This window comes from Rana temporaria, chromosome 6 (assembly GCF_905171775.1).
Source record: "Rana temporaria chromosome 6, aRanTem1.1, whole genome shotgun sequence".
NCBI lineage: Eukaryota > Metazoa > Chordata > Amphibia > Anura > Ranidae > Rana > Rana temporaria.
Window position 1 is genome coordinate 43,116,584 of NC_053494.1, and position 72,089 is coordinate 43,188,672.

The following is a 72,089-nucleotide window of genomic DNA, read 5'->3' on the forward strand; positions in this document are numbered from 1 at the left end:
AAACAGGTGACCTGTCGCACAACGCGCGTCACCAGATTTCTGGAAATACCCGAGCTAAGAGTCGGCACTATACGGTGCCTGCGCCCGCCGTGTAGAGCTGACTGCGCAGGCGCCATATAGTTCCGACTTGCAGCTCGGCTATTTCCCCGACATCTGGTGACGTGCGTTGTGCGACAGGTCACCTGTTTCACAAGCCGTCAATCATCCAACGAAAGGATAGGAAGGCCTGCAGTCATCGGAACCCGGAAGCCCTGGAGAAAAACAGAATATAAAAAGGTATGTACAGAGCAAAAAAAATAAAAAAATACGCCGAATGTAAATGCCCTTACTATGCTGGATCTAATGTATGTAAAATTATAATTTTTTTTTGGGTGAACCCCCGCTTTACCACTTGACAACTGGGCCTATTTGGCACTTCTCTCCTTTATGTAAAAATCACAATTTTTTTGCTAGAAAATCAGAACCCCCAAACATTATATATATATATTTTTTTTAGCAGACATCCTAGGGAATAAAATGGCAGTCATTGCAAAAAAAACGGTTTCATGAATTAAAAAAACAAAACATTAAAGTTAGCCCAATTTTTTTGTACAATGTGAAAGATGATGTTACGCCGAGTAAATAGATACCCAACATGTCATGCTTTAAAATTGCGCACACTCATGGAATGGCGCCAAACTTCGGTACTTAAAAATCTCCATAGGCGACGCTTTAAATTTTTTTACAGGTTACTATTTTCGAGTTACAGAGGAGGTCTAGTGCGCAGAACTGCCGCTTTGATCGTTCTTATTGTGCACAGAATCGCCGGCTGAAGACGGTGATATCTGAATGATGCCTGTAGCTGCAGGCTTAATTCAGATATCACCGTACAAAGTCAAGGACGTATTTTGTCGTTCAGCGGTTGTAAAGTGGTTAAGAAGCATGAGCGGAAGTGACGTTTTGATGTTGCTTCCGCCCTGCTATGCTATGGAGATGGGTGGGGGCCATCTTGCCCTCACTCGTATCCCAGCCGAGCAGGAGGAAGCACCAGATCGCCTCCGCTGCTGCCGACGGCTCCGGTAAGCAGCGGAGGGCGCGGGAGAGCGGCGGGAGTCCCTCTCCCGCCGCCGATAACGGTGATCTCGCAGCGAATCCGCCGGAGACCACTCAACAAAAAGATGGATATCTCGGTTGTGGCAGTGGCTGCTGCCGTTACCGAGATATCCATCTTTAAAAAAAATTACGTAAATATACACAGTGAGGGGTCCTTAAAGCGGAGCTCCACCCTAAAGTGGAACCCTCCCCCCCTCCGGTGTCACATTTGACACCTTTCAGGTGGAGGGAGGTGCAGATACCTGTCTAAAGACAGGTATTTGCATCCACTTCCGGCCACAACAGTCTCGGCAGACTGCGGGCATGACGTCACCTCCCGCCGCCCCCCGTTGTGTGCTGGGAACACTCGGCTCCCAGTACACAGCTGGAACCAATCGGCAGGCGCAGCGTGACTCGCGCATGCGCCCTAGGGAACCGGGCAGTGAAGCCGGAGCGCTTCACTTCCTGGTTCCATCACCGTGGATGGCGGGGGGGAGCAGCAGAGTGACGAGCGATCGCTCGTCCTCTGCTGCGGACGGCGCTGGACTCCAGGACAGGCAAGTGTCCTAATATTAAAAGTCAGCAGCTGCAGTATTTGTAGCTGCTGGCTTTTAATTTTTTTTTTTTTTCATGGCACATCCGCTTTAAGTGGTTAAAGACTGGAGTTAGAGATCGAGCAACTGATTCTTTATATTCTATATGGCCAAAAGTCTATGGACACCTTGTCATCACACCTATATGAGCTTGATGGTCTTCCCATTCCAAAACCATAGTTTCCACCTACAGCCATTACATCCTACACTCTTCTGGAAAGGTTGCCCAGTGGAGGAAGCCTGTGGAAATGTGTGCCCATTCAGCCAAAATACATTTGTGAGGACAGTTAGTAATGTTGGATGAACTGACCTGGCTTGCAATCTGCTTTCCAATTCCCAATGGTGATCAGTGGGGTTGAGGTCGGGGCTCTGAATAGGACACTCAAGTTCCTCCACACCAAACCATGTCTTCATGAAGCTGGCATTGTACACAGGGGTACAGTCATTCAAACAAGGAAATGACCTAGGGGCAAGTCATGGACTTTGAGGGCACTATAAACTGGTAAAAATATTAGTACATTAGTACTACACTAATATCTTTACCAGTTTATAGTGCCCTCAAAGTCCATGACCTGCCCCTAGGTCATTTCCTTGTTTGAATTTATTTAGGACGTGGCACATGCTATACCACCATGTATCCACATGCTCACTTCATGTGAGGATGCATCTAACCCCCTTTTTCTGAAGGGGTACAGTCATGCTGGACCAGACAATGGCCTTCCCCAAACTGTTACCACAAGGTTAGGAGTGCAGAGTTGTCTAAAATGTCTTTGTAATCACCTCTTTAGGACTGCCCACCCGCTTTGTACTGTGGACAGGCGGCTCCTAAAGACACCATGTACCTGTACGTCGCTGGCCTCTTGTGGGTACAGCGCCCGCAAGGAGAAGGAACAAAAAGATATTTAGTAAAAAGCAGCACATAATACACACATTAACACTGCTTAGGCACACTCTAAACCCTGTGATTACTCAGAGAGGTTAACCCCTTCCCAGCCAGTGTCATTAGTACAGTCACAGTGTATAGTATCATCACTAATCACTGTATTAGTGCCACTGGTGATGTCAGTCAGTTCCCACCAGTGGCGGCCCGTCCATAGGGGACGCCCCCCTCCTGTACTCCAGGGAAAAAAAAGGGGGCCTTTAAGAATTTTTATTTTCCTTAAAATGTCGTTTTTACTTATACTAACTGCAGTGATGGCGGTGCGTCTATAGAGGGTGCTGCAGCGCCACCCCCTCTGGCTCTCGCAAATAACACACATTCATGCATTGCAAGAATGTATGTTATTGTTGCCAGCTGCCGCTGGTCTATTCAGATGGCCGGACCTTAGGCGCTGGCTACCTGAATAACGGCAGCTGGTTGGCTGTGCGGAAGCGCCTATCAGAGCCAGCGGCTCTGATAGGCTTTCCGAGTACAGCCCTCGTCTCCCGGAAGCTTATCCAGGGGACGTACGGGGGGTGTGTTCCTTGGATAAGACTAACAGCCGTCTCAGCCAATCAGGTTTGCCGATTCTGGTTATCGGTAACCTGATTGGCTGAAGCGTCATCGAGGGCGGGAGAAGACATCGAGGGACGTGGAAGCAGAAAGGTAAGTGCAATTTACAGGGCACATCGGCGACAAAGGGCACAGAGGCATTAATGGGCACAGAGGCATCAATGGGCACAGTGGTGATAATGGGCACAGTGACAACAATTAAAGGGCACAGTGACATGCACAGTGGCAACAATGGGCACAGTGGCGACAATTAAAGGGCACAGTGGACACAATTGGCACAGTGGCGACAATTAAAGGGCACAGTGACATGCACAGTGGCAACAATGGGCACAGTGGCGACAATTAAAGGGCACAGTGGTGACAATTAAAGGGCACAGTGGCTGCGTTTGATGGCATGGCACAGTGGTGACAATTGATGGCACAGTGGCTGCATTTGATAGGCACAGTGAGGCTGCAATTTTTTTTTCATTTGCGCCCCTCCAAAAATTTTGAGCACCAGCCGCCAATGGTTCCCACCCAGTTTCAGTTACTGTCAGATTGGCTGACACACTATCACAGTCCTGCCATCACCACCATTATAAACAGGGCAAAGAAAAAAAAAAAAAACACAAGAAAGAAACACAAGCTTACTTACCGACCAGCTCGCAGACAACCAAATCAACCCGTCTAACAGTATGCATTAAAAACCGGGCTTTAGTCTGCACACAGCTACAGAGCCTTACAAAAGGTACAAACAAATAATACTCACATATGAGACATATCAACCCCCAGCACTGGTGTCAGAAAACGCATTATTAAAGCGGGAGTTCATCCGGAAAAAAAAATGTAACATTAGATTTAGGCTAATTAAGGGGAGAAGAAACGGGTATTTTTTTTAAAATCAATGCCATACTTACCGTTTTAGAGATAGATGTTCTCCCGCCGCTTCCGGGTATGATCTTCGGGACTGGGCGTTCCTATTTGATTGACAGCCTTCCGACGGTCGCATACAGCGCGTCACCAGGTGCCGAAAGAAGACTACTTTCGGAAACTCGTGACGCGCTGGATGCGACCGTCGGAAGGCTGTCAATCAAATAGGAACGCCCAGTCCCGAAGATCATACCCGGAAGAGGCGGGAGAACATCTATCTCTACAACGGTAAGTACGGCATCGATTTAAAAAAAAATACCCGTTTCTGCTCCCCTTAATTAGCCTAAATCTAATGTTAAAAATGTATATTTTGGGTGAACCTCCAATTTAACCCCCAGCACTGGTGTCAGCAGACGCATTATTAGCCCTCAGGGCACAGATCTACACCCCCCCCCACCCCCCCCCGCAGGCCATTTATAACCGGTCTGAAAAAAAAAAAAAAAAAAAACGCTGATCATTTACATAACTATTAAAAATATATATATTAATAAAAATGCCATAAAATGATCCCCTATTTTGTAAACGCTAGAACTTTTGCACAAACCAAACGCTTATTGCAATTTTTTTTACCAAAAATATGTAGAAGAATACGTATCGGCCTAAACTGAGGAAATTTTTTTTTTATATATATATATTTTTGGTGATATTTATTATCGCAAAAAGTAAAAAATATTGAATTTTTTTCAAAATTGTCGCTCTATTTTTGTTTATAGCGCAAAAAATAAAAACCGCAGAGGTGATCAAATACCACCAAAAGAATGCTCTATTTGTGGGAAAAAAAGGACGCCAATTTTGTTTGGGAACCACGTCGCACGACCGCGCAATTGTCAGTTAAAGCGACGCAGTGCCGAATCGCAAAAAGCGGCCAGGTCCTTTACCTGCATAATGGTCCGGGTCTTAAGTGGTTAATAGAAAAATAAAAAAATAAAAAAAACACACGAGAATTTTTTTTGGCCCATTTTACTTTTAATACGTTGGGGGGGGGCTGATCTCTATTAACCACCAAATAAAAGCCCAGATGGTTCTGACAAAAAAACAAGGTGTAAGTCACATGGGGTACCTCAGGATTTTGCATTCTTTTATAAGGAGCCATGACTAAAAAAAGGTCTAGAAATACTGGAAAAGGAAGCGACATGGTCATATCTCATGGAGTTTAGTAAATACAAGGGGCCAGATTCACGTAGCTCAGCGGATCTATAGATCCGCTCGATCTACGTGAATTAAGATCCGCTCCCGCAAGTTTAGGAGGCAAGTGGCTAATTCACAAACAACTTACCTCCAAACTTGCGACGGCGGATCCTAAATCCCCCGGCGGAATTCAAATTCCGCGGCTAGGGGAGTGTACTATTTAAATCAGGCGCGTTCCCGCGCCGATTTAAATGCGCAGGCGCCGACCGCGAAATTTCCCGGCGTGCATTGCTCCCACTGACGTCGCTAGGACGTCAGTGGTTGCGACGCTTACGTAAACGACGTCCGTCCGTATTCGAGAACGACTTACGCAAACGACGTTAAAAAATTTAAATTCGACGCGGAAACGTTGGCTATACTTAACATTGGCTGCGCCTGATGAAAGCAGGGGTAAGTATACGACGGGTACGCCGCTACGGAAACGTCGTAAGAAGACTGCGTCGGGACCGCGTACGTTCGTGAATTTGCGTATCTCGCTGATTCACATATTATTTATCGTAAATCAGCGGGAACGCCGCCGGCGCCATTTTTAAATTGAAAAAAAGATCCGACAGTGTAACACAAACAGATCTTAGCCCTATCTATGCGTATCTGATTCTATGAATCAGGCGCATAGATAGGACCAGTTTACGTCAGAGATACGACGGTGTATCTGTACATACACCGTCGTATCTCTTTGTGAATCTGGCCCAAGGGATTTACTAAAGACAGCTAGACTGTACTTCACAAGTGCAGTTGCTCCGATCGTTCCCGAGAGGCAAAGCGGCGGTCTGTCTATGTAAACAAGGCAGATCGCCGTTCTGCTAGTAGAGGAGACAGAGATCCTGTGTTTCTGCCAAGCAGGAACACGGATCTGTCTTCTCTCAGCCAAAGCACCTCCCCCACACAGTTAAAAAGCCCCTGATGTTAACCCCTTCCCTGCCAGTGTAATTAGAACAGTGACAGTGCATATTTTTTTAGCACTGATCGGTATTGGTGTCACTGGTCCCCAAAAAGTGTCACCTAGTGTCAGATTTGTCTGCCGCAATGACAAAACTCCAAAGTACAAACACGCATGCTCAGAAGCAATGCTCAACGTAACACATTATTAGCAGAAGTTGCCCAAAGGGCGGCGCCAAAGAGCTGAAAAAAAAACACAAGTTTCATGGCCAACGCCCTCCAGACAAAAGTCCTGCGCTTTGTCCGCAGAAAATCCGATCGTGTGTACGAGGCGTTAAAGATGGCGGTTCACAAGCGCAAACCATCCAACTTGAAGGAGCTGGAGCAGTTTTGCACGGAGGAAGGGGCAAAAATCCCGATGGTAAGATGTGGAAATCTCAGAGAGACTTATCCAAAGCGACTTGGAGCTGTGATAGACGCAAAAGGCGGCTCTACAAAGTATTGTGACTTCAGGGGGGTGAATAGTTTTGCACATTGACTTTTTCCTGTTATTTTGTCCTATTTGTTGTTTGCTTCACAATAAAGAAACAAAAAACATCTTGAAAGTTGTGGGCGTGTTCTGTAAATGAAATGAGGCAAATCCTCAGACAATCCAGGTTATTTCCAGGTTGTGAGGCAACAAAACACAAACAATGCCAAGGGGGGTGAATACTTTTGTACATGAAATAAGACACGCCCCTTTATGTTTTCCCTCCACATTTCCCACTTACTGGGGAGGCGGCACAACAACACGTTGGGTTTGGTGCATGAAAGATCGGCGGGACTTTTTTGCTATTTTATTTTGCAATCCGTTTATTTTTATTTACAGATTTGGGGACAGAGATCAGACACACAGGGTGGGGGGGGGGGGCACAGAGATCAGATGCACAGGAGGGGGGGGGCACAGAGATCAGACACACAGGGGGGGGGGGGCCAGAGATCAGACACGCAGGAGGGAGGGGACGACACAGAGATCAGACACGCAGGAGGGAGGGGACGACACAGAGATCAGACACGCAGGAGGGGGGGACGACACAGAGATCAGACACGCAGGAGGGAGGGGACGACACAGAGATCAGACACGCAGGAGGGAGGGGACGACACAGAGATCAGACACGCAGGAGGGAGGGGACGACACAGAGATCAGACACGCAGGAGGGAGGGGACGACACAGAGATCAGACACGCAGGAGGGGGGGACGACACAGAGATCAGACACGCAGGAGGGAGGGGACGACACAGAGATCAGACACGCAGGAGGGGACGACGACACAGAGATCAGACACGCAGGAGGGGACGACGACACAGAGATCAGACACGCAGGAGGGGGGGACGACACAGAGATCAGACACGTAGGAGGGAGGGGACGACACAGAGATCAGACACGCAGGAGGGGGGGACGACACAGAGATCAGACACGCAGGAGGGGACGACGACACAGAGATCAGACAAGCAGGAGGGGGGGACGACACAGAGATCAGACACGCAGGAGGGAGGGGACGACACAGAGATCAGACACGCAGGAGGGAGGGGACGACACAGAGATCAGACACGCAGGAGGGAGGGGACGACACAGAGATCAGACACGCAGGAGGGGACGACGACACAGAGATCAGACACGCAGGAGGGGACGACGACACAGAGATCAGACACGCAGGAGGGGGGGACGACACAGAGATCAGACACGCAGGAGGGAGGGGACGACACAGAGATCAGACACGCAGGAGGGAGGGGACGACACAGAGATCAGACACGCAGGAGGGAGGGGACGACACAGAGATCAGACACGCAGGAGGGGGGGACGACACAGAGATCAGACACGCAGGAGGGAGGGGACGACACAGAGATCAGACACGCAGGAGGGGGGGACGACACAGAGATCAGACACGCAGGAGGGGGGGACGACACAGAGATCAGACACGCAGGAGGGGGGGGACGACACAGAGATCAGACACGCAGGAGGGGGGGACGACACAGAGATCAGACACGCAGGAGGGGGGGACGACACAGAGATCAGACACGCAGGAGGGGGGGACGACACAGAGATCAGACACGCAGGAGGGGGGGACGACACAGAGATCAGACACGCAGGAGGGGGGGACGACACAGAGATCAGACACGCAGGAGGGAGGGGACGACACAGAGATCAGACACGCAGGGGGGGGGGACGACACAGAGATCAGACACGCAGGAGGGGACGACGACACAGAGATCAGACAAGCAGGAGGGGGGGACGACACAGAGATCAGACACGCAGGAGGGAGGGGACGACACAGAGATCAGACACGCAGGAGGGAGGGGACGACACAGAGATCAGACACGCAGGAGGGGACGACGACACAGAGATCAGACACGCAGGAGGGGGGGACGACACAGAGATCAGACACGCAGGAGGGAGGGGACGACACAGAGATCAGACACGCAGGAGGGGACGACGACACAGAGATCAGACACGCAGGAGGGGACGACGACACAGAGATCAGACACGCAGGAGGGGGGGACGACACAGAGATCAGACACGCAGGAGGGGGGGACGACACAGAGATCAGACACGCAGGAGGGGGGGACGACACAGAGATCAGACACGCAGGAGGGGGGGACGACACAGAGATCAGACACGCAGGAGGGGAGGACGACACAGAGATCAGACACGCAGGAGGGGGGGACGACACAGAGATCAGACACGCAGGAGGGAGGGGACGACACAGAGATCAGACACGCAGGAGGGGACGACGACACAGAGATCAGACAAGCAGGAGGGGACGACGACACAGAGATCAGACAAGCAGGAGGGGGGGACGACACAGAGATCAGACACGCAGGAGGGAGGGGACGACACAGAGATCAGACACGCAGGAGGGAGGGGACGACACAGAGATCAGACACGCAGGAGGGGACGACGACACAGAGATCAGACACGCAGGAGGGGGGGACGACACAGAGATCAGACACGCAGGAGGGAGGGGACGACACAGAGATCAGACACGCAGGAGGGGGGGACGACACAGAGATCAGACACGCAGGAGGGAGGGGACAACACAGAGATCAGACACGCAGGAGGGGACGACGACACAGAGATCAGACACGCAGGAGGGGGGGACGACACAGAGATCAGACACGCAGGAGGGGGGACGACGACACAGAGATCAGACACGCAGGAGGGGGGGGGACGACACAGAGATCAGACACGCAGGAGGGGGGGACGACACAGAGATCAGACACGCAGGAGGGGGGGGAAATCAGACGCGCAGGAGTGGGGGGGACACAGAGATAAGACGCACAGGAGGGGGGGGGGAAAATCAGACACACAGGGGGGGGGGGAAATCAGACGCACAGGAGGGGGGGGGGGAAATCAGACGCACAGGAGGGGGCACACAGAGATCAGACACACAGGAGGGGGAGGGCACAGAGATCAGGGGAAAAAAGGGGGGCTAGAACTGCGCCATGGCACCCAGACTTTGTGTGTTATAAAGTCAATTTAATAGAATAAACCTCAGAGGGTTAAATGGAAGAAAAGTCAATATATTATCCAGGAGTTCCACGATCCTAATATACGGAATGATGGATTCCACTGTGATGGTCCACACTCTATTACATGTGAAACTCAACTGCCAGAGTCATGAGCAGCTTACCAGATAATTGATTTAAAACGACAGTCGACTGTGACCCAGCCGCGGCCTTTAAGGAGAGGGGGGGGGGATAACCCCTTCCTGGATATGACACTCACTCCCCAGGGATTACCACAGAACCGCAGAATATGCAAGAGAAGGTCCACCGTGATTCACAGCACACTATGAGTGAGATCCCACCACCGGTATTAGAAGCAGCTTACCAGAACACCAATCTCAAACAGCAGTCGGCTGTGACCCAGCCGCGGCCTTTGGGGAGATTCCACTCCCTGGTGGGAATCACCAGTTGCACCCTCGATAGTTACCAAAGACGTCACCGCACAAAAAAGAAAACGGCAGACATAGCGTAACTCCGTGGGTTAAGAAGTTTATTAAAAACAATATAAAGGGCTTACTCACATGATATGAAAGTCAAACGAGCATTTAAAATTGCCGGCCGGCATGTATACAGAGCGGAGCCCTTCCTCGAAACGTAATGACGTCACCGCACGTCCTCCCAGGCGCGTTTCGTCATTGGACGTTGTCAATGGGATAGGGCGTTGCGGTGTGTCATACTATTAATAGGCTCAGACCCCACCATGAGGTGTGAGCAAAGATGCAGCAGACGCCATCTTGGTCGTGGGCAAACATGCCCATAACCGACCACCATCTATCTAAACCCAGCTTAACGGAGTGAACATGTGTATAAGCAGTGTTGTGATAAGGAAAATTAGCAGGCAGTTTATTACGAACAGGCACTATCGTATCAAACTGCAAAAAAAGGAGAAAAATAAGCATTATCATTTAGATTACGATCGCTCACTGAAAAACAATGGCGATACCTATAGTGACATGTAAGTGCAAGATGGCACCTAGTGGTTTCTTCACGGAAGTGCACCAAGATTCAAACAAAGAAAAAAAGGGATCCCTTAAGGGAATCATCGTGTGCATGAATCCATGTTAAGGCTCACAAGGAGATTGATAGCTGCCAATCTCCGGAGCCACCATGGAGAAAAACATCTATATGTGTACTAATAATAATAATTTTTATAATTTTTAATTATGTGCAAAAAAAAAATTTAAAAACGTATTGGAACACCGAAATAGTTCCTTTATTCATATAAGTGACAGTATTGGTGTAAATAATACTTCATATTTAAAACCCATGTTGTTATGAATGCAGAATGAACTACATATAACAAAAATTGGACGTATATACATTAGTAGACAATATGTCCCTATAAGAAAAAAAGGGGGGAGGGGGGAAGGGAAAAAGGGGGCTGGTTGATGGGTGGTGCGACACCACCGCCCAAAGGACAGCTAAAGAGGTGCAACCAGAGCACTAACACCTCACAGAGATCAGACATGCAGGAGGGGGGGGGGCACACAGAGATCAGACACACGGGGGGGGGGGCACACAGAGATCAGACACACGGGGGGGGCACACAGAGATCAGACACACGGGGGGGGCACACAGAGATCAGACACACGGGGGGGGGGCACACAGAGATCAGACACACGGGGGGGGGGCACACAGAGATCAGACACACGGGGGGGGGGGCACACAGAGATCAGACACACGGGGGGGGCACACAGAGATCAGACACACGGGGGGGGCACACAGAGATCAGACACACGGGGGGGGGGGCACACAGAGATCAGACACACGGGGGGGGGGGCACACAGAGATCAGACACACGGGGGGGGCACACAGAGATCAGACACGCGGGAGGGGGGGGGCAGAGATCAGACGCACAGGAAGGGGGGGGGGAATCAGACGCACAGGAGGGAGGGGGGGAGATCAGAGATCTTATTGTCGGGATGACTCCACTAACTATCACAGGAACGTCTCACACACAATATTTCTGGTGATCGGCCAGCTTGGAGCGGCGGTGACATTTCGCGGTTTGGGATCCGGTGTGAAATCCGGTGTTTTTGTGGCGCACAAAGGAGACTCTCTCTTCAGTGATAGAAATGTGACACCTCTCTGAGAATGGAGATTTGTGTGGAGGACGCGGCGTTAGTCGCCATCAAACTGGCAAAACGCACCAAGATCTACTTTGCGATATTTGTGGCCTGTAGGGCCGCCCATGGAGATCAGTGATTGGATGGTGAGGAGTCACTGCCCTGGAACCAGCATGTCCATAACAAGGCGAGATCTGTGACCCTCCCCCACTACTTCCATAGGACCTTCCCAGCTCCGCCTCCTACACACAGCCCAGCGACCAATCACCGGGCTCAACACTGTCATCAGGGGAGGGGCTTAGCTGGGGCATTGAAACCGACACGACAGGTATACAGGATAGCCCAGGACAGATCAGAGGGGTATATATACACACATGACAGGTATACAGGATAGCACAGGACAGATCAGAGGGGAATATATACACATGACAGGTATACAGGATAGCACAGGACCGATCAGATGGGAATATATACATGACAGGATAGCACAGGACAGATCAGAGGGGAATATATACACGACAGGTATACAGGATAGCACAGGACAGATCAGAGGGGTATATATACAGGACAGATCATGTATTAGAGTGTAAGCTCTTAGTGTAAAGTCACACACTGGAGAGATATGAATGGTGTATAATAATAATAATAAATGACACACAGAGGAGGGGGAGGGGAGATCTCTCACACACAGCCCCTTACCGGGAAGACATGGTTGGCCCTCCTCTGTTCTTCCTCCGGAGATCTCCGCACTCCTCATGTCACAGCCAGCCTTCCCTCACTGCACAGAGGTGCTCTCTTGTGCCACCTGCAGGCTGGAGGGAGGAGAAATCCTAATCCTCTCTTCAGCTGCCGAGTCTCGTGCCAGCATACTGTGTGGATCGGCGGGACGTCACAGCGCAGCGCGTGCTGGTGGATGAGTCATAAACCGCTCGCCTGACACCGGCGCCATTTTGATGCAGTATTCGGACGAGGGAGCGTCTTCTACTCACTTGTTTTCGAACAGGACAGGACAGCGCTCCAGGTGGAATCATCCGAGTACTACAACCACAGCGACTTCACTAATCTATCGGAGAGAAAGTAAGTGTCATTATTTTCCATGTAACCTTACAGGTGAGGCCGGGCAGTGATGTTCGGGGGGGGGGACGACATTGGGGGGTAGGCAGTGTGGAATGATCGCAGCAATCATAATGATCGCCACCCGAACACTGTCCCAGCTTTGTGACCATCACAAGTCCATGGGGGGGAGGGCGGTGCCTGTCTCCCCAGTCATCCAATCAGGTCAGGCTGTCCCTCGGGGCAGGGGTCTCACCCCCCTCCATCACCATAGACCCCCCCCCCTCTCTCCTAATTATGCTACCCCAATCTGTCATTATAATACCATATACTACCCAAATCCATCATTATAGTTCCCTGTACTACCCCAATCCATCATTATAATACCCTGTACTACCCCAATCCATCATTATAATACCCTATACTACCCCAATCCATCATTATAGTTCCCTATACTACCCCAATCCATCATTATAATACACTATACTACCCCAATCCATCATTATAGTACCCTGTACTACCCCAATCCATCATTATAATACCCTGTACTACCCCAATCCATCATTATAGTTCCCTATACTACCCCAATCCATCATTATAATACACTGTACTACCCCAATCCATCATTATAATACCCTGTACTACCCCAATCCATCATTATAGTACCCTGTACTACCCCAATCCATCATTATAGTACCCTGTACTACCCCAATCCATCATTATAATACCCTATACTACCCCAATCCATCATTATAATACACTGTACTACCCCAATCCATCATTATAATACCCTGTACTACCCCAATCCATCATTATAGTTCCCTATACTACCCCAATCCATCATTATAATACACTGTACTACCCCAATCCATCATTATAATACCCTGTACTACCCCAATCCATCATTATAGTACCCTGTACTACCCCAATCCATCATTATAGTACCCTGTACTACCCCAATCCATCATTATAGTACCCTATACTACCCCAATCCATCATTATAATACACTATACTACCCCAATCCATAATTATAATACACTATACTACCCCAATCCATCATTATAATACACTATACTACCCCAACCCATCATTATAGTACCCTGTACTACCCCAATCCATCATTATAGTACCCTATACTACCCCAATCCATCATTATAATACCCTATACTACCCCAATCCATCATTATAGTACCCTATACTACCCCAATCCATCATTATAGTACCCTATACTACCCCAATCCATCATTATAATACCCTATACTACCCCAATCCATCATTATAGTACCCTGTACTACCCCAATCCATCATTATAGTACCCTGTACTACCCCAATCCATCATTATAGTACCCTGTACTACCCCAATCCATCATTATAGTACCCTATACTACCCCAATCCATCATTATAATACCCTATACTACCCCAATCCATCATTATAGTACCCTATACTACCCCAATCCGTCATTATAATACCCTATACTACCCCAATCCATCATTATAGTACCCTATACTACCCCAATCCGTCATTATAATACCCTATACTACCCCAATCCATCATTATAATACACTATACTACCCCAATCCATCATTATAATACACTGTACTACCCCAATCCATCATTATAATACCCTATACTACCCCAATCCATCATTATAGTACCCTAAACTATACCAACCTGTCATTACAATACCCTGTACTACCCCAATCCATCATTATAATACACTATAGCAGGGTTTGACAAAATGTGTTTGAATCTAGGAGCCAGCTAAAAAGGTTAGGAGCCAGTTTTTGGGTTTTTTTTGGTATTGGGGTACTTTCACACTGGGGCATCACGGGTGTTGACAGTAAAGTTTACTGTAGTTTTTGCAATGATTTTCAGCCACTAGCGGGCGCTATTTAACCCCCGCTATCAGTTGAAAAAGGGTTAAAACCGCCCGCAAAGCACCACGGCCGCACTGCTTCATTGTTTTTAATTTCACCGCTCCTACAGCGCATCAAAGATGCAGCTGGCAGGTCTTTTTTTACCGTCCTGCCAGCGTACTGCTCCAGTTTGAAAGCCCTCAGGGCTTTCACACTGGAGAGACAGCAGCAACTGTTTTAGGGCACTTTGCAGGCGCTATTTTTAGGGGCGGGGGGATTTCAGGGGAGGTGTCACCTTTTTTCTCAAGTATTGGACAATTTAAGCAGAGGGCTGCACACCAAATGAAAAAGAGCCTGGTAGTGCTTAAAACTTTTTATTGCAGATTTAATTTTCATTTGGTGTGCAGCCCTCTGCTTAAAGCGGATGTTCCATTACAAAAAAAAAAAAATTAAAAGTCAGCAGCTACTAACACTGTAGCTGCTGACTTTTAATAAGGACACTTACCTGTCCTAGCCGCCAGCGATGTCTGCCCCCGCCGAGGCCGATCCTCGATCCTAGCAGCTCCAAGCGCCGCCATCCACAGTAAGGGAAACAGGCAGTGAAGCAATACGGCTTCACTGCCCGTTTCCTACTGCGCATGCGCGAGCAGCGCGTCGCTTTGTGAATGGGCCGGCTGCTTTCTGGGACACACACAGTTCCCAGAATGCAGCGCGCCCCATTCACAAGAAGACACCCAGTGTAGGAGGAGGAAGAGAATCCACTGCGGACGATGAAGAGGCAGATTCGGCACTTCCGCATAGCAACAGTTATTTAGGGTGATTAAAAACATTTTTTTTTTTTTCATTTATTTATTTTTTATTTATTTTTAGATTTTTGATGGAATATTTTTTTTCAGGTGGAACCTCCACTTTAAATTGTCCAATACTTGAGAAAAAAGGTGACACCCCCCCCCCCCCTGAAATCCGCCCGCCCCTATGTGCAGCCTTCTTAACAAGGACAATATATGACACAGACATTGAATCTGACAGTTCCCCCGAGTGGGCTCATTGCAGAGTAAGGCCTCGTACACACGATAGGTTAAACAGAGGACAAAACCGATTGTGTGTGGGCCCCATAGGTTATTTAACCATGGGGGTTGAAAATCAAGACAAAAACTACAGTAAACTTTACCGCCAACACCCGTGACGCCCGAGTGTGAAAGTACCCCAATACCAAAAAAATAAAAACTGGTTCCTAACTTCTTTTTAGCTGGCTCCTAGATTAAATTTTTTTTAAACCCTGCCCTATACTATACTATATACTATACCAACCTGTCATTATAATACCCAGGGGCGGACTGACCATTGAGTCACTCAGGCACTGCCCGAGGGCCCCATGCCACTAGGGGGCCCCATCAGGGTTGCCAGGCTCAGTAAAACCAGGGTGCTCTCACATTTTGAATGACAATTACTCAGCCATACAACACTGTACCCATATGATTTTTTTTGTCCTTTTTTCACACAAATAGAGCTTTATTTTGGTGGTATTTAATCACTGTTGTTTTTTTTTTTTTGTGCTATAAAAGAAAAAAGACAGAAAATTTTGTTTAACCCCTTAACGCCCGCCGCGCGACTATTTACGTCCGCAAAATGGCACGTACGGGCAGAAGGGCGTATATATACGTCCTTGCCTTTCCGCGGGTCGGGGGTCCGATCGGGACCCCCCCCCGCTGCGGGCGGATTCCCGCGGGGAGCGATCCGGGACAACGGCGCGGCTATTAGTTTATAGCCGCGCCGTCGCGATCGCTCCCCGGAGCTGAAGAACGGGGAGAGCCGTATGTAAACACGGCTTCCCCGTGCTTCACTGTGGCGGCTGCATCGATCGAGTGATCCCTTATATAGGGAGACTCGATCGATGATGTCAGTCCTACAGCCACACCCCCCTACAGTTGTAAACACACACTAGGTGAATCCTAACTCCTATAGCGCCCCCTGTGGTTAAATTCCCAAACTGCAACTGTCATTTTCACAATAAACAATGCAATTTAAATGCATTTTTTGCTGTGAAAATGACAATGGTCCCAAAAATGTGTCAAAATTGTCCGAAGTGTCCGCCATAATGTCGCAGTCACGAAAAAAATCGCTGATCGCCGCCAATAGTAGTAAAAAAAAAAACTAATAAAAATGCAAAAAAACTATCCCCTATTTTGTAAACGCTATAAATTTTGCGCAAACCAATCGATAAACACTTATTTTTTACCAAAAATAGGTAGAAGAATACGTATCGGCCTAAACTGAGGGAAATTTTTTTTTTTATATATGTTTTTGGGGGATATTTATTATAGCAAAAAGTAAAAAATATTGCATTTTTTTCAAAATTGTCGCTCTATTTTTGTTTATAGCGCAAAAAATAAAAACCGCAGAGGTGATCAAAGGACGCCAATTTTGTTTGGGAGCCACATCGCATGACCGCGCAATTGTCTGTTAAAGCGACGCAGTGCCGAATCGCAAAACCTGGCCTGGGCATTTAGCAACAAAATGGTCCGGGGCTTAAGTGGTTAAAAAACAAAACCGTAAAGTTTTTTTCTTTTTACTGGTTACATGTTTTGAGTTAGAGGAGGTCTAGGGCAACAATTATTGCTCTCGCTGTAACGTTCGTAGCGATACCTCACATGTGTGGTTTGAACACCATTTTCATATGTGGGCGCGACTTACGTATGCTTTCACTTCTGCATGTGAGCACACAGGGATAGTTTACTTTATTTTAGTTTGACACTTTTTTCCCCAAAAATATATTTTTTTATCACTTTTATTCCTATTACAAGGAATGGAAACATCCCTTGTAATAGGCATATGGCATGACAGGTCCTCTTTACAGTGATATATGGGGTCAATAAGACCCCACATCTCACCTCTAGGCTGGAAATCCTAAAATAAAAAAAATAAAAAATAAACGATCATGGCTTCGATCGTAGTGGTGAATCAGTAGAAGCACCGGAGGGCGGCGGGAGGGGGGACGTCTCCCGTAAGAACGATCAAACGGCGGAACAGCCGCTATGATCATTCTTATGTTGTAGGGAATCGCCGGCTGAAAAAGCTGATATCTGAATTATGCCTGTAGCTGCAGACATCATTCAGATATCCCCGCACAAAGTCAAGGACGTCATATGATGGCCGGTGGGCGGGAAGGGGGTTAAAACGCTTTTTTTACACAAAGTTGTCCATTTATACAATATTTCTAACACATAGCATGTACACACCAAAAATGACACCCCAAAATAGATTCTCCTACTTCCTCCTAAGCACGGTGATGCCACATGTGTGAGACTTCTACAGACTGGCCACATACAGAGGCCGAGTATGGCTGAGTATTGCTGGGTATCGCCAAGTATGGCTGGGTATTGCTGGGTATTGCAGAGTATGGTTGAGCATGGAGGGATGGCTGAGCATGGATGCTGGATGTGACTGCAATTGTTACAGAGCAGCGCTGTGGGCACTACAGATCCAGCCCACAGCGCTGCTGCCACCGATCTCTCCCCCTCTCCTCTCACACTGTACTGTACACAGAGGCGAGAGAGGAACCGGCGTCATTACATTTGACGGAGCCATCACGTGGTAAACGGCCGCTATTAGTGGCCATTTACCATGATCCGACGTTCACGGACATTCCCGTGTGCGCGCCCCAGGGGATCGCGATTCTTGGAGGAAATCAATGTACGCCCTCCCAGAATTAACAAACCGCCCTGTAGCCGTCATTCAGCTATGGGCGGGTGGTAAAGTGGTTAAGGGGCAAATCCTTCTGGTCCTTAAAGGGGTTGTAAAGGTTCAGGGTTTAAAAAAAAAAAAACAAGTCAAACTTACCTCTGCTGTGAAGTTGGTTTTGCACAGATTGGCCCCGATCCTCCTCTTCTGGGGCCCTAAGCAGCACTCCTGGCTCCTCTTCTCGAGTGCCCCATCGGAGAAGCGCTCTACATCATGGACACCCGTTTGGGCACGCTCCTCTGTCCTGCTCCTGTGTCTATTGACACAGAAAGCAGGACTCGGCCCCAGCGCCCACGTCATTGGATTTGATTGACAGCAGCGGGAGCCAATGCATTAAGGTGAAAAAACACAAGGGTTTACAATCCCTTTAAGTGGTAAACTCACTGGGTGCCTTATCTGCATTAAATTTGTTTCAGAACCTGTGTAATTCATATGTGTTCAGGTTTAAAGGGATGAGGTGGCAACCCTAGCTCTAGGACTCAGGGACGGTGTACAAAATGAATTGCACAGGATAACACTGCGTGCGATTTCCATGTGTTCCAGGTGCAGTACAATGTTGACCTATACATTTGATGGGGCTGAAATGGTGCCGCACCAAGATATATAAGACGCACAGGAAATAGATCGCATTCTTCTACTGTACCATACGATCCAATGCAGCGTTACATTTGGGACCTGCATTTGTCGTGTTATTAAGTTAACATTGACACCCACTGCAGATCACAACTGCAGTGCGTTTTCAATGCAGTGCGAGAAACGCACATGGAACGCAGGTTTCCCGCACTGGTGTGAACTGGCCCTTAGTCCAGCTTTGTGGGATTTTGTTCATATCTCGGAAAGGTCCCACAAAATTGGGACAGTTGGGAAGTATTGTTGATTGATTTGTACTAGAAGGGGGCAGGATTTGTGTTTGGGGCACTGGCGTACCAACGGGGAGCATAGGGGGGGGTGTCATGCCGCACCCAGGTGATACACAGGGCCGGCCGCAAAACTGCCTCTACCGCTCACTAACACAGGAGAGTGGAGCAGGAGGCAGAATGGGAGAGAAACACAGCTGAGTGTGGGGGATGGTGGGGGGAGGTCAGCGGCCACTCGGGCATCACATCGAAGGGATGGCTGGGGAGGGGGTGGGGCACAACTGAAATCTGGGTGGGAATTAGCACCCCCCCCCCCCCTGGATCCGCCTTATCTGTGTCTCTCCATCCAGCAGCTGAAACCAGCAAGACAGGGGGAGGGGAAGAAATTGACATCGTTCTGCAATTACTCTTAATCACCCCACCGTCTGATTCGCCTGCTGTCCGGGCCCCCTACAGGAGAACCGTGGTACAACCCTGATGGCGGCCCTGCTCAGGATCATTCAGTGACGCAGTATGAAGTCACCTACAATAATAAGTTATTAAGAATTACACCCAGCATACAGAATAAGAGAAGTGGTACTGTGCAAGGTCCATACATACAGAATAAGAACTGATACCGAGAATTGCACTCGGCATACAGGACAAGAGAAGTTGTACTGTGTAGGGTTGATACATACAGAATAAGAAAAGATACTGAGAATTATGCTCAACATACCCAGCCATTTAAATAACCATAGTACAGTTTAATTGTATGTAAAATCTTTACAATGATATAACATTTGTTTGGCTACAGTGTTACATGACCAAAGTATTCCCAGTCAGTTTCCAGGCCTGAAAAGTTGGTATGAGATGTGTGATGTCATAGTGGGCTGAAGTTGTTTCATATCATTCCTGCACTGGGAGCTGATCGAGTCACATTGTCACATTGTGTTTCCTGCGATTATTAGCATTTTAATTCAAATATATTTCCATTATCTTATTATTATTATTATTATTATTATTATTATTATTATTATTGTATATTTTACTATTAATATTTTTTTTTGTTTTTTCTTTTTCAGGTACAGCAGCATTAAGATGCCACGTGCTTCTCGACGCCGGTCAAGTGGAAGGCGATCACGCCAGGAGGGAGGAGCTGATCCGATCGCCCACCGGACGAGAGGACAGCTTCGGAGGAGACGAGAGGACGCTGTCAGGGATCCGCACCCAGCGCCTCTGAGACCACCGGCAATGGAGGACGCCGCCAGGGATCTGCACCCAGCGCCTCCGAGACCACCGGCAATGGAGGACGCTGCCAGGGATCAGCACCCAGCGCCTCCGAGACCACCGGCAATGGAGGACGCCGCCAGGGATCAGCACCCAGCGCCTCCGAGACCACCGGCAATGGAGCAGCCTACCTGTTCCATTTGCCTCTGTGAGTATGGTGCAGAGGACTCTATAGAAATAAACTGTACTCACAGGTTCCACTCTCCTTGTATCCACAGGTGGCTTGACCAAAGCCCGACTTGTCCCGTGTGCCGAACATTTATTCCAAGTTGGTACGTGGCTCCACATGAAGGCGGTCTGATCATTATTGCTGTCGTGGGCATTGATGAAAATGGAGCCCCCATCCAGGTTTTCCGGAATGTATAATAACCTCTTTCAGATCCCCTGAAAACATCATGGGGTAATGTATACCAACATGTACATTTTCTGCTTACAGTAGATGATGTCTAGACAAAAAAAATATATTCTTGACCATTACTACACAAAAGGAGTCGCGTCACCTGATTGAACTAACACCTCTCAGGTGAACACTCCAGACTATTACCGAAAAGGAGTCGCGTCACCTGATTGAACTAACACCTCTCAGGTGAACACTCCAGACTATTACCGAAAAGGAGTCACTTCACCTGATTGAACTAACACCTCTCAGATGAACACTCCAGGCTATTATTACCGAAAAGGAGTCGCGTCACCTGATTGAACTAACACCTCTCAGATGAACACTCCAGGCTATTATTACCGAAAGGGAGTCGCTTCACCTGATTGAACTAACACCTGTCAGGCCGCGTACACACGACCGGTCCAAACCGATGAAAACGGACCGAAGTCCAGTTTCATCGGTCCAAACCAACCGTGTGTGCGGCCCATCGGACTTTTGTCCTTCAGACCAAAGTTTTAGAACTTGCTTTAAAATCGAACCGATGGACGGCTGACCATCGGTCAAAACCGATGGTTAGTACACAAAAGCATCGGTTCAAAACGCGTGCATGCTCAGAATCAAGTTGACGCATGCTTGGAAGCAATGAACTTGTTTTTTTTCAGCACGTCGTGTGTTTTACGTCACCGCGTTCTGACCTGATCGGGTTTTGAACTGATGGTGTGTACGCACTTCAGAACATCGGTCTGCGGCCTCAGGTGAACACTCCAGACTATTATTACCGTAAAGGAGTCCACCTGATTGAACTAACAGCTCTCAGGTGAACACTCCAGACTATTACCGAAAAGGAGTCACTTCACCTGATTGAACTAACACCTCTCAGGTGAACACTCCAGACTACTACTACAGAGAAGGAGTCGCTTCACTCTAATTGAGCTAATACCTCTCAGGTGAACACTCCACTTTGCAGGGGGGCAGCATGGAAAGAGTCCCCGTCGGCTTGTGCTACACTTTTAGTGTAGTGCCAGTCTTATGAGGTGGACTGGGCCGCAAGACAAATCGGTCTGGTGCCCCCATAAAGCAGCCGCACTACTGCCGGTATGATGGTGCAGACACAAGGGACACAGACATGGTCACCTATACCTGACAGGTAGGTAGTAGGACTCTCCTGCAATCCTTTGCTTGTATCAGTTTTACACATTAAAGAATCTTCATTTTATTTCTGCTAATTACTGATGAACGTTTATTTACTGACACACACTGCACTGGCATGCACTAACCTACACTAACACACATCCAGATGTACATAAACTGACTGACTGGTCCATGCTTTAGAGAGATGCACACACACACACAACCATATTAGGAGAGAGTAGAACGCACACACAGATTATAGGATGAGGCCTACTACATACATACACCCAACATTAGAAAAAGGATGACTAGCATCCAGTAGGGTAGCTTAGTGTAGTTAGTGTAGATCCTGCCCTAGAAGAGTCTACCTTGCCGTGGTGGGCAGGCTTGCAATCTCTTGGTCAAAAGTGTGTCAGCGAATGGGTGAGAGGATCACTAGATCTTCACTTCTGGCCAATTGATTTTACCAAAGGACTCTTGGTTTATTCAGAGTATATATAGTTGAAAAAGGAAAAAATGTGTATAGATCCATAATTATACTTTCATAAACACACAATAAAAATTTGATATATTTGCATTTGAATTGCTTCCTCTTTTATTTAATCCTTTCATGACCGGGGCTCATTACCTCTTGGATGCACAGGCCACATTTGCAAGGCTGGAAGAGGCTCTATGGCTACTTCTTCCTCTTCTGGTGTGTGTAGGGATGTGTAATATGTGTTTATGTATTAACATTTGTCCTAACCATGTACTGTATATATGTATGTACTGACAAGCCCCTAATGTGACAGTAGTGACAACAAGGTCCTCTCAATGAAGACATCAGGGGTCTTCTAGCTTCACCCCAAGAACAGGATATACGATTAAATCCTGTAATGAAACATTCCTCTTAACTAGGAAAAGATATCAAGTTTTCGGGGAATTTTATATACATTTTTTATAAATGTTATATTCCTTCCCATTCCCCTCACCAAATATATAGGGAATTCGTTCCTGTTATCCAGGGCTAGAGTATCTGCTCTATTCACTATTATACTTTAGTATCAAGCCTTTCTCTAGTCTCCAATATAATTATAAAATTCTCAATTTTAAGATCCCTTACTTCTTAAAGTGACTGTAAAGCTTTACATTTTTTTCATTAAAATAATAAACATGTTGGGCCAGATCCACGTACATGCGCCTATCTTTAGGCGGGCGTATCGTATCTCAGAAACGCTACGCCGCCGTAACTTAGAAAGGCGAGTACTGTATTCACAAAGAAGTTACGCCTTTAGTTACGGCGGCGTAGCGTATATCGGGCGGCGTAAGCCCGCCTAATTCAAAAGAGGCTGGTTGGGGGCGTGTTCTATGCAAACTAATCGTGACCCCACGTATTTGATGTTTTTTACGAACAGCGCATGTGCCGTCCGTGAAAGAATCCCAGTGCGCATGCTCCAAATTACGCCGCAAATCGTCAATGCTTTAGAGGTGTACATAACTTACGTACAGCCCTATTCGCGAACGACTTACGCAAACGACGTAAAACGTAAATTTTTTTACGGTGGCCCGACGTCCATACTTAACATTGCGTACGCCTCATATAGCAGGGGTAACTTTACGCCGGAAAAAGCCTTACGTAAACGACGTAAAAAAATGCGCCGGGCGGACGTACGTTTGTGAATCGGCGTATCTACCTACTTTGCATATTCCTCGTGTAAATCTACGGAAGCGCCACCTAGCGGCCAGCGTAATAATGCAACTAAGATACGACGGCGTAAGAGGCTTACGCCAGTCGGATCTTAGCAAAATTCCGGCGTATCTTGTTTTCTGAATACAGAAAAAAGATATGATGGAGCATCCTAGAAGTTACGCGGCGTATCAATAGATACTCCAGCGTAACTTCTTTGTGAATCTGGCCCGTTATACTTATCTGCTCTGCGTAATGGTTTTGCACAGAGCAGCCCTGATCCTCCTCTTCTCAGATCCCCCGTCGGCCCTCCTGGCTCCTCCCCCTTGTCTGCTATGGGGCAAGTGTGTGCTCGATCCGGAGCCTCACTGTCTTTGTCGATTGTGTAAAAAAAAATTCTGCATTTGGTGACTATTAAATGACACAGTGAAAAGAATTGTGAATCTCAGAGAAAGCAACACTCTAAAATGAGTTTAACCACTTGGGATCCGCCTGCCGTCAATTGACGGCTACAGCGCGGATCCAAAAAGCCAACAGGACGTCAATTGACGTCCGCCCCTTTGGGCGGTCCCCGCGCGCGCTCCAGAGCGTGCAGCGGGGAAAATCTGTGTTGGCCGTGTCCCTTGGACACAGCCAATTACAGATCGCCGCGAACGGCCAATCAGAGTGGCCGTTTGCGATGCGATCTGTGCGGCCAATGAGAGATGATCTCAAATGTAAACATATGAGATCATCTGTCATTGCCGGCTCACACAGAGACAGCGGTGCTGTCTCTGGAGAGGAGACCGATCTGTGTCTCTTGTACATAGGGACATAGATCGGTCACCCCCCCCCCCCAGTCACCCCCCCTCCACCTACAGTTAGAACACTTTATAGGAAACATATTTAACCCCTTCCTCACCCCCTAGTGTTAACCCCTTCAATGCCAGTCACATTTATACTGTAATTAGTGCATATTTATAGCACTGATCGCAGTATAAATGTGAATGGCGCCAAAAATGTGTCCGATGTGTCCACCATAACGTCGCAGTCCCAATAAAAATCGCAGATCGCCGCCATTTCTAGTAAAAAAAAAATTAAAAAAATAATAATTCTGTCCCCTATTTTGTAAGCGCTATAACTTTTGCGCAAACCAGTCGCTTATTGCGATTTTTTTTTTTTACCAAAAATATGTAGAAGAATACGTATCGGCCTAAACTGAGAAAAAATATATATATATTTTTTTTAATTGGGATATTTATTATAGCAAGAAGTAAAAAATATTGTATTTTTTTCAAAATTGTCGCACTTTTTTGTTTATAGCGCAAAAAATAAAAACCGCACAGGCGATCAAATACCACCAAAAGAAAGCTCTACTTGTGGGGAAAAAATGAGGTCAATTTTGTTTGGGAGCCACGTCGCACGACCGCGCAATTGTTAGTTAAAGCGACGCAGTGCCGAAAGCTGAAATTTCACCTGGGCAGGAGGGGGGTATATGTGCCCAGTAAACAAGTGGTTAAATACATCAACACCCAAAGAAATGTCACTATAAGCTGGTTGGGTGCGCTGTCTTTCTAAATTGTTACATCAATATGAAAAGCTTAATTGACAATGACACAATGACAGTGGGACTAGACCCTGCCCCTGGGCTATGCTCACAGCTTTTGACTGACAGCAGGTGGAGCCAATGGCTCCCAATGCGCTAAGCCAGGAGTGTCAAACTGAATTTCATTGTGGGCCGCATTATGATTGTTCTCAAAAGGGCCGGTTGTATCTGTAAAATTAGATGTCCAGCGCATCCCCTCCCCTCACATTAGATGTCAAGAGTCCCCCCCCCACCATCAGAAGTTAAGTCCCCCACTCTCCCTTTCAGTGTACCCCCTTTTTCTTTTTTTCTTTTTTCATTCAAGTTTAAATTTATTTTCTGAATATTTTTTTTTTTCATGTCCGCCGCAATGTCGCAGTCACTCTAAAAATTGCTGATCACCGCCATTACTAGTAAGAAAATAATAATATTAATAATAATAATAAAAATGCAATAAATATATCCCCTATTTTGTAGATGATATAACTTTTGCGCAAACCGATCAATATACGCTTATTGCGTTTTTTTGTTTTTTTTTTAACCAAAAATATGTAGAAGAATACATATTGGCCTAAACTGATGAAGAAATTATTTTTTTTACTTTTTGGGGGGATATTTATTATAGCAAAAAGTAAAAAATATAGGGCCAGATTCACGTAGGGAGCGCTTATTTATGTGCGGGCGTAAGGTATCCTATTTACGCTACGCCTCCGCAACTTTGACAGGCAAGTGCAGTATTCACAAAGCAAATTTGCGCCGGCGTAGCGTAAAAAGGCCGGCGTAAGCCCGCCTAATTCAAATGTGGAAGATGTGGGCGTGTTTTATGTTAATTTATTGTGACCCCATGTAAAAGACGCTTTTTCCGAACGGCGCATGCGCCGTCCGTGAAAGTATCCCAGTGCGCATGCTCCAAATTAACCTGCAAAAAGCCAATGCTTTTGACGTGAACATAAATGACGCACAGCCCTATTCGCGAACGACTTACGCAAACGACGGAAAATTCGACGCGGTCCCGACGTCCATACTTAACATTGGCTACGCCTCATATAGCAGGGGTAACTTTACGCCGGAAAAAGTGTTACGTAAACGGCGTATCTGTACTGCGACAGCCGGGCGTACGTTTGTGAATAGGTGTATCTAGCTGATTTACATATTCTAGGTGTAAATCAGCGTACACGCCCCTAGCGGCCAGCGTAAATATGCAGTTAAGATACGACGGCGTAGGAGACTTACGCTGGTCGTAGCTTAGAGAAATTCTGGCGTATCTGATTCTTGGAATCAGGCGCCAAGATACAACGCCTCAGACTCAGAGATACGACGGCGTATCTGGAGATACGCCGTCGTATCTGGAGATACGCCGTCGTATCTCCTACCTGAATCTGGCCCATAGTGTTTTTTCAAAATTGTTGCTCTTTTTTTGTTTATAGAGCAAAAAATAAAAACCACAGAGGTGATCAAATACCACCAAAGAAAGCTCTATTTGTGGGAAAAAAGGGACATACATTTTGTTTGGATGCAGTGTCGCACGGCCGCGCAATTGTCAGTTAAAGCTATGCAGTGCCGTATTGCAAAAAATGGTCATGAAGGGGGCAAATCCTTCCGGGCTGAAGTGGTAAAAACGCATGTCAACACACAAAGATGACACATGACAACCTACCTACTCAATGCTACAAAATATGTATCTCTATGTACATGCAGAGCTCGGAATGGGCCCCAAATAATTATCTTGCCAAGAAATAAGACATTTCAGATCCAGGGTTGCTGTTTGCCAAAAATCCACTCCCCTTTTTCACTCCGAAAAATAATTGTTTTACTGTTTTCCTTTTGCTTGTTTCTGTTTAGGATTTAAACCATAAACAAATGTTTTTTTTCTGTGTCAGTTTTGCTAGATCTTTTTTTAGGAAAGAAAATCTGTTATGTGGATTGAAAAAAAAAAAATTAACTGAATAATGAGGCAAAGTGTTTTGTCAAAATGTAGGAAATAAAATTACAAATGCAGATCAAGTTATATATTATCTGTCTGCAGTTTGACACTTGTGCGTAATGTTTTTGCATAGCATTTACCTTAGAGATCGGAAATCTGTTCATTCATATCAAAATAATGTGTCAAGCGTATTTAGACTTCATTTCTGCAGCACATATCAACAGGCCATATGTGGAAGAAAGGGATGGTAGGGTTTGAAGGAAGCTAATTATTTTGGAGCGTGTGACCCATTTTTATTTTTTTTTGCTAATTATTATTATTTTTTTTTTAACTTATGTATTTGGGGAAAAATAGTCCCCTTTATGTTAGGGCAGCAGATCGTTCACGACCAACATTTAAAGTGCACCTGTCATTTATTGCAAACATTATGCACTGGAGAGGCTAGGATGCATAAGAAATACCATAGATAAAAAAAAAGAGAGAAAAAGTCATTAGGTATTTAAATGGGAATCAAAAATATAAAAGTACTTTATTTTGAATCCAATAAATACATCCACAATACGTTTACCGTATATACTCGAGTATAAGCCGACCCGAGTATAAGCCGAGGTACCAAATTTTACCACAAAAAAATTCACAGTTCCGCCTATCACGGACGTTCTCTCATCCTCGGACTCAGTTTCCCAGCAGACACTGTGTTCAATATATTGTAGCTTACCAATCATTAGATGGGGTGGCTGCATCCGTTTTCTTTTATCCGCTTTTTTTTTTTATTAACCTCTGTTTTCAGCTGGTGGTCTGGCCAGTAAGTAACACACCTCCTGTATTAGAGCGCCCCCACTCTGGATGAAGGCGTACAGGGGGCACCTTTAGATAGCAGCATTGTCAATTCAGAAGGATAAAAGTTAGATGTACTAGCAGATTTATATAAACTAAGAAACTCCAGATAATACTTTAACAGAAGTTACAATGATATTTTTTTTACTTTAGGAATAAAGGTTTTACATAAATAAAAAATAAAATAAAATAAAAGCTGATCATTGGAGCCCACAACATGCCCATAAGAGCCCTCAACCTGCCACCTGTAGGAATACGCAACCCACCCGTAGGAGTCTGCAACCCGCCAATAGGAGTCCGCAACCCTCCACTTGTAGGAGCCCGCAACCCGCCCATAGGAGCCAGCAACCCACCCATAGGAGCCCGCAACCCACCCATAGGAGTCTGCAACCCACCCATAGGAGTCCGCAACCCGCCCCCCGTAGGAGCCTGCAACCCGCCCCCCTGTAGCAGCCCGTAACCCGCCACCTGTAGGAGCCCCCAACCACCCCATGGGAGCCCACAACCCACACATAGGAGCCTACAACCTGCCCATATGAGCCTGCAACTCGCCGCCTATAAGAGTCCGCAACCCTCCACCTGTAGGAGCTGCAACCCGCCACCTGTAGGAGCCGCAACCCGCCCGTAGGAGCCCGCAACCCGCACATAGGAGCCCACAACCTACCCATAAGAGCCCACAACCTACTCATAAGAGCCCACAACCTACCCATAAGAGCCCGCAACTTGCCCATAGGAATCTGCAACCCGCACATAGGAGTCCGCAACCCGCCACCTGTAGGAGCCCGCCAAACCACTGCCCGTATTAGCCCATAACCCGCCCATTGGAGCCCGCAACCCACCCATAGGAGCCGACAACCCGCACATAGGAGCCCACAACCTGCCCATAAGACCCCGCAACCAACCCATAGGAGCCCGCAACCCGCCACCTGTAGGAGCCCGCAACCCACTGCCCGTATTAGCCCATAACCCACCCATTGGAGCCCGCAACCCACCCATAGGAGCCCACAACCCGCACATAGGAGCCCACAACCTGCCCATAAGACCCCGCAACCCACCCATAGGAGCCCACAACCCGCCACCTGTAGGAGCCCGCAGCCCACTGCCCGTATTAGCCCATAACCCACCCATTGGAGCCCGCAACCCACCCATAGGAGCCCACAACCCGCACATAGGAGCCCACAACCTGCCCATAAGACCCCGCAACCCACCCATAGGAGCCCACAACCCGCCACCTGTAGGAGCCCACAACCCACTGCCCGTATTAGCCCATAACCCGCCCATTGGAGACCGCAACCCACACATAGGAGCCGACAACCCGCACATAGGAGCCCACAACCTGCCCATAAGACCCTGCAACCCACCCATAGGAGCCCGCAACCCGCCACCTGTAGGAGCCCGCAACCCACTGCCCGTATTAGCCCATAACCCACCCATTGGAGCCCGCAACCCACCCATAGGAGCCCACAACCCGCACATAGGACCCCGCAACCCACCCATAGGAGCCTGCAACCCACCACCTGTAGGAGCCCGTAACCCACTGCCCGTATTAGCCCGCAACCTGCCCATAGGAGCCCGCAACCTGGCTGCCCATCTGCAACCAATGGGGTAAGTGCTGGGGTAGCGGGAGAGGTGCCACTGACCAACCGGGGGGGGTTGTTTGCCGCCCCCCGGTTGGTCAGTGGCACCTCTCCCGCTACCCCAGCACTTACCCCATTGGTTGCAGATGGGCAGCCAGGTTGCGGGCTCCTATGGGCAGGTTGCGGGCTAAAAAAAACAACATCAGCTGCCACTGCCTTTAAGATAAAGTATTCTGATCTGTACATAAAAGAATCCATGTCTTCTGTGTATGAAGTGTAATGATGACTTCATTTAGTTGCAGTTATTTAGATCACCCCAAATAACCCCTATTATCCAAACTGTAACCAGAGCTCTGATAGGTTCCCCACACCTCCCTATAGGACAGAGAAGCTGGATACAATTATAATCAGGCAGATCATGTCATATACTGTACATCTAAAAACTGCTGGTGACACCTCCAGTGTAGGAATGTAGTTGGTGTCAAATTCAGAGTCTCTCTGGAGGGAATTCCGATTTACTGAAGCAGCTGTACATAGTAACCAATCAACTTCTAGCTTCAGCCTCCTAAAAAAATGAAATCTAGAAGCTGATTGGTTGCTCCAGTCTCATTAATATTGCCTTCTCAGCCGCACAGAGCAGACAAGAAACTCTGACTCCTCAGCTGTCATCTATATAGACCCCGCCCACTCAGCCTAGGGGGCGTGATTACTACCGATTCTGCCAGTCATGGTTCCGCACGTGGCTGTCAAGGAAACACAAACAAGTGACGTCATCAGCGCGAGACAGACAATGACACAGCACATGACACAGCGTATCCCGTATAGAGCGGCCTGGAAGGTTCTGGCTCCGGTGGGTGGGGAAGGCGGATGATGACTCGGCGCTTCAGGCCGGTTACTCAGCATGTGGGAGGGCGGCTATATAATGGTGACTGTCGGCGGCCGGGACCGGAGAGACCGGGGAGAGCTGGACGACAACCGGGTAAGGGAGAGAGATCGCTGTGTGTGAGGGGTATGTGTGTGTATCGCATGAAAGATTCATTTATTGGAGACATCTTTATTTGGGTTACTTGTCTATTCAATATAGATATTATATCCACCATTGAAGGTTTTCTCATCAGTATAGCTGTGGGACGTTTTATATTCACCATTGTTTATCCACCGTTCTTCGTATATATATTTATTATCCACTGCTATGATCTCATTCCCCGTCTGTGAGGGGGGGGGGATCCTCTGACTGATCCACAATGTAACAAATATTAAGGATCACTCCGCATACCAAAGTGTAAAAATATAAACTTTATTCTAATATGAAATGTATCTCGGTGATAAATATACAACATTTTAATGAAAACTAGAACATCACATTTTTCTCTTGTGTTTAAAAACAGAAGACAATGTTGTCATAATAAGGACAATCAGATACGTGCAATTTGTTTAGTTCCGAATTTGTTTTTCCATCAATTTTGGCATATTCGTTCATTCGGAAACATCGAATGAACAAAAAGACTAGTTGACAAATTTTTTTTTTTAAAACTTATTTTCTAAAATAATGAGAATTTGAAAGAACGAAAAAGTCGGATAATTTTTTTTTGTTTTTAATTATTAATTTTTATGGTAGTATTATTATTATTATTATTTTTATTTATTATTATTTTTTATTATAATAATAATTATCCATAAAAATGAATAATAATCAGGGTTTGACAAATTTGCTTGGAATCTAGGAGCCAGCTAAAAAAAAGTTAGGAGCCAGAAAACGCGCCCATGTAAACGCTATTCAAACCACACATGTGAGGTATCGCCGCGATCGTTAGAGCGAGAGCAATAATTATAGACCTCCCCTGTAACACTGTTGTGAATTGTTAAGGTCTGGAAGCGTTTCGATACCTTCGGGTGATTCTACGCTATACAAGCAATAAACTCAAAACATGCAACCTGTAGAATTTTTTTAAACGCCGCCTATGGAGATTTTAAAGGGTGAAAGTTTGTCGACATTCCACAAGCGGATGCAATTTTGAAGCGTGACATGTTGGGTATCAACTTATTTGGCGTAACATTATCTTTCACAATATAAAAAAAAAATTGGGATAACTTTACTGTTGTCTTATTTTTTTAATTTAAAAAAGTGCATTTTTTTCCCCCAAAAATTATAAGACCACTACGCAAATACGGCGTGACAGAAAGTATTGCAACGATCGCCATTTTATTCTCTTGGGTGTTAATTAATTTTATACACACACACACACACACACACCAGATGGCGCCAGGTCACAGAAGGAAGCTTGGGACTTCACAAGGCCGCGGCCTCAATTACCAGCGGGCGCCGAGTCACAATTTCTTGTCACACTTGCGACCTGGTGCCTGGATTTTGTCGAGCCCTGTAAAATAATAATATTAATTTTTATGGTTTATTATTATTAATAATAATAATAATAATAATAATAATAATAATAATAATAATCATCATCATCATTGTTATGGTAGGTATTATTAAATTATAGGTAAACAAATTTGCTGTTAGTGAATGCAACAAATACAAATGCATCCAAAGTTATGAAATTAACAAATTATCCGTGGGGGGGGGCGATAAATAATGAAACAAAAAAATATAGAATTTTTCACAGTGCACGTTTCTAACAGTCATTGTGGTGTGATGGGGACATTCACATTATGACAACCCTGAATTGGACATGTATATGAGGTTCCCTATATATGTATGATGTATTCTATGTGTGTGTTTCAGCTGGTGTTGGGGGGGGAACAATTGTCGGCTTGTGTCGCCTAGCCGAGTAATGCACAGTGATACTGGTTGATCCCTCTATACCCGGGGACCTGAACCCAATCTGTACACATACAATGACCGCTGTCCTACAAGCATGATTTGGCGTGTGTGCGGAAACCAGAATTGCTTGGAGTAGGAAAGGATCAAAATCCCTTTTATTTGCTTCCTTTTGGTTTATTAATTATACCATTAAAGAGCAAGTAAACCCTCGTCCAAAAAACAACCCTTCAAGACAAAGGCATAATGAGCTAGTATGCATAGCATACTAGCTCATTGTGTTACTTGCCTCAGATGGAAGCCCCCACAGCGGTCCACATCTCCCCCTCTGGCCGCCGTCATGTTGTCCCGGAGTTATTTCCGGGTATCACAGCTCCTGCGCTGTGATTGGCCAGAGCTCCGATGACGTCACTTCCGCGCACATTGCCGCAGGTAACGGCACGAAGACTGAAGCTATGGCACATAGGTGCCATTGCTTCAGTGTGCCCGAGTTTATCTCAAACAACGCTGTCGGTCTTCCACTGGTTACTACTGAGAGGGCATCATATGGCCTCCTCCCATTTTTGCTATGTCCTTTAGACAGAGCTGATCACAGATCAGGGTGTATAGAGCCAATCAAAGAGTCAGCATGTCAAATCACAGCCGATTATATTGTAAACACAAGCCGGTTATTGGCATTCTATTCCTGCTGACAGCGAGAGGAGTGAAGATAACCGGTTTCTGTGAAAGGGACATCTACACTGATTATCAGTGACGCCTCATCAGTGCAGCCTCAGCGCACATCGGTAAAGAAAAAAAAAACTGTTTGCTAAATTTTATAACAAACTATGAAAAAATAAATAAAGTTGGTGTGTGGTGGTGTTTTTTTTTTTTTTTTTTTGCAGATTTTTCAATTGCCAAAGCAAGTATCAGCATTGTACGATGGAACTTCCAGACTTGGGAAAACATTGCTCAGAAGACACCTGCAAACAGCTAGGTAAGTGATCATTTTCTTCTATCAGTCTCCTATGATGAGAAGATGTGGTTTAGGGTGGTCATAGATTCATCAGAATGGGTGGTGAGAGTTTTCCACAATCGCCTTGAATTTCACGGTGCAGAGATCCCCTCCATTTTAGTTGGGGGCAGACCTGGTTCAAGTGGTTTATTGGCATACAGCCAAGATCTGCTGATTGGAGGAAAGGCGTGCGCACACGCTCCAACTCCACATTGGCAAAGAAAAGAAGGCATTTGCAGAGCTTTGCTGTGAGATGGCAAGCTGTCTGCTAATCTATTTATAGCAACCTCCCATGACACACACTTCTGGCTGCCGTCTCAGAACTTTTCAGAAGTTATCTGGCTGATAACAGAGCAGGGGAAAGCTACGGGACTTGGTGCTTTTAAAGAGAGATAAGAAAACACTACAGATGTGTGCCCAGCTCAAATTTTATTAATCAGGTTTACATGGGGTGAGTGGGTGGGATCTGGGGGTCCAACGGCCAGGGTTTTGTGGAAGGTTTTTTTTTTTTTCTACTTTGGTGTGGTATAAATTGTTAAAAAAAAATCTCAAATTTTATTGCCAAAAATTCTTTGGTTTACATTTACTGACAGCTGATGAGCCATTGGTTGTCAGATGAAGTGACTGGCTTCCTGGCCCCCTCCTTAACAATCAGCTATTGTTAGACTTTAAAAATTTGCAGTGAAAACAGACAGGAGATTCACACGGGAATATGTGAGAACCTAGCCTAATGGCCGTACACACAATCCGAATATCGTACCAAAACTGTCGTCCGAGGAAGAATCGTATGATAATCGGATCGCTAGTAGAGTTTTCGAGAGCCGATCACGACAATTTACCAGAGATCATTCGATCGAACAAGCACGAAAATTTTCCTTGTACGATACCAGTTCGTACGATTTTCGTTTAGTCAGTACAGTTGTCGTCCAAAAATATAATGCATAAAGTTTTTTTTATTTCTGTCGTATGAGAATTTTCGTGACCTTGGTAACCTATTCAATTTCTACTTGCGACTATTACGCGAAAAAAGTCATACGGTTGCGATGCCTTATCCTCTCTGGTAGGCTTCGATGCGCTTCTTTTCTGTCTGACACTCTGGATTGTTGCTGGGCCTCACCATCCTCGCATTAAATGCAGGACTATTGGTCCTGCATTGTGTTTGATGACATCAGTCCGTGACCACTGGCCGGAAAGCCATAGCAAAGAGGCTTCAGGGGACTGATTGTACAGATGGAGGGGGCCTGCCATAGTGAGGATCTTGGAATCTCTACTATCTATGGCCACTTTGTTCTAGCCAGAGTAGGGAAGGGTATTTAAGTGTGTGTGTGTGTGTGTGTGTTTTTTTTTTAACTACTTCCTGTTACTGACATTGCATCTTGGAATTACAACGAATGGTCATGGGCTTTAGTGCTGCTTCACACTAATGTAACTTGAGTCAGATGACATGGGAAAACACATTATCTTCAATGGTGCTCATTCTCATCAACACAACTCGGCACGGTTTGACTTTAGGTCCCATAGAATATACCGTCACATCAAAGGTGCACTACATAATCCCACTGAAATTCAAGTCAAAATTGCATGGCAGCAGTATAAATCGGGCCTACTGCTTGACACCTAAAATTTATAGTGAAAGGCATTTTCAGTAATGGCTTATGCACACGGCTGCCAGTATTGCAGTGCTGCTTTTTTTTTTTTTCTCCTGATCTGAATGCAGTGATATTGTTTTTCTTTTGTGCCCATACACACAATGCATAAAGATGTGTAAATTTGCATTGCATTCAGATCTATAAAATCATGTGCACATAAATGTATGCACATACTTATTCACATGAAATGTAACCTACAAGGCTTTGATGTCTGTCTTTTTTTTCAGATTTCCTTCCACTGAAATGCGATGCTTGTGAAGACCTATTTTGCAAGGACCACATAACCTATGACCAGCATAAGTGTTCTTCTGCATACAAGAAGGTATGTTTGCTGTGTTTTCCCAGTGCTGAAGTGGAATATTAGATAATATATATAATATATATCATGTACACTGTGTGTTTTTCCTGTGCTGCTTTAGAGTGAAGGCAAAAATTACTTCCTACTTTTTGTCTTTCCCTTACCCCTTTCTTTGTAAATCAAGCTGTGTACACATTGGGCCAGATTCAGGTTGCGCGGCGCAAGGGCTTACTTGCTTCGGTGTAACGAGTGCTCCTGATTCAGGAACCTCGTTACACCGACTGCAGCCTAGGATGTGACAGACATAAGCCTCCTTATGCCTTCACATCCCAGGCTGCATTCTTGCGTTGGCCGCTAGGGGGCGCGGCCATTGTGAATTGCATACTACCACCGATTCACAAAAGTTGCGCGGGCCCTGCGCACGCAAGGTACGGAGTTTCCGTACGGCGACTTTAGCATAAGGTTGCTCCTGCTAATAGCAGGCGCAACCAATGCTAAAGTATAGCTGCGCTTCCCGCTCGCGATGTTCAAATTTTACGTAGTTTACGTAAGTGAACCGTGAATGGCGCTGGACGCCATTCACGTTCACTTAGAAGCAAATGACGTCCTTGCGACGTCATTTGCCGCAATGCACGTCGGGAAAGTTTCCCGACGGAGCATGCGCTGTTTGCTCGGCGCGGGAGCGCGCCTAATTTAAATGATTCCCGCCCCCGGCGGGATCATTTACATTAGGCAGCCTTACGCCCGGCTGTTTAGCATATCGCCCGCGCAATTTACGGAGCAATTGCTCCGTGAATCGCGGGCAAAGCGCAATATTTGCGTGGGCGCAGAGAAAAATGTTTGCTCTTTGCCCACGCAAATATTGCGCGAATCTACCTGAATCTGGGCCATTGACTAAACACTTGATCCCTGGCAGTATATTGCCTTTTTTTTTTAAATAAAACCAATCATGTGTACTTGCATACTCCCACTCTGGACTAGGTGCGCTAAATTCATATTCATTCATATTTATTTATGTGTTTTTAAATGGGGCATCATTCCCAGCTTATCAGGTATCTATTGCTTTGCACAGTGTGGTCAGTCCAGCACTGAACATATTCACAGGTAGGAGGATAAAAAGGATGACTTCATTAATGTGCTGCTATTCTTTGATTGGGCGATTAGTCTGGTGGAGAGGTGATTAAGGTGTGTGTGTGTTTTTTTTTTTTTTTTTTTTTAAATAACAAACATGGTATACTTGCCACCTCTGTGCAAGGATTTTGCACAGAGTAGCCCCGATCCTCCCATTATGGGGTCCCTAGCGGGAGTTCACCTGAATTTTTTTTTTAACATTAGATTGAGGCTAATTATGCTAAGCAGAATCGGATGTGTTTTTTTTTTTTTTTTTTTTTTTTTTTTAATCAATGCAGTACTTACCGTTTTAGAGATCGACGTTCTCCGCCGCTTCCGGGTATGATCTTCGGGACTGGGCGTTCCTATTTGATTGACAGCCTTCCGACGGTCGCATACAGCGCCTCACGAGTTGCCGAACGTCGGTGCGGCTCTATACGGTGCCTGCGCACCAACGTTCGGCTACTTTCGGGAACTTGTGACTTGCTGGATGCGACCGTCGGAAGGCTGTCAATCAAATAGGAACGCCCAGTCCCGCAGCCCATACCCAGAAGCGGCGGAGAACTTTGATCTCTAAAACGGTAAGTACTGCATTGATTTAAAAAAAAAACACCCGATTCTGCTTGGCATAATTAGCCTCAATCCAATGTTAAAAAATTGTTTTTTTTGGGTGAAACCTCCACTTTAAGTTCCCCCTTGGAGAGCCATATTCCAAGGGGGGCACCTGTGCGGGCATGCCAACCGATTCCTGCTGCTGCATCCATTGACAGACAGCGTAACTCGGCCCGACGTGTCACGGGATTTGGTTGACAGCAGCAGGAGGCAATGGCTGCTGGGTCCTTATTGGATAGATTGGAAGCGAGACAGCGGCTGGAGCTGCTGTGCTCATTCCTGTCATTGGAAAGACCGGGTTCAGGTAAGTAAAGAGGGGCTCTGGGGTGTTGCTGCACTACAGAAGGTTTTTCACCTTAATGCATAGAATGTTTACAACCCCTTTAAGGCCTCATGCACGCTGGACGTTAAAATAACATTCTAAAACCGCCAGTAGCTTTGCAGTGAGTTTTTCAACATTTTTGTAATGGCTTTTTTTTTTTTTTATGGATCAAAGATGTCAAACGCTGGTGAGCGACGTTTTTTTTATCATCGTTTATCAGTGTTGGAGGGTTTTTGCAGCTGAAAAACGTCTCTCAGAACCGACTAGTGTTTTTTTTTTTTTTTCTGCTCAAAAACGCCCAAAACGGCCTATGTGTTCATAAACACATATGATAACATGGAGAGTTTAATGACTGTAAAAAAAAAAAAAAAAAGTCTATGTCCAGTGTGCATGAGGCCTAAAGCTGAATTTCAGTAGCTATTTTTTCTATTGTTACCTATCATATAGGTGGCCACCTCCTACCTGGTTCAGACTGAGAAAAGTCTTAAAGTGGTTCTAATTGCTGAAAAAAGTTAAAGGGGCTTTTTTTTTTTGTTGCCTGGTATGGACACTTTGGTTTTTTAAAAAAAAATTGTTCTGTTTATAAGTAAGGCGGTTAGGGTTGTCAATATCAAATTTACAGCTTCGGTAAAGTTGTATTTTGTATTTTTTTTTTTTCCTCCAAGGATGTGCAAGTACCTGTCTGTCCACTGTGTGGCGCTCCTGTTCCAGTAAAAAAAGGAGAGCTGGCAGACCTTGCAGTAAGCCATCACATAGACAGAAGGTGCAGCTCGAAGCCGAAACAAAAGGTTTGTTTTCTTTTTACTCTGGCTTACAACTTTGCTTCTGGAAACATTACTCATTACTAGAAATATCTGCCCAGTTATTTGGATTTTTATTTTGTATTTATATAGCACAGGCAGTTTACACAGAGCTTTACATGTTTTACATTCACATCAGTCCCTTATCTCAAGGAGCTTACAATCAAGTGGTGTGTGTGTGTGTGTGTGTGTGTGTGTGTGTGTGTGTGTGTGTGTGTGTGTGTGTGTGTGTGTGTGTGTGTGTGTGTGTGTGTGTGTGTGTGTGTGTGTGTGTGTGTGTGTGTGTGTGTGTGTGTGTGTGTGTGTGTGTGTGTGTGTGTGTGTGTATGTGTATATATATATATATATATATATATATATATATATATATATATATATACGCACGCACGCGCGCGTCCATTTTAGAAGGATCAGACCAGCATGTCTTTGGAGTGTGGGAGGAAACCCACTCTAGCACAGGGAGAACATGCAAACTACATGCTGGTAGTGTGCTGGCTGGGATTCATTGCTGTCGTGTCCTTCTTTTTTTTTTTTTTTTTTTTTTTTTTTCTTTTTTTTAACAATGCCACAATCTATAAGCACCATCATTTGTTTAGACATTTCATCCCCGGCTCTTTCCTTGGAGAAGTATAAAAGTGAATTTTTAATGTAGAAGATTTTCACAGGTTACGATCCAGGCAGCTTTGTACTTGTTTTCACTTTCAAACGTGTTTGACGCTAACATAGTTGCCACAAATCATCCACAACGGTCATCAAATTTGTTGGGACCTGGAGGTTTTTTTATCCAATCTTTTTTGTATTTGATGTATTTATTTTTTCCTGGAATGACAGAAAAAGCATTACATCAGATTAAATAATGACAATGGCACTTTAAATTTAAAGTGATACCATAAGCTGCTTTTTTTATAAAGGAGGGAGGTTATACTCGCCTGCTCTGTGCAATTATATTGCACAGACACGTCCCTTACCTCCTCTTCTGCTGTTGCTGTCCCCACCTCCTAGATTGCCACCTTAGGAAGCTGGGTGGTAAGGAGGCACCTGTGTGTGTGTGTGTGTGTGCACACATACTCCTAAGCAGGGCTCTGTGCATCCATAAAAACACACAGCACTGGAAAGCTATGCCCCTGCTCCCTTCTTGACGAAGTTTGACTGAAAGCAGCAGCTTCTCTTAATGTCTCATGTGCGAGGAGTGGTGCTGCAGCTGAGAGAGCGCTGGAGTTATGACAGGACTCTGGTAAGTGTCTATGGATAGGGGTGGGTTGGATAATTAGTGAGGTGTGTGGGGTGTTTTTTTTTTTCCCCCCTTTATGCAGAGAATTCATTAAGCCAAAACATATTTATGCTTTAGAACCTGCAACAAAGGGCCTATTTGGGGGGGCTAGTAATAGAAATGCAAATCCAGGAGTTGACCTATTCAGCTCCTGGTTTTAGTCTTGGACTATGGCTAGGCCTGGTAGTAGTGGTTACAACACTGGGACACAGCACATGTGCACCACTAGTTTAGGCACTGGAATTTACTGTGACGATTTATTACCTGTACAGGAAGCCAGGTTGTTTTTATACCTGCTGATTTATAGTAATAACATACCAAACCCATGGTTTCACTGCGGACTTGCTCCTTTTATCCCACGTGGACAACCCAAGCGCTGATTACAAAGGCCTGTCTCCATTCTGAGTCAAAAGTATGAGAATTATAAGCCGCACTCCAGAACTTGGCTCTTCCTTGGAGTGCAGCTTTTATTTTTTTTAATTAATAAAAAGTTCTTAACATGTAAACTTCTGCCTTCATGCCATTGGTCATCATGAGAAAACTTGATATCTGCATAATGCTAGCTTCTTCTATGCAGAAGAGTTTTTATCCATAGACATTTACACACACGTGTGTGTGTGTATTATTATGTATGTATGTATGTGTGTGTGTGTGTGTGTGTGTATATGTGTGTGTGTGTGTGTGTGTGTGTGTGTATATATATATATAAATGTAATGTAATGTAATGTAATGTTATGTATGTGTATGTACGATCAAGAAATTCTACAGGATGTTTTTATTTATTTTTTTAAATTATATTTTTAATGTCCAGATTTTCACAAATCGTTGCTGTAAACCAGGATGCAAAAAGAAGGAGCTGATGAAGATCGAATGTGATCAGTGTCACAATAATTTCTGCCTGTCTCATAGACACCCAATAGATCATGCCTGCAAGACCACAGGACCAGCACTTTCAAAAGCTGGGTACGTCTACCAAGTTCTACAAAATGATTGGCTGCAGTGTTTGTATGCAATATCCACTCTATTCCCAAGATAGGTTCAGCCTATAAAAAATTGAAAAATAAAGGAAGGCCTGAAGGGTAGAGTAATTTTATGTAATATAACATAAGATTCTTTTAACCAAAAACAAACCTGCAATGCAAACGTCATATTGGATATATTGGCTTTCCGTTGATCTGTCCGTGTACTGTTTGTTTGCTCAAAAATGTTAGGTGGTTAAGCTGCACTTAAACCTAATCAAGAAAATCTCATATGAATTTTAACAAGTTAAATTACTTTCAAAAGTCAGTTTTCATATCTTTAAATCTGCATCTTTTCTCAAAAATATATGTGGCAATCCTTCTGTGTCACAGAGGCTTCAAATGGCTATTTAAATTAATTTAACGCAGCAATAATCTGCTGATCTGCTGTTATTGCTGTCAGTAAAACCTCCATAAGAAATGCAATGCAAGTGTTTCATTTAAATATCATTGCAACTGTTTGATGCAGAATGCTTTAGAAAACCAAATGTATTTCAGTAACGGTTAACATCAACTCTTAGGCTACTTTAACACCTGAGTGTTTTGTAGCTTGAAGCTCCGTAATGCGTAACCCAAAAAAAAACATTTTTGAATTGTGCCTGTTCACACCTGAGCATAGTCATACTTGAGGGTTGAAGCTTTGTAGCTTGAAAAAGCACATTCGATTATTTTGCGCTACAAGCTTTAAATGTTTTTGTGCCCAATTTTCATCAATGAAATGCCCCCAAAAATAAATAATTAAATAAAACGCATAAAAAAAACGAGTAAGCACGCATATCACTTTTTTTTTTTTTTTTTTTTTTCCCCTATTGAGTAATTCGCTTTTCATTGGCTAAAAATAATTAAAATGACAAACGCTCAAGCAAAAGTTAAAAACAATCTGTAAAACTGACCAAAGACGCTCAAGTGGGCAATGCAGCTTGTTGTGGCTTTAGATTTGGGGTCTTCAAAAATGTTACTAATTGATTTACAAAGACTGGGTTTAATGCTTATATTTTATTTTTTGCAGATATGCAGCTTTGATGCGATCTCAGAAGGCTTTAGAACAAAATACAGCAGCAGTTAAAAGACCATTAATTTTTCAGAAAGTTGAGCAGCCTGTATCCTGTAGAGCTGAAGCAAAAAGGTAATGAACAGTTTACAGTTGCTGATTTTATTTTATTTTTTGTAGATTATTACATAAAGATTAATATCATTGTGACTACCCTTCACTTTACTCAATAATCCATCAGATCTGAAACTTCCATACAGGCACACCCCGCTTTACGTACACTCACTTTACGTATACTCGCGAGTACGGACATACCCGCGAATGTACGTAAAGTGCCTCAAGTACAAATATTCCCGCTCCATGCACCTGCACTAGACGGAACTGAAGCTCTGAGCACGTAGCCTGCCCTGTTCCAGTGTGCTCTTGCTTTGTGCTCTTCCTGTATCCTGGCCGCGTCCCCACCTCCAGTGACATCACATCCACTCAGTGGTTCTTCCGGCTTCCCTGGTAGCCACAGAATGCCATCCAGCCTCTCCACAAAACTGTCCTCTGTGCACAGCGCGATGCCTGGGGGATGGATTGGAGCGGCCCCCCCCCTGCATTCGATGAGCTTATTTACATGTGAGTGTTCCCCTGGCACCCACACTACAGCCCCTGGCGCCCACATTGCAGCCTAGAAGTAAGAAAATGTATTGCTTCGCTTAAGTACATTTTCATTTTACATACATGCTCCGGTCCCATTGTGTACTTAAAAGTATCTTGGTTTTGTATTGGAGTGCTGCTAAAAAAATATTTTTTTTCTATTTAGTGACCCTCTTGAGTCTTCTGGAGTAGTTGATCTTCACAATGGTCTGGTAAGTTGTTTTCTCATAGTATCACCTGTGCTTTGAAGGGGCAAACAGTAACATAAGGCTCGGTCTATCTATACTTTCAGCAATTTAACGAAAAATTTTGTGAAGTATGGTTCTAGAAAAAATTGGGGAAGAAACTGCGCTAAGAAATATATTGATTGAAAAATATATATGTGATCCCAAAATGATTGAATAAATTTGTGAGGATAAGAAAGCTGCAAACCTGCTGATAAACAAACCGTGTACAGAAATGGAAAAAATATAGGTTGCGCTAACTATAAACAATCTGCACCAAATATAAACAAAAATAGTGAATAATTGTCACTTGGTACAAATAAATGAGTAGAAATGAGTGAATAAATGAATAACTCTGTGAGGATAAGAAACGTGCAAACCTGCTGATAAACAAACCGTGTACAGAAATGGAAAAAATATAGGTTGCGCTAACTATAAACAATCTGCACCAAATATAAACAAAAATAGTGAATAATTGTCACTTGGTACAAATAAATGAGTAGAAATGAGTGAATAAATGCAAAAATAAATAATATTATAGTCCAATGAACAAAACACTATATTGATACGTGAAACAAATAAGTGTTGTATGAACCAAAAAAAGTCCAGAAAAAACACCAGTGGTGATGCTATAAAAATATTATGATAGACTCAAAATTTGAAACACCCATGTGAAAACAGTCTCTTCCAAATGCTGCAATTGCTTCACATAGAAAGTGTATTGTAAAATCCACCACTGAGAGAAGTGCCTGCTTACCGGATCTCAGTGACCCCCCAATTACAGAGGGTCAAAGACGGCTTTAAAATAGATGCGGCTCACTCTACTCCAGCCAAATCCGAATGATGATAGGTCAGATCAGATCACCCACATTTACCTACCGAGAGGAACAGGTTTACCTGCAGGCGACCGGCCAGCACCGCAGGTTTAAGGCTGTTTATTTCTTGATCTGATGCGAGAAAAATAATTCTAGCACTAAACCCCCTCTGTAACTCTAACCTCATCCCCTTTTTTTTTTATTTTTTTTTTTTTTTTTTTTTTTTTTAAGCGTCTCCTATGGGGACTTTTAGGTACCGTAGTTTGTCGCCATTCCACGAGTGCGTAAAAAGACAATCACCTGTCCTACAATCCAGCAACGTGGCCACACAAACCTTCCATTCTCTCCCCTGCTTGTCCACAGGGCTGGCAATACTACTGTGGGCATCCGGCTGTGACAGCTTGCAGCTTCACAGCTGGGTGCGCATATCTCACTGCGCTGTCCTGCATAGCTGGGTAATCTTCTGGGACCTGTGATGTGTCCCAGAAGATTGCAGGGAGGAGGGGCCACCTAGGCGGCCCAAGCGGAAGTGGGAGCTCATCAGTAATCGTGATGCGTTGTGGAATATCGAACCGTTGACCAGATAATCGAATCGTGAGACCAGTGAAGATGCACACCTCTACTAGCTATTGGTTAGGGAAGTTGCCAAATATGAAATCATTTCTGGAGGAGTTCTGTAGCATCAGAAAATCACAGCTGGCTGTAGAATGGTCTAGAAAGGCCATTTTCATTAACTCAAAACGGCAGACAAGGCTGGTTTAGTAATTATGTATATACACTTTTTATTGTAGTTTTATACAGAGAGTTCCCTATAGGCAGTGGGAAGTAATGATAAGTCTTAGCAGTGGTGATCCAGACATTTCCTTCAGTTAAATGGGAAGGGGGTCACACCCTCTGTCAGGTTAGTATTGCTAGCTGTGTCAATTTCTCATACAGCTGTTCCGACTGTGGCAGGGATAGGATAAATGTTTTGGTCGGTTTGGTTTTGTGCTTTGTTATATTTGTTTTGTATTTGCAACTAGGTAGATGTGCAACGTAAGAAAGATCCTGACTTGCTGATTTATAGAAATTCACAATTTATTTATTTTTTCCTCCTTATTCCAGAGTGAAGACGAAGCTCTGCAGAAGGCTCTGGAACTTTCCTTACTGGAAGCTGGAATAAATAATCTTCTCACAATGAGGTAAATTGTCTTCTAAATTCTGGGCTGACGTTACATTGTCTGTCTGTCTCAGCATTTCCAGGTTCTGAGAGAATTTGGGTTTAAAGTTGTTTGCATCCCTTGTGCCTTGAAGCTTTCTCTTATAGGAACACCATAAAACTGAACTTATTTGCATGTTTGTTAGAGAACGATGCCTGTCATGTAAATGACTTGGATCACCTTGTGTAACCCTTTTTCTAGCTCAACTTGGAACTGAGGTCTGTCTTGACGTGAAACAGTCAAAGCAACTAGTGATCTTTGTGATAACCCTCAGGGGTCTCAAACTGGCGGCCCTCCAGCTGTTGTGGAACTACAAGTCCCATCATGCCTCTGCCTGTGGGAGTCATGTTTGTAAATGTCGGCCTTGCAATGCCTCATGGGACGTGTAGTTCTGCAAGACCGCTAGTTTGGGACCCCTCCATTTACATGCTTTACACTCAAATCACCCAACTTCAGGCTCAGTTGGCTAGGTAGTCAAATCAACATCTCGTCTTCCCAAAAGCACCTAAAGCTGGCTAATGGGCTAAACTAAAAAACAAATGCTGGGACATTGTATTCTGATAGCAGGACTCTCCTCTGTAGAAAACGTTGATCCCCATCTGCATAATAAAGGAGCGCCAGTTTAATTGCAGTTAGAAATGGTACCTATGTCCTGTCAGATTAGAAATGGAGGTATGAATGGAGGCTATTTTGGACTTTCATGGTGCCGTACAAAGGCTCAACATAAGATAAATTAAGATCTATACATTTTTTTATTACAAAGATTTTCAACATTGTTCTCCCCCTCCGCCCTGAGCAGAGAGCTGTGCCTGTCAGTCACTGGCTCTCTGCTCTGCCCCTCCAGCACTTACTGAAGCACTGAACCAAGGGAGCCGCTGGCTCAGTCTCCCAGTGGCGCAGCTCAAAGTCTGAGCCAACTGCCAGTGACCTCAGCCAACAGTGGAATTTAGCCCACCGTCGGCTGAAAACTGGTCACAGGACTGCAGTTTGTTCTGCCTTTTTTAATAAACCTTTGTTGTAAGTAGGGTTGTCCCGGGGAACATTACAGCTTTCCTTTGAATAGCTGTGTTCCCCGCCGCGCCTCGTCATATATAGCCCTTCCCCCTTGTTTGGGCACTTTGATAGACAGATCACCCATCCCAGGATTGGATGGGTGATCTGTCTATCAAAGTGCCCGGACAAGGGGGAGGGGCTATATATGACGAGGCGCGGCGGGGAACACAGCTATTCAAAGGAAAGCTGTAATGTTCCCCGCGCTGATCAACTAGATGGGGGGGCTTGGCTTTCTCTTTGGGGACAAGGCTGCATTTGGGGACATGGCTGCTTTTGGGGACACATGGACACATTTTAAAAAAAGTATCGGGAATCGGTATCGGCGAGTACATGGGGGGGAAAAAAAAGTATCGGTTACTTGTAATCTGTCCTAAAAAAGTGGTATCGGGACAACCCTAGTTGTAAGCATTTTTTCTTTTTTTTTTTTATTCAGTTTGATACTGTAGTGCAAAAAACATTGTCAGAAATTCAGAGCTGTCCCGTGTCCTCTACACACTTTTTGTGTTGTCTCAAAGAGCTAGTTAGTGGTTATCTTGGATTACAGATCGCTTCACTTTTATGTTGAGATCTGACAGTGGAAGTACCGGTAGTTAATTAGTTTGCCACGAGACAATGGACAGGCCTAACAACACTACTCGGTCTACAAAAAAAATCTGTATTTCAGCCCATAATAGGAAATTAGGCACTGAGTGCATTTTTTTGAAGATCAGCAGGTATTTTTTGTAGAGCCTTTTTAAAGGGGTACAGCACAGGTAAATGTGCATAAATTGCAGAGCTGTACTTCAAGTTGTTGTTGTTGTTGTTGTTGTTGTGTTTTTTTTTGTTTTTTTTTTACATTAAAAGCGAAAGTCAAAGCGCTTTTTGGGGTAAAAAAAATGTAATGATTGGCAAGCTGCAATGTTGCATGTGGTGGCAGTTTAAAATGTTTTTCCTCACTTGCATGAGAGAAATACAGGGGGTTATTTACGAAAGGCAAACCCACTTTGCACTAAAAGTCCAAAGTGCACTTGAAATTGCACTGAAAGTGTGCTTGGAAGAGCAGTCGCTGTAAATCTGAGGGGAAGCTCTGCTGATTTGATTATCCAATCGTGTGCAAGCTAAAATGCTGTTTTTTATTTTCCTTGCATGTCCCCCTCAGAATCTACAGCGACTGCACTTCCAAGCGCACTTTCAGTGCAATTTCGAGTGCATTTTTCACTTGTAGTGCAAAGTGGATTTGCCTTTCGTGAATAACCCCCATAGTGTCTGCCTATCCTGACTTCCTTCTGAAAACACTAGCTGCCTGGCTGTGTCTGGCTTTTTTAGTATCTGAGCTACGAAACCTGTACCAAAAAGTTGGCCAAAAATCCGAATTTCTTTGGGTCGGCAACTAAGAAAATATTGAAGCCAAAACATCAACATGGCAAGCAGACAACAATTTTTTTTCGATGAAGGGGTATTCAATAGCAGACTCAACCTCATTAAATTGCCTATATAACCAGGAAAATGTTCCTAGATGTGGTTGCAGTTGTTTTCCGTTTTACCCTTGATTCACACTATGAACTGCTCTGCATTTCTGTCCCATTCACATGCAAACCGCACTGCAATCGGATTGCATGGTACCCTTTGCATTTGGGGTGCCGTTAAGATTACACCGATACTCTCTGCAGATCGCCAATGTGGTGTGGAAAACATATAAGGATTGCAGGGGGTTTCCTGCACTGCATTAGTGTGAACCCAGGCTTGGGCTTTTTTTATTTTTATTTTTTATTTATTTATATCGGGCGATCCTTCCATTAACACACTTTCCTTTCTAAAGGGACAATGCTTATATAGAAAAGCAGTGTTGTCCCTCCTAGGACAATAAATATATTCAGACTACACAAGACCCCCCCAATCATTAAAATGTAGTGTGGATGTGTTCTGCAGTTCTAAGGTACTTTCTAATTACATGGTTTAAAATATTACTGCAACGTACATAGGACAGTACTGGATTTTGGGCAGGATCAACTTTCTTTTTTTTTTTTTTTTTGCACTTCTGAAACTATTCAAAGGGTTTTCTGGTACTTATTTAGCAGAGGGCCAATGAGATGTTAATTGTTGGTTTTATGGAGTCATATTTTCTAACTGGTTGTGTGTTTTTTTTTTTTTTTACTACAGACATCCACCCATTAATACGATAAAAACAACAGGACAGTGAAGTCTGAAGCACTCTTGGTTGTCGGGATGCAAAGAAAAGCCTCTGTTACTTTTGAAGAGTGATTGATTGCTTTTAGTCTCCAAGCACATACGCTCATGAAATGGAGGCACATTGGGCTAGATTCAGATAGCCTGCCGTAACTTTGTGAGGATACGCTACGCCGTTGTAACTTAGTGAGGCAGGTTCTGTATTCACCAAGAACCTGCGACCTAAGTTACGGCGGCGTAGTGTAAATCTGCCAGCGTAAGCGCGCCTAATTCAAATTGTGAAGAGGTGGGCGTGTTTTATGCAAATAAAACATGACCCCACGTAAATGAAGTTTTTGACTAACTGCGCATGCGCCGTCCGTGAACGTAACCCAGTGCGCATGCTCCAAATGAACCCGCAAAAAGCCAATGCTTTCGAAGTGAACGTAAATTACTCACAGCCCTATTCGCGAACGACTTACGCAAACGACGGAAAATTTGCCGCTGGCCTGACGTCCATACTTAACATAGGATACATCTCATATAGCAGGGGTAACTTTACGCCGGAAAAAGCCGAACGTAAACGACGTAAAAAAAATTCGCCGGGCGGACATACGTTTCTGATTTGGCGTATGTACCTAATTTGCATATTCCTCACGTAAATCGACGGAAGCGCCACCTAGCGGCCAGCGTAAATATGCAACTAAGATACGACGGCGTAAGAGACTTACGCCAGTCGGGTCTTAGCCAAATTCCGGCGTATCTTGTTTTCTGAATACAGAAAAAATATACGCCGGAGCATCCTAGAAGTTGCGCGGCGTATCAATAGATACGCCAGCGTAACTTCTTTCTGAATCTACCCCATTGTATATAGATAAGTGACAGTTTAAATCTGGTTGGTTGCCATTCTGTATATACTAAAACTATAATTAAATGTGTCCCTATTGGAGGCCCTGTCTGTACTACAACCAGGTTTGAGGTGGTGTAGTAAGTTGCACAGCTCCCAGCAAGGGCTCGATCTATAGTGTTGACTGGGCACCACAAAAGGGATAAGAAATCGATTGTTTTTCATTTAGGCTTTATTTAAAGGACAACTAAACTATCGCTACACCCAACCCAGTTCTAAACCAAACCTCAGCTCTTTGCTTACTACTATCAGAGCCGTGGTCTGCTCCTGTGTGTATATCCTTAGTGATGGAAACTTCAGTGCTGAGCAAAAATCTGTACTGAGTACCAAGTATTTCTAGTCTCTATATACAGACCCTTTCATGTCAGCGAGGATTTGGCAGACAGGATTGTAGCTCTTCAGTAGAATGAAGTATACAGGTTGGGGGTCAGTGCAGTTTAGCTTAGAGGGGCTAGGGTTTGATTATCAATAGTTTAGTTAAAGGTAGACCTATCCTGTAAGTTATAACTGACCTGTTTAGGTAATTGAAAGCCAGCTGGCAGACCAATATTATTCCCCATTGCTGGGAATTAAGTACTATTACTGGCTTTCTTTGACCTGAAAGTAATATCTTGTTTTATAGAAACTTGTTCTGAGATAAATTCGTAGTCTGCCACTGCTGTCATCCTGAAAAATGCTTGGTGCCTGGCTGTGCCTGGCTGTCTGCTTCCATAGGTTCTGTGATACTGACTAAGAAACAAGCACACAGTTTGCAAAGTCAGATTGAAGCCAGGACTGCTAATCTGCATAGTAAATACAAAATTCATTGGATTAGTACAGCAGCTAGAGAAATGGCATTTTCAGAAGGCTAGGTCGGCAGTTGCATCATTCATACAGGTTCCTTTTAAGGCCCAATAAAAGTCTACAAATTATCAGTCAACCTTCCAGCTTGGACCCCGACTGCAACCTTTTTAATGTGTAATTTTATTTTCCTTTATTGCTTTTAAGGTTTTTTTGTTTTAAAGCAGTGTTTTGTTTTTTTTTTGTTTTTTTTCTAAAGTATTTTTATTGGATGAGATGTATATTTAAAAAAAAGTGTAATAAAGTATTTTATATTTCCATATTGTGTATGTATGTTTATTATTATTATTATTATACAGGATTTATATAGCGCCAACAGTTTACGCAGCACTTTACAATATAAAAGGGAGACAAACAGTTACAATACACTAAAATACAAGAGGATTAAGAGGGCCCTGCTCAGAAGAGCTTACAATCTTTTTTATATATATATATAAAAATGTGTGTGTGTGTGTGTGTATAAGATATATTTTATATATATAATTATATTTTATCAGGTTGGTACACAAAAAAAGTACATCCAAACAAAACCCCAAAACATACATTACACAACCTTGCAGTGTCTCATGAAGGAAAGCCGGTGTAGGCAAGACCGACCCTTTCCAGGACAGTAATTTTTTTTTTCGTTCAATATTGGCAACAAATCTTTTTTTTTTTTTTTTTTTTTTTTAAGCATATTTATAAAGCGTCACATCCCCAATTATTCCCACGAGACTGTTTTTCGGATGTAGAATATTACCTAGAGATAAATTAACCATTCCACCACCCCAAAAAAAACAAAAAACTGGTGAACTACAGCGCATGACCAAAAACAATGGTGGAAATCGGCCGTATTCCAACAACCTCAGTCTGCTGTAGGATGAAAGTTCATCTTATGTAATCGAGTAAGTTGAGTATGATGGGAAAACCTTGAGTTTGAGTATAATTCTATCTTTCGATGAAATTACAAATTGTAAGGCCCCTTTCACACTGAGGTGCATGTCAGGCGTTTTAGCGCTAAAAATAGCGCATAAATAACGCCTAAAATACTCCTGCCCCAGCATTCTCAATGTGAAAGCCCGAGGGCTTTTACACTGAGGCGATGCGCTGGCGGGAGGAAAACATCTCCTGCAAGCAGCATCTTTGGAGCGGTGAGAGGAGCGGTGTGTATACCGTTCCTTCCCATTGAAAATGAGACACTGCGGTAATATGCCTCTGCAGAGGCGCATTGCCGGCGGTATTAAACCTTTTTCGGCCACTGGCAGAGGTTAATACCGCACTGCTAGCGACCGAATACCGCCACAATTCCGATGACATAGCGCCGCTAAAAATACCGCCACTGCACATACTGCCCCAGTGTGAAAGGGGCCTTGGTCACAGAATTCAGATCAATCTGAGTCTAAGTGAGATATCTAGGGAAGGCCATTTCAGTTGAGCAAAGGTAAACCTAGGGTTGGAGTCAAACATAATTACAGAGTAGTATTCAGAGTTTGTTATTTTTAACCACTTAAGACCCGGACCTTTAGGCAGCTAAAGGACCCAGCCAGTTTTTGCGATTCGGCACTGCGTCGCTTTAACTGACAATTGCGTGGTCGTGCGACGTGACTCCCAAACAAAATTGGCGTCCTTTTTTCCCCACAAATAGAGCTTTCTTTTGGTGGTATTTGATCATCTCTGCGGTTTTTATTTTTTTGCGCTATAAACAAAAATAGAGCGACAATTTAGAAAAAAATGCAATATTTTTTACTTTTTTGCTATAATTATCCCCCAAAAATATATAAAAAAAATGTTTTTCCTCAGTTTAGGCCGATACGTATTCTACCTATTTTTGGTAAAAAAAAATCGCAATAAGCGTTTATCGGTTGGTTTGCGCAAAATTTATAGCGTTTACAAAATAGGGGATAGTTTTAGTGCATTTTTATAAAAAAATTTTTTTTTTTACTACTACCATTAGTGACTACCATTTCGTGACTGCGACATTATGGCGGACACTTCGGACAATTTTGACACATTTTTGGGACCATTGTCATTTTCACAGCAAAGAATGCATTGTTTACTGTGAAAATGACAATTGCAGTTTGGGAGTTAACCACAAGGGGGCGCTGATGGTGTTCTGTATGACCTCATCTGTGTTTCTAACTGTAAGGGGGTGTGGCTGTAGGTGTGACGTCATTGATTGTGATTCCCTATATAAGGGAACACACGATCGATGACTGCGCCACAGTTCTTCAGCTCCTGGGACCGATCGTGGGACTCCAGCGGCGATCGGGTTGCATGCACGTGACCCCACGGCTGGGCTTAAAGGGCAACGTACAGTTGCGTTGATGTGCCATTCTGCCGACGTATATCGGCGTGAAGGGGTCCTTAAGTGGTTAAACAAGAATTTTCAATCACCAACACATTATACTTTCCTGCTCTGTGCAGTTGGTTTTGCACAGGGCAGCCTGGATCCTCCTCTTTGCTGTTCCTGATCCCTCCCCCTGGTGAGTGCCCCCACAACAAGCAGCTTAATTTTGGCGCTCTGTGTGTCCATTCAGACATGGCACGGCCATTCAGCCCATCTACCTTTCTCTCCTCATTGGCTAACTGACTTTGACAGCCGTGGGAGCCTATGACGTTGCTGCTGTATCTCAGCCAATCAAGAGGGAGAGTCCCGGATGGCTGAGGGATTCGTGGACATTGCTGGAAATAGAGGAGGCGCAGGTAAGTATTTAGGGGTGCTGGGGAGGCTACTACACACTTTTGCTACAGGTTTTATCCTAATGCATGAGTCTTTAAACTACGGCCCTCCAGTTGTTCAGGAACTACAATTCCCATTATGCCTAGTCATGTCTGTGAATGTCAAAGTTTTACAATGCCTTATGGCAGGGCTCGACAAATCCCGGTCGCCATGGCGACTAGAAATAGGGTCCTGGCGACTTGGCTTTTTTGTGAGCTGGCGCCATCTGGTGGTGAGACGTTGGTATTACAAGTTATTACCACCAGATGTGTAAGCTGGCGCCATCTGGTGGTGGCCGTTGGTATCACAAGTTAAGCATTACAAGTTAAACAGCAATTCTAATGTAATTTTTCACTATTTTCACTGCCATCTTCTTCCCTATAATTAGAACCCCCAAACATTATATATGTTTTTTATCCTAACACCCTGGAGAATAAAATGGCGATCGTTGCAATACTTTCTGTCATGCCGTATTTGCGCAGCGGTCTTACAAGCGCACTTTTTTTGGGAAAAAAATTACACTTTTTTAAATTAAAAAATAAGACAACAGTAAAGTTATCCCCATTTTTTTTAATATTATGAAAGATAATGTTACGCCGAGTAAATTGATACCCAACATGTCACGCTTCAAAATTACGTCCGCTCGTGGAATGGTGACAAAATTTTACCCTTTAAAATCTCCATAGGCGACGTTTAAGAAAAACTCTACAGGTTGCATGTTTTGAGTTAGAGGAGGTCTAGGGCTAGAATTATTGTTCTCGCTCTACCAATCGCGGCGATACCTCACATGTGTGGTTTGAACACCGTTTACATATGCGGGCGCTGCTCACGTATGTGTTCGCTTCTGCGCGCAAGCTCGTCGGGACGGGGCGCATTTTCTGGCTCCTAACTTTTTTAGCTGGCTCCTAGATTCTAAAAAAATTTGTCAACCCCTGCCTTATGGGATGTGTAGTTCTGCAACAGCTGAAAGGCCATAGTTTGAGGATCCCTGTCCTAATGGATAGAATGCATTAAAGATAAGAAAAACCTTCTGACTTTGCAACTCCTTTAAATTCAGTAGGGTCAGATCTCCTTAACAATTTTTCCAAGGGAGTCACCTGCAAGGGGCTATCTAGCGACCCGAATTGCGCATGTGCAGCATGGCGTAGCTGGTGGTAATAGAATAAATAATTGTAAGGTGGCCCAAATTCATCTTGAAGTTGTACAAATTATTTAAAGCGAGGCTGTAATGAGATTGCACAACTCTCCCGGGAGAATCTTGTCTATGATCTCAAGACAGCTGGGACCATAGTCACCAAGAAAGTACCACACTACAACGTGAAGGACTGAAATCCTACAGCGCCTGCACGGTCCGCCTGCTCAAGAAAACACATGTACCGGGCCGGTCTGAAGTTTGCTAATGAACATCTGAATGATTCAGAGGAGAACTGGGTGAAAGTGTTGTGGTCAGATAGGACCAAAATCAAGCTTTTTGGCATCAATTCAACTCGCTGTGTTTGGAGAAGGAGGAATGCTGCCTATGACCCCAAGAACACCATCCCCACTGTCAAACAAGAGGGTGGAAACATTGGGCCAGATTCAGGTAGAATTGCGGTGGCGTAACGTATCGTAGATACGTTACACCGCCGCAAGTTTTCATCGCAAGTGCCTGATTCACAGAGCACTTGCAATGAAAACCTACGCCGGCCTAAGCCCGCGTAATTTAAATGGGCGTGTGCCATTTAAATTAGGTGCGCTCCCGCGCCGGACCTACTGCGCATGCTCCGTTTCGAATTTGCCACCGTGCTTTGCGCGCAGGACGTCATTTTTTCGAACGGCGACGCGCGTAGTGTAATTCCGTATTCCCGGACGGCTTACCCAAACGGCGTTAATTTTTTAATTTCGATGCGGGAACGACGGCCATACTTTATACAGCAATACATTTGCTGTGTAAAGTTAAGGCACCAAAAACGATGACTAACTGCGACGGGAAACTAGACTAGCGGCGACGTAGCGAACGCGAAAATCCGTTGTGGATCGCCGTAACTCCTAATTTGCATACCCGACGCTGGTTTACGACGCGAACTCCCCCCAGCGGCGGCCGCGGTACTGCATCTTAAGATCCGACAGTGTAAAACAATTACACCTGTCGGATCTTAGGGATATCTATGCGTAATTGATTCTATGAATCAGTCGCATAGATACTCTGAGAGATACGACGGAGTATCTGAGATACTCCGTCGTATCTCCGCTGTGAATCTGGCCCATTGTGCTTTGGGGGTGTTTTTGTGCTTGAGCAGACAGGACAAATTCCGGCACCAAAGGGACAATGGACGTGGCCATGTACCATCAAATCTTGGGTGAGATCCTCCTTCCCTCAGCCAGGGCATCATAAAATGGGTTAATACACGATGAACTCTCAATATGGACTTGAGGGTTGGAGAGGGTTGGTATGGGCATACAGTATACTGCTATGGAAATAAAGTGGCTTGTCCACTCCTGGAGATGTCCGATGTGTTGAGTGGGGCTTGGCACTGTAACGCACATATGAATAGGGTCTGCAAACACTGGTTTTGTGATATGGGAGATTTTTCAGTTGTGCAACATTCAGAAGACATTTACTGCAGGCTGTTTATGTTGGTACCCTGTTTCCCCGAAAATAAAACCTACCCCTAAAATAAGACCTAGCGTACTTTTCCAGGACGACTGCAATATAAGCCCTACCCTGTAAATAAGCCCTAGTTTAAAATCCTATAACCCAGTCTATTACAGTAGTACACAATGTACAATGTGTGTGTTTCTGTAACATAAATGCAGGGAAGAGAGCTCCGGCAGGTCACAAAAGCGCAGAGCGGTGCTATAATGAAGGTATTTGGCACAATTATATTACAGAAATACACACATTGTACAATATATACTACAGTAATAGAGTGGATTACAAGATTTTACAAGCATTTTAACTAAGTTAACACTGGGGATTCCTAACAGGCAGGTCGAGAGAGGGGAAGAGAAGACAGCACATTACATGGTAAGACCTACCCCAAAAATAAGCCCTACTGTGTCTTTTGTTACCAAAATTAATATAAGACCCTGGCTTATTTTCGGGGAAACACGGTACTTTCTTTGTGAGTATGATTTGTTTTTAACTTACTGTTTTAATAAAGTTGCATTGTTATGAGCCTTTTTTTGTGGTTTTGCTTAACCACTTGACCTCCGGAAGATTTTACAGCCTTCATAACCACAGCATTTCTTTGTGATTCTGCACTGAGATGATTTAACTGATAATTGTGCAGTCATGCAACACTGTACACGATTGAAATTTATATCATTTTTTTTTCACACAAATCGAGCTTTTATTTTGTGGTATTTGATCACCACTGTTTTTTTTTTTTTTTAATTGTATAAATAAAAAAATACCTAAAACAAATTTGAAAATAAAACTACTTTCTACTTTCTGTTATAAAACACATCCAATAAAATCAAATTTCTTCATAAGTTTAGGCCAAAATGTATTTTGATACATGTCTTTGGTAAAAGTCCAACTGCGTTTTTGGGAACACTATACTATTGGGGACACTAGTATAGTTTTGATCATTATCAAGATACTGATCCACACAGACACTATACTGTAATGGCAGTGATCAGCGACTTATTGTGACTGTGATAGGGTGGCGGACAATCTAGCACTAACTGACACTGACGTCGCTAGTGATCAGTGATATAACTGTACACTAGGGGTAGACAACCTCAGCCCTCCAGCTGTGGTGAAACTACAAATCCCATCATACCTCTGCCTCTAGGAGTCATGCTTGTGATTGTTGGCATCTTGCAATGTCTCATGGGACTTGTAGTTTCAAAACAGCTGGAGGGCCGAGGTTGCCTACACCTATTGTGTAATGGCACTGGCTAGCAAGGGGTTAACATCAAGGGGCAATCAGAGGGTTAAAGGATAAGTTTACCTTTTGGAACACGTTTCACCTGTATTCCTGTCAGTGTGAATCTGTCTGCCCATAAGAGGTATTGCAAGAGTCCTGCATGGAATCCGTGATCTGCTGATTATGGGTGCAATGCTTTACATGCTCCAAGTTAAAAAAAAAAAAAATGTAAATGCGAAAAGATGTGCTTTTATTATTATTAAAAAAAAAAAAAGGTTCCTTGATGTACAATATCCTAATTACTCCACCAGAGGGTGATCCGCTCCCCTGCATTGCCAAGTGTGAAAGAGACCTGAATTGTCACTTCACCAGCAGCATGGTACGACACATACTTACCTTTACACACAAGTCCTCCCTGAGTGCTAGGGTGCAGGAGACAAATTACAAAATCCTTACCCGGTGGTACAGGACCCCCGAGCTGCTTCACAAGCTATTCCCAGAGTCATCCGACCGCTGCTGGCGCTGCTAGGAGGAGAAGGGCACACTATTGCACATATTCTGGTCATGCAGTAAGTTGCAGGTCTTCTGGGGGGAGGTCCGTCGCATAACTCAGAAGTTTGCTGACCGAGAGGCTGGAAGATGACCCGGCCCTTTTTCTTGTTACATGCAGCGACCATCCCAGTTAAGACCTATAGGAAGTCCGTAGTGCGCCACCTACTAGATGCGGCCAAGGCCTGCATCCCCCTGTGCTGGAAGTCCCCGCGCCCCCCTTCGGTGGCCTTACGCTTGTCAGATCTAATGGGTACCTATGCGCAACTGATTCTAAGAATCAGTCGCATAGATACCCGGGGCCAGATGAGGAGTTACGACGGCGCTAATGGTGTTGCGCCGTCGTAACGCCTTCGAGAATCTGGCCCTTAGTTCTTATCATTTAGTTCTTATAAAAAAAAAAAAAGTTTTGGTTGGTTTTTGGTGTTGGTTATACAGTGGGGATCGAAAGTTTGGGCACCCCAGGTAAAAATTTGTATTAATGTGCATAACGAAGCCAAGGAAAGATGGAAACATCTCCAAAAGGCATCAAATTACAGATTAGACATTCTTATATGTCAAAAAAAGTTAGATTTTATTTCCATCATTTACACTTTCAAAATGACAGAAAACAAAAAAATGGCATCTGCAAAAGTTTGGGCACCCTGCAGAATTTATAGCATGCACTGCCCCCTTTGCAAAGCTGAGACCTGCCAGTGTCATGGATTGTTCTCAATCATCGTCTGGGAAGACCAGGTGATGTCAATCTCAAAGGTTTTAAATGCCCAGACTCATCTGACCTTGCCCCAACAATCGGCACCATGGGTTCTTCTAAGCAGTTGTCTAGAAAACTGAAACTGAAAATAGTTGACGCTCACAAAGCTGGAGAAGGCTATAAGAAGATAGCAAAGCGTTTTCAGATGTCAATATCTTCTGTTCGGAATGTAATCAAGAAATGGCAGTCATCAGGAACAGTGGAAGTTAAAGCAAGATCTGGAAGACCAAGAAAAATATCAGACAGAACAGCTCGCAGGATTGTGAGAAAAGCAATTCAAAACCCACGTTTGATTGCACGATCCCTCCAGAAAGATCTGGCAGACACTGGAGTTGTGGTACACTATTCCACTATAAAGAGATACTTGTACAAATATGGTCTTCATGGAAGAGTCATCAGAAGAAAATCTCTTCTACGTCCTCACTACAAAAATCAGCATTTGAACTTTGCAAATGAACATATAGACAAGCCTGATGCATTTTGGAAACAAGTTCTGTGGACCAATGAGGTTAAAATAGAACTTTTTGGGCGGAATGAGCAAAGGTACGTTTGGAGAAGAAAGGGCACAGAATTTAATGAAAAGAACCTCTGTCCAACTGTTAAGCATGGGGGTGGATCAATCATGCTTTGGGGTTGTATTGCAGCCAGTGGCACAGGGAACATTTCACGAGTAGAATGAAAAATGGATTCAATAACATTTCAGCAGATTTTGGATGGTAACTTGATGCCATCTGTGAAAAAGCTGAAGTTAAAGAGAGGATGGCTTCTACAAATGGATAATGATCCTAAACACACCTCAAAATCCACGGGGGATTACATCAAGAGGCATAAACTGAAGGTTTTGCCATGGCCTTCACAATCTCCTGACCTCAACATAATTGAAAATCTATGGATAGACCTTAAAAGAGCAGTGCGTGACAGACAGCCCACATATCTCAAAGAACTGGAAGACTTTTGTAAGGAAGAATGGGCAAAGATACCTCAAACAAGAATTGAAAGACTCTTGGCTGGCTACAAAAAGCGTTTACAAGCTGTGATACTTGCCAAAGGGGGCAGTACAAGATATTAACTCTGCAGGGTGCCCAAACTTTTGAAGACGCCATTTGTTTGTTTTCCGTAATTTTGAAAATGTAAATGATGGAAATAAAATCTAACTTTTTTTTCATTATGCACATTAATACAAATTTCCATATTGAAAGACAAAATAAATGATGATCTGACAATGAGGTAAGTTGTCTTCTAAATTGTGTCTGGATCTCCATTGCGTGTCTCAGCATTTCCAAGCTTTGACAATTTTATAAGTATTTGCATAACTTATTTGCATGTTTGAGAACATCTCTTGGTATGTAAATTACTTTGATGAGCTCAGGATCTGGTTTGTCCTGAAGATAAATAATTATGTTTATGGCTCAGCATAGAAATTATATCTTTCTTGACATGCGACAGTCAAAGCAACAAATAATTTGTGACAACCATCTAAATAACGATTTTTCCTCCTTCACTGATGGGCACTGATAGGCTGCACTTATGGGCACTGATAAGGTGGCACTTACGGGCACTAATGAAGCAACAGTTATGGGCACCACAGGCCAGCATCTACAGAGAGCAGCTGCAGCCAGTGTTTCTCCCACTCTCAATTTCTAGCCAATCACCTGGCTACTGTCACCTAATTTATTGTACAAAGTCTCTCAACTACTTTGTTAAATTGGCCCAATTGCTGCCCCTGCTTTAAAATTATGGAAATCTTTACTTTTCGGTGAGAAAGCTTTAACCACTTTAGTCCCAGAGCCATTTTTGAAATTTTTGGCCCTGTACACACGGCCGGGAATCCCGTCAGGAAAAAAACTTTGGTTTTCCTGACGGGATTCCTGCCAAGCTTGTCTTGCAAAGCTGTGCATACAGACGGGCATTCAAAAGAACCGCCGTTCTTTTGAATGGCAAGAACGCAGTGACGTCATCGACTATGACGAGCCGTCGCTCATCACATTCTATGCCGTTGCCACGCCATCTTGCTACACCCCACACTAAACTTGTATGCTACCGCGCATGCGCCAAACTCTTATCGAGCATGCGCGGGTTTACCTGGGACAGGTACGCATACAGACGACCGGTTTTCTCGGCAGGAAACACTCTGCCGGGAATCCCGACGGGAAAATAGAGAGCATGGTTCTCTAGTTTCCCATCGGGATTCTCGGCTGTTTTCATGATGGGAAAACTGCTAGGGAGCATATACACGGCCGGGATTCCCGGCCAAATGCTCTCCTGGCAGTTTTCCTGACGGGAAAACCGGTCGTGTATCTTTTTGTTTAAACATTTAAAAAAAAAATTTTATTCATGAAGATTACTTAAAAACCCCAAACAATATATATTTTTTGAAAGCAGACGCCCTAGAGAATAAAATAATGGTAGATACAATTTTTGTGTCTCCTGATATTAGAGCAACAGTTTATGATACACACAATTTTAGTAGAAAATATGCAAAAGTAAATTTTAGGGCATATAAATGCAATAAATAATTCAATTTTTTTGTAAAATATAGAAGATGAGGTACACTGAGTAAATAGGTACTCAACATGTTAAGCCTTAAAATTGTGTCTGTCTGTGAAGGGGGAAAAACCTCAATACCATTTATTTTGCAAAAGTGAAGCATTAAAAGCCCATACAGATCATCAATTTAGATCTCACTGTAACCTTCGTAATATGAAACATGTGTAGGGCAATTGCAATTTTCATGTGTAGGTCCCCCAACGTATGTGTTTTCGTATATGTCTGTGCGTGTATTGGGGGTGGGGCCCCAAAACAATTTTATTTGTATGTGTCTCTTAACTTTTATTGTTATCACATAGAACTTGACCAATAGCCCTCTATGTGATAACATATAGATGAGAGGTACACCTCCCCTCTCTGCTTCTGTACTCCACTGCAGCTGATGGAACACAGATCATATTCAATCAGCTACTTCACCGGGCACTGATCCAGCTGATTGACAGAGATTGGCTCTCACACAGACTACGGATGAGACAAGGAAAGAGGGAGGGAGGGTGGGGCAGATGCAGAGACTCGGAGGAGATAGCTGGATGACAGAGGCACGTAAACTGACCACGCTATCAGAGATCAGCAGCCATGATCAATGTGGTCAATTTACAGAGGGGAAGACAGGAACAAGCAGGATCAGCCAAGTACAGTGGAACCTCGGATTGCGAGTAACGCAGTTAACGAGCGTTTCGCAATACGAGCGCTGTATTTTAAAAAATCGTGACTCGGTTTGTGAGTGTTTTTGATGCACGATTCAGGCCAAAGCAGTGTGCAGTACCGCTTTTGGTCTGAGGTGGGGGATGCCGGAAACCGAGCAGAGCTGATCAGCCCATACACACGGTCGGACTTTTTGACAACAAACTTCAAAATGAGCAGGTTTTCAAAAAAATCCGATTGGACAAACTTTTTCGGTTTTCATCTGACAAAAGTTCGCTCTGAAAACGGACAAACTTTTCGTCAACAAAAGTCCTACGGTGCAAAGTCCTCTCGTGTGTACAAAAAATCCATTGGACTTTAGTCCAAAGTACAAGCACGCACAATAGCAGAAGTTTACTAAAGGGTGGCGGTAAAGAGCAGAAAAGAGCTGAAAAAAAAAACATGTGATTTTGGGAAAGTTTGTTGAAAAAGTCCTGCCATGTGTATGCATACCAAGTTCACGGCCAACGCCCTTCAAACAAAAATCCACGGAAAAGTTTGTTTGAAGTCCGACCGTGTGTATGAGGCTTTAGATGGAATCTTGGAAAGACAACATGCTCTGGATCACCAATAAAGCGTTCTCTGTCAATGTAATAATCTTACTTTTTCTCTGAAGGCTCTGGATTATTTTGGCACTGACTCTCTCCTACCGGATACTGACTGTCAGGTTTAGACAAGCAACCATTTTTTTTTGGGCTAACAAGACTTTGAAATGGCTGATACTCTGAATGAAACCCAAGGCAGTCTGGTCTTGTAGACATTCCACTTTGTCGATCTTCTTGCTCAAAATGTTTATATTCAAAAACTTGGCAGACAGATGTAAAATCATATGGTTGAACTGCTTGGTCTACAAGTTGATATCCATCCACTTTGCCTACATAGGTAGGGGCACATTGTTGAGCTATTTCATTACCGATTTGGGATCCAGAAGACCTTTGTTGAATTTCATCAGAACTTTCAAATCTTGGTTCTTGACACACAGTGGGTGTAGGGCTTTGCTGAACTATTTGATCACAACTGAAAGAATTTTTTTCAGGACTTTGTACTGCGAATTGTGAGATTTTAGGTTGTGCTTCTAAATTTGTTGGATAACTATCTTCCATGGCATGCAACAAAAGACAGTACTTATTATTGTAATAGGAAGTATTATGTGGATTTTCCTCTAAATGTTGGAAAGTAGTTTTACTAGATGTGCTCTCCGAGAAACTGTCCAAGCAAAATATGGATATGGAGCATTGGTCTGAATTTGTGATAGCATCCTCTATAGTATTATTAAAGCTGTTGCAGTTGAGACTTATAATTGGCTTCTCTTCACACTCCAATGGGTAGTCATTTTCAGGACTGAAGAGGGAATCAAAATAAAGAGTCTTAACATCATCTGACTTTGTTTGAAAATCCTTAGAAGAGTCACAGTGACAATGATACCCTAATTCTTGGTGCAATTCATTCTCTTTCATTTGGTCTTCTGTACAGCTGTCCAACTTATTTGGCCAACAAACAATTCCAAATTTATTTTCTCCATTTAGGTCACCCAATGCTTCCAAGTGTATATCTGACGCATCACCTAAAATATCACAAAACATCCTGGCTATAGACAGATCTCCTTCAAAGAGCTGATCATCAATACTGTCTTGTTTTAGTTCTTGGACTGGGATATTTTGGCTGTTTGCTTTGGGGCATAGTTCAACAAAGCTCTCAACATCATCATCATCTCTGGGTTCAAAAACGATTTTGTTCAAATTAGTATTTCCATTTGGATACCGTATGCTGATGTTCATCTGAGGTTCTGCTTTAGTCTTCTTTTTGCCATTGATCAGTTTGTTTAGGCCGCTACTGCTTAAAGAGAGAAAGACATTTAATCTAATGCCTAGTACACACGACTGGTATTCCCGACGGGAAAAGGTCCGTGGGAAATCCCGAGGGGAAAACCGAGAACTTGCTCTCGACTTTTCCCCCGTACAGACGTTCGGTTTTCCCATCGGGAAAACTCAGATGAGAGCTTTTCCTCTGGAATCCTGACCATGTGTATGCTCCATCTGAGTTTTTCCCCACAGGAAAACTGCCCAAAAATTTCCATTTTCCGCTGGGAAAAAGTCCGCAGGTTCTCTTTTTTGTCTGCCGGTTTTTGGGCAGTTTTCCCGTCTGAAAAACTGCGAGGAGCATACACACGGCTAGGATTCCTGGCCAAAAGCTCTCCTTGCAGTTTTTCCATTGGGAAACCCGGTCGTGTGTATGGGGCAAAAGACTTAAAGGAGTTCTCTAAGCTAAAACTTTTAACCCCCGCTGTGCCCGGGCTGTAAAACTATACAAAATAAACTTTCACTTACCTGCCTACGATCCCCCGTTGTTCCGATATCGCCGACCCGTTCTCCGGTCCCGGTCTCTTCCACTTCCTGGGGGTCGGTGACTCAGTGCGCTCAGCCTATCAGCGGCCGCGACGGGACATTGCTGCGGCCGCTGATAGGCTGAGCGCACTGTGAGTCACCGACCCCCAGGAAGTGGAAGAGACCGGGACCGGAGAACGAGACGGCGATATCGGAACAACGGGGGATCGTAGGCAGGTAAGTGAAAGTTTATTTTGTATAGTTTTACAGCCCGGGCACAGCGGGGGTTAAAAGTTTTAGCTCAGAGAACTCCTTTAAGAGCTGTAAAATTAAACATACTGTAATAGCGCAAAAAAACTTACCAACAAATGTTTGCATTGTTACCATCTGCATTAGATTGACAAATGTTTGCATTGTTATCATCTGCATTAGATTGTTGCTTCTAAAATAAAACAAGAGATAATGTTCTAGTCAAAAAGAATATAAATTAAAATGAAGGATTGGCACAAATGGGGTACCTTACAGTCGGCTTTGTAACTTATCTTTGAGTGTCTTTCAGCCAGACCCTCCCCAAATCACCCTCCCCACTCAAAAATAAGTACCATATTTATCGGCGTAAAACACACACTTTTCTCCCCCTTAAAATCAGGGGAAAATCGTGGGTGCGTGTTATACGCCGAATGGCTGCCTCGGAGGGAATGAGCGCCGCTCAAATAGACAGAGCCGAGTGTACTGTGTACTCTGCTCTGCTCGCAGTCACGCCCAGTCCTGCCTCCCGCCATTGGACCGGTGTTATGTCCATAATAGGAGCCGGGCCAAGGAGCGGGACTGCGAGACAAGCCAAGAGGAGCTGAGTACACAGGACATCCAGCTCTGTGTATCTCGGTGGTGCTCGTTCCCTCCTCGGCTCAATGGCAGAGCAAAAGAGGGATGGTGGGAGGTAATTCAGGGGCAGTTTGATTCCACTTTATTGAACAATTTAGAAACACTGTATTATTATTACGTTACGGTGGCCGTCTACTTCTAGACTCCGAAGATGGACACTTATCATGCTGCAATTTTGGGCAAGGTTGCAGATGGACACTGATCATGCTGCCAATGATGGACAGGGCTGCAGATGGACACTGATAAGGCTGCATTGATGGGGATTTAAAAAGGAATTTTTGTTTCCTTAAACTTCCCTCCTAAAAGTTTTTTTCCTTAAACTGCCGTGTTATACGCCGATAAATAAGGGAGTTACCCTTTTGGTATGAAAATCTCTAATACTGGCCAAAGATTGAATAACTCCCAAAATGTTAAGATCTAAAATAAGGTTTATTTTTGCTATTATTTACTTCATTCTATTCTGCCCTTTTCCAAGCAAAATAGTGCCACTGATGGATACAATCTACAGAGAACCCCTGTGTATAGTAACAGTTGGAAGTCCTCTGTCAACTATCACATTTGTACCCTGCTGCTAGAATGCCATTTGACCCTATTTGCATCTGTGGGCATGATACCACCTTATCTCCTTGGTAATTCCATTCAACCTTTCATTTGTGTCACCCATTGTGGTTACTTATTACTACATGTGCTTGCTGGACTTTCTTGGGCACCCTGAAGCCTTCTTCACAACAATTGAACCTCTTTCCTTGAAGCTCTTGATGATCCAATAAGTGGTTGATTTAGGTGCAATCCTAGTAGCAGCAATATCCTGGCATGTGAATCCCTATTTGTGCAAAGCAATGATGACTGCATGTGTTTTCTTGCAGGTAACCATGGTTAACAAAGGAAGAACAATGATTTCAAGCACCACTCTCCTTTTAAAGCTTCCAGTTTGTTATTCTAACTCAATCAGTATTAAAGTGATTTCCAGCCTTGTCCTTGTCAACACTGACACCTGCCTTTTGTGGCAGGGCTGAAATGCAGTGGAAGTTTCATGGCAAAGAAGGACTTTGAACTTAATTACATATATATATATATATATATATATATATATATATATATATATATATATATATATATATATATATATATATATATACTCTCGAGTATAAGCCGGCTCGAATATAAGCCGAGGCACCTCATTTTACCACAAAAAAATGGTAAAATGTATTGACTTGAGTATAAGCCTAGGGTGTCCATCTGCATGCCTCACCGTGCCTCACTTTGCCTCACTGTGTCCATGTGCATGCCTCACTTTACCTCACTGTGTCTATGCCTCACTGTGCTCATGCCTCACTGTGCTCATGCCTCACTGTGCTCATGCCTCACTGTGCTCATGCCTCACTGTGCCTCACTGTGCCCATGCCTCAGGCCCCGTACACACGAGAGGATCTATCCGCTGGAATTTATCCGCGGATCAGTTTCAGCGGATAGATCCGCTGGTGTGTACGACCCAGCGGATATTTATCCGCAGATATTTTTCGGGCCGATGGATTTTCAGCGGATAAAAATTTCTTAGCATGCTAAGAAATCTATCCGCTGGAATCCAGTCCAGCGGATTGATCCGCTGGTCTGTACAGACTCACCGGATCAATCCGTCCGATTCCCTCCCTCGCATGCGTCGTAATGATGCGACGCATGCGTGGAAGTCCTTATATTACAGCGTCGCGCACGTCGCCGCGTCATCATCGCGGCGACGGCGCGACACGTCATCGCGGAGGGAATTCCGCACGGATTTTGATCTGATGGTTAGTACAACCATCAGATCAAAATCCGCCAGAGGATTTATCCGCGGAGGACCGGAGGACCGTTTCCAGCGGATAATCCTCTCGTGTACGGGGCCTCACTGTGCCTCACTGTGTCCATGCCTTACTGTGCCCATGCCTCACTGTGCCTCACTGTGCCCATGCCTTACTGTGTCCATGCCTCACTGTGCCCATGCCTCACTGTGCCTTACTGTGCCCATGCCTCACTGTGCCTCAAGTGTGTCCCAAGGCTGTGATACATTCAGTGTAAGCCGTGTAGTGTAACCAAGCACCGCCTCCTCCTCTTCCTCCTCTGTGACGGAACACTGAATCGGTTTCCCAGCGGTGAGTCAGCCTATCACGGACGAGGAGGAGGAGAAGGTGGTGCTTGGTTACACCACACGGCTTACACTGAATGTATCACAGCGCCAGGACATAATAAGATTAAAGATGGGCACAGCGCCCGGAGATAATAAGACTGAAGATGGGCACAGCGCTGGGAGATACAAGGCTGAAATGTATCACAGCGCCGGGGGATTAGGCTGCTGATGGGTACAGCGCCGGGAGAGACTCGAGTACAAAAAAATGTGCTGAAAAACTTGGCTTATACAGGGAGTGCAGAATTATTAGGCAAATGAGTATTTTGACCACATCATCCTCTTTATGCATGTTGTCTTACTCCAAGCTGTATAGGCTCAAAAGCCTACTACCAATTAAGCATATTAGGTGATGTGCACCTCTGTAATGAGAAGGTGTGTGGTCTAATGACATCAACACCCTATATCAGGTGTGCATAATTATTAGTCAACTTCCTTTCCTTTGGCAAAATGGGTCAAAAGAAGGACTTGACAGGCTCAGAAAAGTCAAAAATAGTGAGATATCTTGCAGAGGGATGCAGCACTCTTAAAATTGCAAAGCTTCTGAAGCGTGATCATCGAACAATCAAGCGTTTCATTCAAAATAGTCAACAGGGTCGCAAGAAGCGTGTGGAAAAACCAAGGCGCAAAATAACTGCCCATGAACTGAGAAAAGTCAAGCGTGCAGCTGCCAAGATGCCACTTGCCACCAGTTTGGCCATATTTCAGAGCTGCAACATCACTGGAGTGCCCAAAAGCACAAGGTGTGCAATACTCAGAGACATGGCCAAGGTAAGAAAGGCTGAAAGACGATGACCACTGAACAAGACACACAAGCTGAAACGTCAAGACTGGGCCAAGAAATATCTCAAGACTGATTTTTCTAAGGTTTTATGGACTGATGAAATGAGAGTGAGTCTTGATGGGCCAGATGGATGGGCCCGTGGTTGGATTGGTAAAGGGCAGAGAGCTCCAGTCCGACTCAGACGCCAGCAAGGTGGAGGTGGAGTACTGGTTTGGGCTGGTATCATCAAAGATGAGCTTGTGGGGCCTTTTCGGGTTGAGGATGGAGTCAAGCTCAACTCCCAGTCCTACTGCCAGTTTCTGGAAGACACCTTCTTCAAGCAGTGGTACAGGAAGAAGTGTGCATCCTTCAAGAAAAACATGATTTTCATGCAGGACAATGCTCCATCACACGCGTCCAAGTACTCCACAGCGTGGCTGGCAAGAAAGGGTATAAAATAAGAAAAACTAATGACATGGCCTCCTTGTTCACCTGATCTGAACCCCATTGAGAACCTGTGGTACATCATCAAATGTGAGATTTACAAGGAGGGAAAACAGTACACCTCTCTGAACAGTGTCTGGGAGGCTGTGGTTGCTGCTGCACGCAATGTTGATGGTGAACAGATCAAAACACTGACAGAATCCATGGATGGCAGGCTTTTGAGTGTCCTTGCAAAGAAAGGTGGCTATATTGGTCACTGATTTGTTTTTGTTTTGTTTTTGAATGTCAGAAATGTATATTTGTGAATGTTGAGATGTTATATTGGTTTCACTGGTAAAAATAAATAATTGAAATGGGTATATATATTTTTTTTGTTAAGTTGCCTAATAATTATGCACAGTAATAGTCACCTGCACACACATATATCCCCCTAAAATAGCTAAAACTAAAAACAAACTAAAAACTACTTCCAAACATATTCAGCTTTGATATTAATGAGTTTTTTGGGTTCATTGAGAACATGGTTGTTGTTCAATAATAAAATTAATCCTCAAAAATACAACTTGCCTAATAATTCTGCACTCCCTGTACGCGAGTATATACGGTAACCTGATCACTCTTCATAACATTTTGGCGTATATTCAAATTGCCATCATAAAAACTGAGGCAGCAGCCTATGTAATAATTAATATTTGTGTCATTCTCAAAACATTTGGCCACGGCTGTACATCACTATGCTCTCTGAATACCAGTGCACCTCACGCCTCCTGTTCACAACAAATGGATTTGTCTCCTCTTCCACTGACACCACTGGCTCGTCTTGGTGGTCTTCGAAAATATCCCAATTATTGACATTGTACATTGTACACCCTCCCAGCCACATCCATTTTTATAATCTTCAGCATGTTTTGTTTTCAGTCCAAATTAGCTCTTGGCACATCAGTCCATAACAACCTAATTATCAGAGCAAGTCCAAAACAATGTACTCAATGTATTCTGTGATACCACCTGGCCTGATCCTGTTTAACTGGCTCCTAAACTTCCTTTTCCAAGCAGTGCTCTCGTGTTTTATCAACTCACCATACTTAATCTATCCTGGTACATCTTGCTTTTTGCAGGATCCGGAATATTATTCCACCATTTCTTTTTGCACCTAAATATAAAGTAAATATAAATTGAACGTATGCTTGAATGTGTACCGTTAGCAATAAAGAACAAACACATTATAATGTTGTCTTGCATTACTTATATTTTAAAACAACCAAATTCTTTAGACTTCTGTAACAAGGAAACTGAGGGCCAGATTCACGAAAATTTGCGGCCGTGTAACGTAACCCGTTTACGTTACACCGCCGCAAGTTTTCAGTGTAAGTGCCTGATCCTCAAAGCACTTACCTGGAATCTTGCGGCGGTGTAACGTAAAGTCGCCAATTCAAATGGGGCAGGTACCATTTAAATTAGGCGCGCTCCCGCGCCGGACGTTCTGCGCATGCTCCGTTCGCAATTTTCCCGACGTGCTTTGCGCGAACTTATGGTGGCCCGACGTGTTTGTGAATCGCGACGTGCGTAACGTACTTACGCCGGAAAAAAAAATTCAAAAAGCGACGCGGGAACGACGGGCATACTTTAACATGGTGGAGTAATTTTACACCTTGTTAAAGCACACCTAATTTTGCGACGGGAAAAAAAGACTTGCGCCGACGTAACGACGGGAAAAACCTTTGTGGATCGACGTAACTGCTAATTTGCATACCCGACGCTGGAATACGATGCGAACTCCCCCCCAGCGGCGGCCGAAGTATTGCATCTTAAGATCCGACGGTGTAAGTCAATTACACCTGTCGGATCTTAGGGCTATCTATCCGGAACTGATTCTATGAATCAGCCGCATAGATAGGAAAGGAGATACGCCGTTGTATCTCCTCTGTGAATCTGGCCCTAACAGCCTATTTCAGCTATACTGCAAGAAAGCTCCTAAATTCATGTAAACATTTGAAAGTCACATCAGAATTTACTGTAAATTAAATACTACGGTATGATCTCAATCTATAGTCTTTAACATAAAATTAAATACTGTCATTATATGTACAGTTTGTATTTATACATGCACATAGGGGCGGCCAAATTGCATACCTCCCAACTTTTGAGACGAGAATGAGGCACACCTATTAGCAAAAGTATGTAGGCAAAGGACACACCCCCTGATATGTCCCCCTTAAAGTGGTTGTAAACGCACAAAAAAAACCCTGCAAGGCGAAGGCATAATGAGCTAGTATGCATAGCATAGCATACTAGCTCATTATGAAATACTTACCTTAGAACGAAGCCCCCGCAGGGGTCTCGGCACACTTCTCTGCCCAGCGACATGTCTCCCGGAGTTATTTCTGGTTATCGCATGCTCCCGCGTTGTGATTGGCCGAAACCGCAATGACGTCACTCCCGCACATGCGTGCGGGAGCCGCCGTTAACAGCACATCATCTGAAGAAACGGCACAATCTGTCTGTTTCTTCAGTGCGCATGTGCCGATGACGTTGGCACATTCTGATACAGTGGATATCTCCTAAACCGTGCATTTTTAGGAGATATCCATGTTAGCTACATGTAATGCCCCATACACACAATCAGAATCTCAGATGGAAAAAGTCCAATAGAAATTGGGCTAACTTTACTGTTGTCTTATTTTTTAATTAAAAAAAGTGAATTTTTTCCCAAAAAAGTGCGCTTGTAATACCGCTGCACAAATACCGTGTGACAAAAAGTATTGCAATGACCGCCATTTTATTCTCTAGGGTGTTAGAAAAAATATATATAAGGTTTGGGTAATTTTCTAGCAAAAAAAACTGTTTTAATTTTGTAAACACCAAATCTTGACATTGGATGAGGCTGCATCACATACAAAATAGTAAGAGAACAGTAGCTAAGACATTAAAAAGACCAAATAAACATTACATATCAGCTAAAAAAATTACAGGAGCATCAAAACAAAAGGGTTTAAAGTTTTACAGTTTATTTTCTTTACAAAACACACAGATTACACATAAATTGACATTTGAGTGTGCTAGAATGAGGTGTTTGGGGGCAGAGGCGTCCCTAGGGGGGGCCAGAGGGGGCCCTGACCCCCCAATATCATGCTGTGCCCCACCATGTGCCCCCCCTAAAAATGCAAAATGCAATTTTTGTATTTTGCTCCCCGAGAGGGAGAGCGTCCCCAGTCACCTCTGCGGGGGATTCCTCCCCCTCCCTCTGTTTGCCGACACTGCATAATGCAAGCGCTCACACAACCAGATATTCTAGCCTGGACCGTGTTTAAGTGTGTGCACTGCAGACTGCAGTACACTGTAATCACTGAACCACATTATCTCCATCCCTTCTCTCCCCCCCCCATCTGTCTCCCTCCCCCTCTCCTGTTCTTTTAAAACATTCACAATTTACTTTCACTTTCAGTTAGGCAGATAATATACGGTGCAAATTTCTTTCCTGCATCCACAGATTGCAGGAAAGAAACTTGCATGATTCCCCCATCAACAGACAGTGGTGACAGGGGAATATCCCTCCTGCCCAGCAATTATATTCTCCTGACAAACAGTGATTATCACCAGTGACTATACAGCAACCACTAGTGATAATTATAAGAGAATCTGCTAATTAATGGTTCAAATCTCAGCCAGTTTCTGCTGAACCAGCTGAGATTTAAACTGTCTATGGCTGGTCTTAGCTTTTAGGCAGCCCATACATTGATTAGCACTGTGGAGTGTCGGCTTCCTGGCGTGATCGGGCATGTGGGATTTCAAACACACCCGAGCCCATCTCTACTGCAGATTGCTTAGCAGCAGTGGACCCTTCTCTGACATGCTGATCGGGATGCAATCCAGGTGATGCTCTTAGTCAAATCCTAGTCATAAATATCAGTGATTTTATTGATCAAAGCCCACACTTTACAGGCATAGAGCCCACATGGCTGCTGATCATACGGTTGACTATATTTATGTGGTTGTACTCTTAATTAGGGGTGTTGAATATAATCGATGCATCGATGCATCGCGATTCGGGGGCCCCCGATTCGGCATCGATGCATGTGGCCCCAATAATCGATGTCGGGTGACGTCATCCCGACTTGCCCCGCCCCTCCCGGGAGATCGCTCCGAGCGCGTCTAATAAAATACCCATTTTGCATTAAATGCCGCTATAATACACTATATGGCCACTGCTGCATGTACTTTTTAAAATACACAGTGTTTCATACTTATATTGCTGTCTGTATATTCCGCAATCCTCTCATGTTAGCTCCGGCCCGCCTCTCACCTCCTACGTCTCAGCCCCGCCCGCCTCTCTTCTCATCTGATAGCTATAGTACAGTCGGTGGGCGGGGCTGAGAACTCCCACTGAAGTCGGGAAAGAGGAGAACGAGTGGTGAGAGGCGGGCCAGACAGGACAGAGTCACATGTGCGGAAATACAGAGATCAGCATACACACAGAAACGAAGGTATGAGAAGCTGACTGTATATATTTAAAACAGCACATGCAGCAGTGGCCATTAAATGGTTTAGAACGGCATGTATTGCAAATAGGGGATTCTTAATTACAGCAGTATTCTTTCTCCTCCTCCATGTGCTCTATGTTGACATTTCTCTGGTGTCCTAAGTTTGCACATTCCATTGTGTTAACTCCTAGTGTGCTGGAATGTGCGAACTTGGGAAGTCAGGGAAATTTCAACACAGGAAAAACTTTTTCTAGTAGAAAAAAACACTGCGCAGAATACAGAAAAAGTGCTGCCAGGTACCAAAAATTATAGATACAAATTTAAAGCTAAGTGAAAAAAAGGGGAGGTACAGCGCAAAAAACTAATGTAAAAATTGAAAACCTGCACATGAGGCGCAGGTTGATATGTTGGTGGTAATGAATTGATGACACTAGAAAAAACAAATATATATAATCAATGGTTATTGGATGTAACATATGAAGGATAAACCCAATAATTATGACATATAGCTGGGAAATCTTCAGATAGTGCAAGAAAAAATTCTCTCAACAATACGTGCCAAAAGATGAAATCAATCAAAGAAATCCAAATAAATATGGTGACGTATGAGTGGGTGAAAAAAATCCACAAATAATGATCAAGTGAAAAGCTGTTGAATTATGGGTTTATCTTTCATATG

The 72,089-nt window shown here is 44.3% G+C and overlaps 1 protein-coding gene across 1 annotated transcript; it reads left to right on the plus strand.

The window, feature by feature from the left end:
* The first annotated feature begins 30,395 nt into the window (after positions 1-30,395).
* On the plus strand, positions 30,396-47,732 carry ZFAND2A (zinc finger AN1-type containing 2A). The gene is made up of 9 exons (XM_040356706.1): positions 30,396-30,576; positions 33,261-33,352; positions 35,247-35,341; positions 38,027-38,149; positions 40,243-40,394; positions 41,460-41,576; positions 42,250-42,295; positions 44,227-44,303; positions 47,514-47,732. Exons 2-9 carry the CDS (start codon positions 33,298-33,300, stop codon positions 47,551-47,553), a joined length of 705 nt encoding a protein of 234 aa, XP_040212640.1. The 5' UTR covers positions 30,396-30,576; positions 33,261-33,297; the 3' UTR covers positions 47,554-47,732.
* The last annotated feature ends 24,357 nt before the right edge of the window (positions 47,733-72,089 follow it).

Coding starts and splice junctions, on each gene's coding strand:
- ZFAND2A (XM_040356706.1), top strand. CDS start 33,298: ATGGAACTTCCAGACTTGGGAAAACATTGCTCAGAAGACACCTGCAAA. Junction 33,353..35,246: donor AGACACCTGCAAACAGCTAG/GTAAGTGATCAT, acceptor CTTTTTTTTCAG/ATTTCCTTCCACTGAAATGC. Junction 35,342..38,026: donor GTTCTTCTGCATACAAGAAG/GTATGTTTGCTG, acceptor TTTTCCTCCAAG/GATGTGCAAGTACCTGTCTG.